We start from the raw sequence: 72,089 nt of genomic DNA, 5'->3' as shown, positions 1-72,089 counted from the left end.
AATTAATAATATCGCAGAACATTGCATAGAATTCTAGTACCATCTGGTGGCCAGTAAAGAACATTACACCTTAATTAATATTATCGCAGAACATTGCATAGAATTCTAGTACCATCTGGTGGCCATTAAAGAACATTACACCTTAATTAATAATATTGCAGAACATTGCATTGAATTCTACTGCCATCTGGTGGCCAGTAAAGAGCATTACACCTTACTTAATAATATAACAGAACATTGCATAGAATTCTAGTGCCATCTGGTGGCCAGTAAAGAACATTACACCTTAATTAATAATATCGCAGAACATTGCATAGAATTTTAGTGCCATCTGGTGGCCAGTAAAGAACATTAAACCTTACTTAATAATATCACAGAACATTGCATAGAATTCTAGTGCCATCTGGTGGCCAGTAAAGAACATTACACCTTAATTAATAATATCACAGAACATTGCATAGAATTCTAGTGCCATCTGGTGGCCAGTAAAGAACATTACACCTTAATTAATAATATCGCAGAACATTGCATAGAATTCTAGTACCATCTGGTGGTCAGTAAAGAACATTACACCTTAATTAATAATATCACAGAACATTGCATAGAATTTTAGTACCATCTGGTGGCCAGTAAATAACATTACACCTTAATTAATAATATCGCAGAACATTGCATAGAATTCTAGTACCATCTGGTGGCCAGTAAAGAACATTACACCTTAATTAATAATATCGCAGAACATTGCATAGAATTCTAGTACCATCTGGTGGCCAGTAAAGAACATTACACCTTAATTAATAATATCGCAGAACATTGCATAGAATTCTAGTACCATCTGGTGGCCAGTAAAGAACATTACACCTTAATTAATAATATCACAGAACATTGCATAGAATTTTAGTACCATCTGGTGGCCAGTAAATAACATTACACCTTAATTAATAATATCGCAGAACATTGCATAGAATTCTAGTACCATCTGGTGGCCAGTAAAGAACATTACACCTTAATTAATAATATCGCAGAACATTGCATAGAATTCTAGTACCATCTGGTTGCCAGTATAGAACATTACACCTTAATTAATAATATCGCAGAACATTGCATAGAATTTAATGCCATCTGGTGGCCAGTAAATAACATTACACCTTAATTAATAATATCACAGAACATTGCATAGAATTCTAGTGCCATCTGGTGGCCAGTAAATAACATTACACCTTAATTAATAATATCGCAGAACATTGCATAGAATTCTAGTACCATCTGGTGGCCAGTAAAGAACATTACACCTTAATTAATAATATCGCAGAACATTGCATAGAATTCTAGTACCATCTGGTGGCCAGTAAAGAACATTACACCTTAATTAATAATATCGCAGAACATTGCATAAAATGCTAGTACCATCTGGTGGCCAGTAAATAACATTACACCTTAATTAATAATATCGCAGAACATTGCATAAATTCTAGTGCCATCTGGTGGCCAGTAAAGAACATTACACCTTAATTAATAATATCGCAGAACATTGCATAGAATTCTAGTACCATCTGGTGGCCAGTAAAGAACATTACACCTTAATTAATAATATCGCAGAACATTGCATAGAATTCTAGTACCATCTGGTGGCCAGTAAATAACATTACACCTTAATTAATAATATCTCAGAACATTGCATAGAATTTTAGTGCCATCTGGTGGCCAGTAAATAACATTACACCTTAATTAATAATATCGCAGAACATTGCATAGAATTCTAGTACCATCTGGTGGCCAGTATAGAACATTACACCTTAATTAATAATATCGCAGAACATTGCATAGAATTCTAGTACCATCTGGTGGCAAGTAAAGAACATTACACCTTAATTAATAATATCGCAGAACATTGCATAGAATTTTAGTGCCATCTGGTGGCCAGTAAAGAACATTACACCTTAATTAATAATATCACAGAACATTGCATAGAATTCTAGTGCCATCTGGTGGCCAGTAAAGAACATTACACCTTAATTAATAATATCGCAGAACATTGCATAGAATTCTAATGCCATCTGGTGGCCAGTAAAGAACATTACACCTTAATTAATAATATCGCAGAACATTGCATAGATTTTTAGTGCCATCTGGTGGCCAGTAAAGAACATTACACCTTAATTAATAATATCGCAGAACATTGCATAGAATTCTAGTACCATCTGGTGGCCAGTAAAGAACATTACACCTTAATTAATAATATCGCAGAACATTGCATAGAATTCTAGTGCCATCTGATGGCCAGTAAAGAACAATACACCTTAATTAATAATATCGCAGAACATTGCATAGAATTCTAGTACCATCTGGTGGCAAGCAAAGAACATTACACCTGAATTAATAATATCGCAGAACATTGCATAGAATTTTAGTGCCATCTGGTGGCCAGTAAGGAACATTACACCTTAATTAATAATATCACAGAACATTGCATAGAATTCTAGTGCCATCTGGTGGCCAGTAAAGAACATTACACCTTAATTAATAATATCGCAGAACATTGCATAGAATTTTAGTGCCATCTGGTGGCCAGTAAAGAACATTACACCTTAATTAATAATATCGCAGAACATTGCATAGAATTTTAGTGCCATCTGGTGGCCAGTAAAGAACATTACACCTTACTTAATAATATCACAGAACATTGCATAGAATTCTAGTGCCATCTGGTGGCCAGTAAAGAACATTACACCTTAATTAATAATATCACAGAACATTGCATAGAATTCTAGTGCCATCTGGTGGCCAGTAAAGAACATTACACCTTAATTAATAATATCGCAGAACATTGCATAGAATTCTAATGCCATCTGGTGGCCAGTAAAGAACATTACACCTTAATTAATAATATCGCAGAACATTGCATAGATTTTTAGTGCCATCTGGTGGCCAGTAAAGAACATTACACCTTAATTAATAATATCGCAGAACATTGCATAGAATTCTAGTACCATCTGGTGGCCAGTAAAGAACATTACACCTTAATTAATAATATCGCAGAACATTGCATAGAATTCTAGTGCCATCTGATGGCCAGTAAAGAACAATACACCTTAATTAATAATATCGCAGAACATTGCATAGAATTCTAGTACCATCTGGTGGCAAGCAAAGAACATTACACCTGAATTAATAATATCGCAGAACATTGCATAGAATTTTAGTGCCATCTGGTGGCCAGTAAGGAACATTACACCTTAATTAATAATATCACAGAACATTGCATAGAATTCTAGTGCCATCTGGTGGCCAGTAAAGAACATTACACCTTAATTAATAATATCGCAGAACATTGCATAGAATTTTAGTGCCATCTGGTGGCCAGTAAAGAACATTACACCTTAATTAATAATATCGCAGAACATTGCATAGAATTTTAGTGCCATCTGGTGGCCAGTAAAGAACATTACACCTTACTTAATAATATCACAGAACATTGCATAGAATTCTAGTGCCATCTGGTGGCCAGTAAAGAACATTACACCTTAATTAATAATATCACAGAACATTGCATACAATTCTAGTGCCATCTGGTGGCCAGTAAAGAACATTACACCTTAATTAATAATATCACAGAACATTGCATAGAATTCTAGTGCCATCTGGTGGCCAGTAAAGAACATTACACCTTAATTAATAATATCACAGAACATTGCATAGAATTCTAGTGCCATCTGGTGGCCAGTAAAGAACATTACACCTTAATTAATAATATCGCAGAACATTGCATAGATTTTTAGTGCCATCTGGTGGCCAGTAAAGAACATTACACCTTAATTAATAATATCGCAGAACATTGCATAGAATTCTAGTACCATCTGGTGGCCTGTAAAGAACATTACACCTTAATTAATAATATCGCAGAACATTGCAAAGAATTCTAGTGCCATCTGGTGGCCAGTAAAGAACATTACACCTTAATTAATAATATCGCATAACATTGCATAGAATTCTAGTACCATCTGGTGGTCAGTAAAGAACATTACACCTTAATTAATAATATCACAGAACATTGCATAGAATTCTAGTACCATCTGGTGGCCAGTAAAGAACATTACACCTTAATTAATAATATCTCAGAACATTGCATAGAATGCTAGTACCATCTGGTGGCCAGTATAGAACATTACACCTTAATTAATAATATCGCAGAACATTGCATAGAATTCTAGTACCATCTGGTGGCAAGTAAAGAACATTACACCTTAATTAATAATATCGCAGAACATTGCATAGAATTTTAGTGCCATCTGGTGGCCAGTAAAGAACATTACACCTTAATTAATAATATCACAGAACATTGCATAGAATTCTAGTGCCATCTGGTGGCCAGTAAAGAACATTACACCTTAATTAATAATATCGCAGAACATTGCATAGAATTCTAGTGCCATCTGGTGGCCAGTAAAGAACATTACACCTTAATTAATAATATCGCGGAACATTGCATAGAATTCTAGTGCCATCTGATGGCCAGTAAAGAACATTACACCTTAATTAATAATATCGCAGAACATTGCATAGAATTCTAGTACCATCTGGTGGCAAGTAAAGAACATTACACCTTAATTAATAATATCGCAGAACATTGCATAGAATTTTAGTGCCATCTGGTGGCCAGTAAAGAACATTACACCTTACTTAATAATATCACAGAACATTGCATAGAATTCTATTGCCATCTGGTGGCCAGTAAAGAACATTACACCTTAATTAATAATATCGCAGAACATTGCATAGAATTCTAGTGCCATCTGGTGGCCAGTAAAGAACATTACACCTTAATTAATAATATCGCAGAACATTGCATAGAATTCTAGTGCCATCTGGTGGCCAGTAAAGAACATTACACCTTAATTAATAATATCGCAGAACATTGCATAGATTTTTAGTGCCATCTGGTGGCCAGTAAAGAACATTACACCTTAATTATTAATATCGCAGAACATTGCATAGAATTCTAGTACCATCTGGTGGCCAGTAAAGAACATTACACCTTAATTAATAATATCGCAGAACATTGCATAGAATTCTAGTGCCATCTGATGGCCAGTAAAGAACATTACACCTTAATTAATAATATCGCAGAACATTGCATAGAATTCTAGTACCATCTGGTGGCAAGTAAAGAACATTACACCTTAATTAATAATATCGCAGAACATTGCATAGAATTATAGTGCCATCTGGTGGCCAGTAAAGAACATTACACCTTACTTAATAATATCACAGAACATTGCATAGAATTCTAGTGCCATCTGGTGGCCAGTAAAGAACATTACACCTTAATTAATAATATCACAGAACATTGCATAGAATTCTAGTGCCATCTGGTGGCCAGTAAAGAACATTACACCTTAATTAATAATATCACAGAACATTGCATAGAATTCTAGTGCCATCTGGTGGCCAGTAAAGAACATTACACCTTAATTAATAATATCGCAGAACATTGCATAGAATTCTAGTGCCATCTGGTGGCCAGTAAAGAACATTACACCTTAATTAATAATATCGCAGAACATTGCATAGATTATTAGTGCCATCTGGTGGCCAGTAAAGAACATTACACCTTAATTAATAATATCGCAGAACATTGCATAGAATTCTAGTACATTCTGGTGGCCAGTAAAGAACATTACACCTTAATTAATAATATCGCAGAACATTGCATAGAATTATAGTGCCATCTGGTGGCCAGTAAAGAACATTACACCTTACTTAATAATATCACAGAACATTGCATAGAATTCTAGTGCCATCTGGTGGCCAGTAAAGAACATTACACCTTAATTAATAATATCACAGAACATTGCATAGAATTCTAGTGCCATCTGGTGGCCAGTAAAGAACATTACACCTTAATTAATAATATCACAGAACATTGCATAGAATTCTAGTGCCATCTGGTGGCCAGTAAAGAACATTACACCTTAATTAATAATATCGCAGAACATTGCATAGAATTCTAGTGCCATCTGGTGGCCAGTAAAGAACATTACACCTTAATTAATAATATCGCAGAACATTGCATAGAATTCTAGTACCCTCTGGTGGCCAGTAAAGAACATTACACCTTAATTAATAATATCGCAGAACATTGCATAGAATGCTAGTACCATCTGGTGGCCAGTAAATAACATTACACCTTAATTAATAATATCGCAGAACATTGCATAGAATTCTAGTGCCATCTGGTGGCCAGTAAAGAACATTACACCTTAATTAATAATATCACAGAACATTGCATAGAATTCTAGTGCCATCTGGTGGCCAGTAAAGAACATTACACCTTAATTAATAATATCGCAGAACATTGCATAGAATTCTAGTACCATCTGGTGGCCAGTATAGAACATTACACCTTAATTAATAATATCGCAGAACATTGCATAGAATTCTAGTACCATCTGGTGGCAAGTAAAGAACATTACACCTTAATTAATAATATCGCAGAACATTGCATAGAATTTTAGTGCCATCTGGTGGCCAGTAAAGAACATTACACCTTAATTAATAATATCACAGAACATTGCATAGAAATCTAGTGCCATCTGGTGGCCAGTAAAGAACATTACACCTTAATTAATAATATCGCAGAACATTGCATAGAATTCTAATGCCATCTGGTGGCCAGTAAAGAACATTACACCTTAATTAATAATATCGCAGAACATTGCATAGATTTTTAGTGCCATCTGGTGGCCAGTAAAGAACATTACACCTTAATTAATAATATCGCAGAACATTGCATAGAATTCTAGTACCATCTGGTGGCCAGTAAAGAACATTACACCTTAATTAATAATATCGCAGAACATTGCATAGAATTCTAGTGCCATCTGATGGCCAGTAAAGAACAATACACCTTAATTAATAATATCGCAGAACATTGCATAGAATTCTAGTACCATCTGGTGGCAAGCAAAGAACATTACACCTGAATTAATAATATCGCAGAACATTGCATAGAATTTTAGTGCCATCTGGTGGCCAGTAAAGAACATTACACCTTACTTAATAATATCACAGAACATTGCATAGAATTCTAGTGCCATCTGGTGGCCAGTAAAGAACATTACACCTTAATTAATAATATCGCAGAACATTGCATAGAATTTTAGTGCCATCTGGTGGCCAGTAAGGAACATTACACCTTAATTAATAATATCACAGAACATTGCATAGAATTCTAGTGCCATCTGGTGGCCAGTAAAGAACATTACACCTTAATTAATAATATCGCAGAACATTGCATAGAATTCTAGTGCCATCTGGTGGCCAGTAAAGAACATTACACCTTAATTAATAATATCGCAGAACATTGCATAGAATTTTAGTGCCATCTGGTGGCCAGTAAAGAACATTACACCTTACTTAATAATATCACAGAACATTGCATAGAATTCTAGTGCCATCTGGTGGCCAGTAAAGAACATTACACCTTAATTAATAATATCACAGAACATTGCATACAATTCTAGTGCCATCTGGTGGCCAGTAAAGAACATTACACCTTAATTAATAATATCACAGAACATTGCATAGAATTCTAGTGCCATCTGGTGGCTAGTAAAGAACATTACACCTTAATTAATAATATCGAAGAACATTGCATAGAATTCTAGTGCCATCTGGTGGCCAGTAAAGAACATTACACCTTAATTAATAATATCGCAGAACATTGCATAGATTTTTAGTGCCATCTGGTGGCCAATAAAGAACATTACACCTTAATTAATAATATCGCAGAACATTGCATAGAATTCTAGTACCATCTGGTGGCCAGTAAAGAACATTACACCTTAATTAATAATATCGCAGAACATTGCAAAGAATTCTAGTGCCATCTGGTGGCCAGTAAAGAACATTACACCTTAATTAATAATATCGCATAACATTGCATAGAATTCTAGTACCATCTGGTGGTCAGTAAAGAACATTACACCTTAATTAATAATATCACAGAACATTGCATAGAATTCTAGTACCATCTGGTGGCCAGTAAAGAACATTACACCTTAATTAATAATATCTCAGAACATTGCATAGAATGCTAGTACCATCTGGTGGCCAGTATAGAACATTACACCTTAAATAATAATATCGCAGAACATTGCATAGAATTCTAGTACCATCTGGTGGCAAGTAAAGAACATTACACCTTAATTAATAATATCGCAGAACATTGCATAGAATTTTAGTGCCATCTGGTGGCCAGTAAAGAACACTACACCTTAATTAATAATATCACAGAACATTGCATAGAATTCTAGTGCCATCTGGTGGCCAGTAAAGAACATTACACCTTAATTAATAATATCGCAGAACATTGCATAGAATTCTAGTGCCATCTGGTGGCCAGTAAAGAACATTACACCTTAATTAATAATATCGCGGAACATTGCATAGAATTCTAGTGCCATCTGATGGCCAGTAAAGAACATTACACCTTAATTAATAATATCGCAGAACATTGCATAGAATTCTAGTACCATCTGGTGGCAAGTAAAGAACATTACACCTTAATTAATAATATCGCAGAACATTGCATAGAATTTTAGTGCCATCTGGTGGCCAGTAAAGAACATTACACCTTACTTAATAATATCACAGAACATTGCATAGAATTCTATTGCCATCTGGTGGCCAGTAAAGAACATTACACCTTAATTAATAATATCGCAGAACATTGCATAGAATTCTAGTGCCATCTGGTGGCCAGTAAAGAACATTACACCTTAATTAATAATATCGCAGAACATTGCATAGATTTTTAGTGCCATCTGGTGGCCAGTAAAGAACATTACACCTTAATTATTAATATCGCAGAACATTGCATAGAATTCTAGTACCATCTGGTGGCCAGTAAAGAACATTACACCTTAATTAATAATATCGCAGAACATTGCATAGAATTCTAGTGCCATCTGATGGCCAGTAAAGAACATTACACCTTAATTAATAATATCGCAGAACATTGCATAGAATTCTAGTACCATCTGGTGGCAAGTAAAGAACATTACACCTTAATTAATAATATCGCAGAACATTGCATAGAATTATAGTGCCATCTGGTGGCCAGTAAAGAACATTACACCTTACTTAATAATATCACAGAACATTGCATAGAATTCTAGTGCCATCTGGTGGCCAGTAAAGAACATTACACCTTAATTAATAATATCACAGAACATTGCATAGAATTCTAGTGCCATCTGGTGGCCAGTAAAGAACATTACACCTTAATTAATAATATCACAGAACATTGCATAGATTTCTAGTGCCATCTGGTGGCCAGTAAAGAACATTACACCTTAATTAATAATATCGCAGAACATTGCATAGAATTCTAGTGCCATCTGGTGGCCAGTAAAGAACATTACACCTTAATTAATAATATCGCAGAACATTGCATAGATTATTAGTGCCATCTGGTGGCCAGTAAAGAACATTACACCTTAATTAATAATATCGCAGAACATTGCATAGAATTCTAGTACATTCTGGTGGCCAGTAAAGAACATCACACCTTAATTAATAATATCGCAGAACATTGCATAGAATTCTAGTGCCATCTGGTGGCCAGTAAAGAACATTACACCTTAATTAATAATATCACAGAACATTGCATAGAATTCTAGTACCCTCTGGTGGCCAGTAAAGAACATTACACCTTAATTAATAATATCGCAGAACATTGCATAGAATGCTAGTACCATCTGGTGGCCAGTAAATAACATTACACCTTAATTAATAATATCGCAGAACATTGCATAGAATTCTAGTGCCATCTGGTGGCCAGTAAAGAACATTACACCTTAATTAATTATATCACAGAACATTGCATAGAATTCTAGTGCCATCTGGTGGCCAGTAAAGAACATTACACCTTAATTAATAATATCACAGAACATTGCATAGAATTCTATTGCCATCTGGTGTCCAGTAAAGAACATTACACCTTAATTAATAATAATATCGCAGAACATTGCATAGAATTCTAGTACCATCTGGTGGCCAGTAAAGAACATTACACCTTAATTAATAATATCGCAGAACATTGCATAGAATTCTAGTACCATCTGGTGGCCAGTAAAGAACATTACACCTTAATTAATAATATCGCAGAACATTGCATAGAATTCTAGTGCCATCTGGTGGCCAGTAAAGAACATTACACCTTAATTAATATTATCGCAGAACATTGCATAGAATTCTAGTACCATCTGGTGGCCAGTAAAGAACATTACACCTTAATTAATAATATCGCAGAACATTGCATTGAATTCTACTGCCATCTGGTGGCCAGAAAAGAACATTACACCTTAATTAATAATATCACAGAACATTGCATAGAATTCTAGTGCCATGTGGTGGCCAGTAAAGAGCATTACACCTTACTTAATAATATAACAGAACATTGCATAGAATTCTAGTGCCATCTGGTGGCCAGTAAAGAACATTACACCTTAAATAATAATATCGCAGAACATTGCATAGAATTTTAGTGCCATCTGGTGGCCAGTAAAGAACATTACACCTTACTTAATAATATCACAGAACATTGCATAGAATTCTAGTGCCATCTGGTGGCCAGTAAAGAACATTACACCTTAATTAATAATATCACAGAACATTGCATAGAATTCTAGTGCCATCTGGTGGCCAGTAAAGAACATTACACCTTAATTAATAATATCGCAGAACATTGCATAGAATTCTAGTACCATCTGGTGGTCAGTAAAGAACATTACACCTTAATTAATAATATCACAGAACATTGCATAGAATTCTAGTACCATCTGGTGGCCAGTAAATAACATTACACCTTAATTAATAATATCGCAGAACATTGCATAGAATTCTAGTACCATCTGGTGGCCAGTAAAGAACATTACACCTTAATTAATAATATCGCAGAACATTGCATAGAATTCTAGTACCATCTGGTGGCCAGTAAAGAACATTACACCTTAATTAATAATATCGCAGAACATTGCATAGAATGCTAGTACCATCTGGTGGCCAGTAAATAACATTACACCTTAATTAATAATATCGCAGAACATTGCATAAATTCTAGTGCCATCTGGTGGCCAGTAAAGAACATTACACCTTAATTAATAATATCGCAGAACATTGCATAGAATTCTAGTACCATCTGGTGGCCAGTAAAGAACATTACACCTTAATTAATAATATCGCAGAACATTGCATAGAATTCTAGTACCATCTGGTGGCCAGTAAATAACATTACACCTTAATTAATAATATCGCAGAACATTGCATAGAATTTTAGTGCCATCTGGTGGCCAGTAAAGAACATTACACCTTAATTAATAATATCGCAGAACATTGCATAGAATTCTAGTACCATCTGGTGGCCAATATAGAACATTACACCTTAATTAATAATATCGCAGAACATTGCATAGAATTCTAGTACCATCTGGTGGCCAGTAAAGAACATTACACCTTAATTAATAATATCGAAGAACATTGCATAGAATTTTAGTGCCATCTGGTGGCCAGTAAAGAACATTACACCTTAATTAATAATATCACAGAACATTGCATAGAATTCTAGTGCCATCTGGAGGCCAGTAAAGAACATTACACCTTAATTAATAATATCGCAGAACATTGCATAGAATTCTAGTGCCATCTGGTGGCCAGTAAAGAATATTACACCTTAATTAATAATATCGCAGAACATTGCATAGAATTTTGCTGCCATCTGGTGGCCAGTAAAGAACATTACACCTTAATTAATAATATCGCAGAACATTGCATAGAATTCTAGTACCATCTGGTGGCCAGTAAAGAACATTACACCTTAATTAATAATATCGCTGAACATTGCATAGAATTCTAGTGCCTTCTGATGGCCAGTAAAGAACATTACACCTTAATTAATAATATCACAGAACATTGCATAGAATTCTAGTGCCATCTGGTGGCAAGTAAAGAACATTACACCTTAATTAATAATATCGCAGAACATTGCATAGAATTCTAGTGCCATCTGGTGGAGAGTAAAGAACATTACACCTTAATTAATAATATCGCAGAACATTGCATAGATTTTTAGTGCCATCTGGTGGCCAGTAAAGAACATTACACCTTAATTAATAATATCGCAGAACATTGCATAGAATTCTAGTACCATCTGGTGGCCAGTAAAGAACATTACACCTTAATTAATAATATCGCAGAACATTGCATAGAATTCTAGTGCCATCTGGTGGCCAGTAAAGAACATTACACCTTAATTAATAATATCGCATAACATTGCATAGAATTCTAGTACCATCTGGTGGTCAGTAAAGAACATTACACCTTAATTAATAATATCACAGAACATTGCATAGAATTCTAGTACCATCTGGTGGCCAGTAAAGAACATTACACCTTAATTAATAATATCGCAGAACATTGCATAGAATGCTAGTACCATCTGGTGGCCAGTAAATAACATTACACCTTAATTAATAATATCGCAGAACATTGCATAGAATTCTAGTGCCATCTGGTGGCCAGTAAAGAACATTACACCTTAATTAATAATATCACAGAACATTGCATAGAATTCTAGTGCCATCTGGTGGCCAGTAAAGAACATTACACCTTAATTAATAATATCGCAGAACATTGCATAGAATGCTAGTACCATCTGGTGGCCAGTAAATAACATTACACCTTAATTAATAATATCGCAGAACATTGCATAGAATTCTAGTGCCATCTGGTGGCCAGTAAAGAACATTACACCTTAATTAATAATATCACAGAACATTGCATAGAATTCTAGTGCCATCTGGTGGCCAGTAAAGAACATTACACCTTAATTAATAATATCACAGGACATTGCATAGAATTCTAGTGCCATCAGGTGGCCAGTAAAGAACATTACACCTTAATTAATAATAATATCGCAGAACATTGTATAGAATTCTAGTACTATCTGGTGGCCAGTAAAGAACAGTACACCTTAATTAATAATATCGCAGAACATTGCATAGAATTCTAGTGCCATCTGGTGGCCAGTAAAGAACATTACACCTTAATTAATAATATCGCAGAAGATTGCATAGATTTTTAGTGTCATCTGGTGGCCAGTAAAGAAGATTACACCTTAATTAATAATATCGCAGAACATTGCATAGAATTCTAGTACCATCTGGTGGCCAGTAAAGAACATTACACCTTAATTAATAATATCGCAGAACATTGCATAGAATTCTAGTACCATCTGGTGGTCAGTAAAGAACATTACACCTTAATTAATAATATCACAGAACATTGCATAGAATTCTAGTGCCATCTGGTGGCCAGTAAAGAACATTACACCTTACTTAATAATATCACAGAACATTCCATAGAATTCTAGTGCCATCTGGTGGCCAGTAAAGAACATTACACCTTAATTAATAATATCACAGAACATTGCATAGAATTGTAGTGCCATCTGGTGGCCAGTAAAGAACATTACACCTTAATTAATAATATCACAGAACATTGCATAGAATTCTAGTGCCATCTGGTGGCCAGTAAAGAACATTACACATTAATTAATAATATCGCAGAACATTGCATAGAATTCTAGTGCCATCTGGTGGCCAGTAAAAAACATTACACCTTAATTAATAATATCGCAGAACATTGCATAGATTTTTAGTGCCATCTGGTGGCCAGTAAAGAACATTACACCTTAATTAATAATATCGCAGAACATTGCATAGAATTCTAGTACCATCTGGTGGCCAGTAAAGAACATTACACCTTAATTAATAATATCGCAGAACATTGCATAGAATTCTAGTACCATCTGGTGGTCAGTAAAGAACATTACACCTTAATTAATAATATCACAGAACATTGCATAGAATTCTAGTACCATCTGGTGGCCAGTAAAGAACATTACACCTTAATTAATAATATCGCAGAACATTGCATAGAATGCTAGTACCATCTGGTGGCCAGTAAATAACATTACACCTTAATTAATAATATCGCAGAACATTGCATAGAATTCTAGTGACATCTGGTGGCCAGTAAAGAACATTACACCTTAATTAATAATATCACAGAACATTGCATAGAATTCTAGTGCCATCTGGTGGCCAGTAAAGAACATTACACCTTAATTAATAATATCACAGGACATTGCATAGAATTCTAGTGCCATCAGGTGGCCAGTAAAGAACATTACACCTTAATTAATAATAATATCGCAGAACATTGTATAGAATTCTAGTACTATCTGGTGGCCAGTAAAGAACAGTACACCTTAATTAATAATATCGCAGAACATTGCATAGAATTCTAGTGCCATCTGGTGGCCAGTAAAGAACATTACACCTTAATTAATAATATCGCAGAAGATTGCATAGATTTTTAGTGTCATCTGGTGGCCAGTAAAGAACATTACACCTAATTAATAATATCGCAGAACATTGCATAGAATTCTAGTACCATCTGGTGGCCAGTAAAGAACATTACACCTTAATTAATAATATCGAAGAACATTGCATAGAATTCTAGTGCCATCTGATGGCCAGTAAAGAACATTACACCTTAATTAATAATATCGCAGAACATTGCATAGAATTCTAGTACCATCTGGTGGCAAGTAAAGAACATTACACCTTAATTAATAATATCGCAGAACATTGCATAGAATTTTAGTGCCATCTGGTGGCCAGTAAAGAACATTACACCTTACTTAATAATATCACAGAACATTCCATAGAATTCTAGTGCCATCTGGTGGCCAGTAAAGAACATTACACCTTAATTAATAATATCACAGAACATTGCATAGAATTGTAGTGCCATCTGGTGGCCAGTAAAGAACATTACACCTTAATTAATAATATCACAGAACATTGCATAGAATTCTAGTGCCATCTGGTGGCCAGTAAAGAACATTACACATTAATTAATAATATCGCAGAACATTGCATAGAATTCTAGTGCCATCTGGTGGCCAGTAAAAAACATTACACCTTAATTAATAATATCGCAGAACATTGCATAGATTTTTAGTGCCATCTGGTGGCCAGTAAAGAACATTACACCTTAATTAATAATATCGCAGAACATTGCATAGAATTCTAGTACCATCTGGTGGCCAGTAAAGAACATTACACCTTAATTAATAATATCGCAGAACATTGCATAGAATTCTAGTGCCATCTGGTGGCCAGTAAAGAACATTACACCTTAATTAATAATATCGCATAACATTGCATAGAATTCTAGTACCATCTGGTGGTCAGTAAAGAACATTACACCTTAATTAATAATATCACAGAACACTGCATAGAATTCTAGTACCATCTGGTGGCCAGTAAAGAACATTACACCTTAATTAATAATATCGCAGAACATTGCATAGAATGCTAGTACCATCTGGTGGCCAGTAAATAACATTACACCTTAATTAATAATATCGCAGAACATTGCATAGAATTCTAGTGCCATCTGGTGGCCAGTACAGAACATTACACCTTAATTAATAATATCACAGAACATTGCATAGAATTCTAGTGCCATCTGGAGGCCAGTAAAGAACATTACACCTTAATTAATAATATCACAGAACATTGCATAGAATTCTAGTGCCATCTAGTGGCCAGTAAAGAACATTACACCTTAATTAATAATAATATCGCAGAACATTGCATAGAATTCTAGTGCCATCTGGTGGCCAGTAAAGAACATTACACCTTAATTAATAATATCGTAGAACATTGTATAGAATTCTAGTACCATCTGGTGGCCAGTAAAGAACAGTACACCTTAATTAATAATATCGCAGAACATTGCATAGAATTCTAGTACCATCTGGTGGCAAGTAAAGAACATTACACCTTAATTAATAATATCGCAGAACATTGCATAGAATTCTAGTGCCATCTGGTGGCCAGTAAAGAACATTACACCTTAATTAATAATATCGCAGAACATTGCATAGAATTCTAGTACCATCTGGTGGCCAGTAAAGAACATTACACCTTAATTAATAATATCGCACAACATTGCATAGAATGCTAGTACCATCTGGTGGCCAGTAAAGAACATTACACCTTAATTAATAATATCGCAGAACATTGCATAGAATTCTAGTACCATCTGGTGGCCAGTAAAGAACATTACACCTTAATTAATAATATCGCAGAACATTGCACAGAATTCTACTGCCATCTGGTGGCCAGTAAAGAACATTACACCTTAATTAATAATATCACAGAACATTGCATAAAATTCTAGTGCCATCTGGAGGCCAGTAAAGAGCATTACACCTTACTTAATAATATCACAGAACATTGCATAGAATTCTAGTGCCATCTGGTGGCCAGTAAAGAACATTACACCTTAATTAATAATATCACAGAACATTGCATAGAATGCTAGTACCATCTGGTGGCAAGTAAAGAACATTACAACTTAATAATAATACCGCAGAACATTGCATAGAATTCTAGTGCCATCTGGTGGCCAGTAAAGAACATTACACCTTAATTAATAATATCGCAGAACATTGCATAGAATTCTAGTACCATCTGGTGGCCAGTAAAGAACATTACACCTTAATTAATAATATCACAGAACATTGCATAGAATGCTAGTACCATCTGGTGGCCAGTAAATAACATTACACCTTAATTAATAATATCGCAGAACATTGCATAGAATTCTAGTGCCATCTGGTGGCCAGTAAAGAACATTACACCTTAATTAATAATATCACAGAACATTGCATAAAATTCTAGTGCCATCTGGAGGCCAGTAAAGAGCATTACACCTTACTTAATAATATCACAGAACATTGCATAGAATTCTAGTGCCATCTGGTGGCCAGTAAAGAACATTACACCTTAATTAATAATATCACAGAACATTGCATAGAATGCTAGTACCATCTGGTGGCAAGTAAAGAACATTACAACTTAATAATAATACCGCAGAACATTGCATAGAATTCTAGTGCCATCTGGTGGCCAGTAAAGAACATTACACCTTAATTAATAATATCGCAGAACATTGCATAGAATTCTAGTACCATCTGGTGGCCAGTAAAGAACATTACACCTTAATTAATAATATCACAGAACATTGCATAGAATGCTAGTACCATCTGGTGGCCAGTAAATAACATTACACCTTAATTAATAATATCGCAGAACATTGCATAGAATTCTAGTGCCATCTGGTGGCCAGTAAAGAACATTACACCTTAATTAATAATATCGCAGAACACTGCATAGAATTCTAGTACCATCTGGTGGCCAGTAAAGAACATTACACATTAATTAATAATATCGCAGAACATTGCATAGAATTCTAGTACCATCTGGTGGCCAGTAAAGAACATTACACCTTAATTAATAATATCGCAGAACATTGCATAGAATTCTAGTACCATCTGGTGGCCAGTAAAGAACATTACACCTTAATTAATAATATCGCAGAACATTGCATAGAATTCTAGTACCATCTGGTGGCCAGTAAATAACATTACACCTTAATTAATAATATCGCAGAACATTGCATAGAATTTTAGTGCCATCTGGTGGCCAGTAAAGAACATTACACCTTAATTAATAATATCGCAGAACATTGCATAGAATTCTAGTACCATCTGGTGGCCAATATAGAACATTACACCTTAATTAATAATATCGCAGAACATTGCATAGAATTCTAGTACCATCTGGTGGCCAGTAAAGAACATTACACCTTAATTAATAATATCGAAGAACATTGCATAGAATTTTAGTGCCATCTGGTGGCCAGTAAAGAACATTACACCTTAATTAATAATATCACAGAACATTGCATAGAATTCTAGTGCCATCTGGAGGCCAGTAAAGAACATTACACCTTAATTAATAATATCGCAGAACATTGCATAGAATTCTAGTGCCATCTGGTGGCCAGTAAAGAACATTACACCTTAATTAATAATATCGCAGAACATTGCATAGAATTTTGCTGCCATCTGGTGGCCAGTAAAGAACATTACACCTTAATTAATAATATCGCAGAACATTGCATAGAATTCTAGTACCATCTGGTGGCCAGTAAAGAACATTACACCTTAATTAATAATATCGCTGAACATTGCATAGAATTCTAGTGCCTTCTGATGGACAGTAAAGAACATTACACCTTAATTAATAATATCACAGAACATTGCATAGAATTCTAGTGCCATCTGGTGGCAAGTAAAGAACATTACACCTTAATTAATAATATCGCAGAACATTGCATAGAATTCTAGTGCCATCTGGTGGAGAGTAAAGAACATTACACCTTAATTAATAATATCGCAGAACATTGCATAGATTTTTAGTGCCATCTGGTGGCCAGTAAAGAACATTACACCTTAATTAATAATATCGCAGAACATTGCATAGAATTCTAGTACCATCTGGTGGCCAGTAAAGAACATTACACCTTAATTAATAATATCGCAGAACATTGCATAGAATTCTAGTGCCATCTGGTGGCCAGTAAAGAACATTACACCTTAATTAATAATATCGCATAACATTGCATAGAATTCTAGTACCATCTGGTGGTCAGTAAAGAACATTACACCTTAATTAATAATATCACAGAACATTGCATAGAATTCTAGTACCATCTGGTGGCCAGTAAAGAACATTACACCTTAATTAATAATATCGCAGAACATTGCATAGAATGCTAGTACCATCTGGTGGCCAGTAAATAACATTACACCTTAATTAATAATATCGCAGAACATTGCATAGAATTCTAGTGCCATCTGGTGGCCAGTAAAGAACATTACACCTTAATTAATAATATCACAGAACATTGCATAGAATTCTAGTGCCATCTGGTGGCCAGTAAAGAACATTACACCTTAATTAATAATATCGCAGAACATTGCATAGAATGCTAGTACCATCTGGTGGCCAGTAAATAACATTACACCTTAATTAATAATATCGCAGAACATTGCATAGAATTCTAGTGCCATCTGGTGGCCAGTAAAGAACATTACACCTTAATTAATAATATCACAGAACATTGCATAGAATTCTAGTGCCATCTGGTGGCCAGTAAAGAACATTACACCTTAATTAATAATATCACAGGACATTGCATAGAATTCTAGTGCCATCAGGTGGCCAGTAAAGAACATTACACCTTAATTAATAATAATATCGCAGAACATTGTATAGAATTCTAGTACTATCTGGTGGCCAGTAAAGAACAGTACACCTTAATTAATAATATCGCAGAACATTGCATAGAATTCTAGTGCCATCTGGTGGCCAGTAAAGAACATTACACCTTAATTAATAATATCGCAGAAGATTGCATAGATTTTTAGTGTCATCTGGTGGCCAGTAAAGAACATTACTCCTTAATTAATAATATCGCAGAACATTGCATAGAATTCTAGTACCATCTGGTGGCCAGTAAAGAACATTACACCTTAATTAATAATATCGCAGAACATTGCATAGAATTCTAGTACCATCTGGTGGTCAGTAAAGAACATTACACCTTAATTAATAATATCACAGAACATTGCATAGAATTCTAGTGCCATCTGGTGGCCAGTAAAGAACATTACACCTTACTTAATAATATCACAGAACATTCCATAGAATTCTAGTGCCATCTGGTGGCCAGTAAAGAACATTACACCTTAATTAATAATATCACAGAACATTGCATAGAATTCTAGTGCCATCTGGTGGCCAGTAAAGAACATTACACATTAATTAATAATATCGCAGAACATTGCATAGAATTCTAGTGCCATCTGGTGGCCAGTAAAAAACATTACACCTTAATTAATAATATCGCAGAACATTGCATAGATTTTTAGTGCCATCTGGTGGCCAGTAAAGAACATTACACCTTAATTAATAATATCGCAGAACATTGCATAGAATTCTAGTACCATCTGGTGGCCAGTAAAGAACATTACACCTTAATTAATAATATCGCAGAACATTGCATAGAATTCTTGTACCATCTGGTGGTCAGTAAAGAACATTACACCTTAATTAATAATATCACAGAACATTGCATAGAATTCTAGTACCATCTGGTGGCCAGTAAAGAACATTACACCTTAATTAATAATATCGCAGAACATTGCATAGAATGCTAGTACCATCTGGTGGCCAGTAAATAACATTACACCTTAATTAATAATATCGCAGAACATTGCATAGAATTCTAGTGACATCTGGTGGCCAGTAAAGAACATTACACCTTAATTAATAATATCACAGAACATTGCATAGAATTCTAGTGCCATCTGGTGGCCAGTAAAGAACATTACACCTTAATTAATAATATCACAGGACATTGCATAGAATTCTAGTGCCATCAGGTGGCCAGTAAAGAACATTACACCTTAATTAATAATAATATCGCAGAACATTGTATAGAATTCTAGTACTATCTGGTGGCCAGTAAAGAACAGTACACCTTAATTAATAATATCGCAGAACATTGCATAGAATTCTAGTGCCATCTGGTGGCCAGTAAAGAACATTACACCTTAATTAATAATATCGCAGAAGATTGCATAGATTTTTAGTGTCATCTGGTGGCCAGTAAAGAACATTACACCTAATTAATAATATCGCAGAACATTGCATAGAATTCTAGTACCATCTGGTGGCCAGTAAAGAACATTACACCTTAATTAATAATATCGAAGAACATTGCATAGAATTCTAGTGCCATCTGATGGCCAGTAAAGAACATTACACCTTAATTAATAATATCGCAGAACATTGCATAGAATTCTAGTACCATCTGGTGGCAAGTAAAGAACATTACACCTTAATTAATAATATCGCAGAACATTGCATAGAATTTTAGTGCCATCTGGTGGCCAGTAAAGAACATTACACCTTACTTAATAATATCACAGAACATTCCATAGAATTCTAGTGCCATCTGGTGGCCAGTAAAGAACATTACACCTTAATTAATAATATCACAGAACATTGCATAGAATTGTAGTGCCATCTGGTGGCCAGTAAAGAACATTACACCTTAATTAATAATATCACAGAACATTGCATAGAATTCTAGTGCCATCTGGTGGCCAGTAAAGAACATTACACATTAATTAATAATATCGCAGAACATTGCATAGAATTCTAGTGCCATCTGGTGGCCAGTAAAAAACATTACACCTTAATTAATAATATCGCAGAACATTGCATAGATTTTTAGTGCCATCTGGTGGCCAGTAAAGAACATTACACCTTAATTAATAATATCGCAGAACATTGCATAGAATTCTAGTACCATCTGGTGGCCAGTAAAGAACATTACACCTTAATTAATAATATCGCAGAACATTGCATAGAATTCTAGTGCCATCTGGTGGCCAGTAAAGAACATTACACCTTAATTAATAATATCGCATAACATTGCATAGAATTCTAGTACCATCTGGTGGTCAGTAAAGAACATTACACCTTAATTAATAATATCACAGAACATTGCATAGAATTCTAGTACCATCTGGTGGCCAGTAAAGAACATTACACCTTAATTAATAATATCGCAGAACATTGCATAGAATGCTAGTACCATCTGGTGGCCAGTAAATAACATTACACCTTAATTAATAATATCGCAGAACATTGCATAGAATTCTAGTGCCATCTGGTGGCCAGTACAGAACATTACACCTTAATTAATAATATCACAGAACATTGCATAGAATTCTAGTGCCATCTGGAGGCCAGTAAAGAACATTACACCTTAATTAATAATATCACAGAACATTGCATAGAATTCTAGTGCCATCTAGTGGCCAGTAAAGAACATTACACCTTAATTAATAATAATATCGCAGAACATTGCATAGAATTCTAGTGCCATCTGGTGGCCAGTAAAGAACATTACACCTTAATTAATAATATCGTAGAACATTGTATAGAATTCTAGTACCATCTGGTGGCCAGTAAAGAACAGTACACCTTAATTAATAATATCGCAGAACATTGCATAGAATTCTAGTACCATCTGGTGGCAAGTAAAGAACATTACACCTTAATTAATAATATCGCAGAACATTGCATAGAATTCTAGTGCCATCTGGTGGCCAGAAAATAACATTACACCTTAATTAATAATATCGCAGAACATTGCATAGAATTCTAGTACCATCTGGTGGCCAGTAAAGAACATTACACCTTAATTAATAATATCGCAGAGCATTGCATAGAATTCTAGTACCATCTGGTGGCCAGTAAATAACATTACACCTTAATTAATAATATCGCAGAACATTGCATAGAATTTTAGTGCCATCTGGTGGCCAGTAAAGAACATTACACCTTAATTAATAATATCGCAGAACATTGCATAGAATTCTAGTACCATCTGGTGGCCAGTAAAGAACATTACACCTTAATTAATAATATCGCACAACATTGCATAGAATGCTAGTACCATCTGGTGGCCAGTAAAGAACATTACACCTTAATTAATAATATCGCAGAACATTGCATAGAATTCTAGTACCATCTGGTGGCCAGTAAAGAACATTACACCTTAATTAATAATATCGCAGAACATTGCACAGAATTCTACTGCCATCTGGTGGCCAGTAAAGAACATTACACCTTAATTAATAATATCACAGAACATTGCATAAAATTCTAGTGCCATCTGGAGGCCAGTAAAGAGCATTACACCTTACTTAATAATATCACAGAACATTGCATAGAATTCTAGTGCCATCTGGTGGCCAGTAAAGAACATTACACCTTAATTAATAATATCACAGAACATTGCATAGAATGCTAGTACCATCTGGTGGCAAGTAAAGAACATTACAACTTAATAATAATACCGCAGAACATTGCATAGAATTCTAGTGCCATCTGGTGGCCAGTAAAGAACATTACACCTTAATTAATAATATCGCAGAACATTGCATAGAATTCTAGTACCATCTGGTGGCCAGTAAAGAACATTACACCTTAATTAATAATATCACAGAACATTGCATAGAATGCTAGTACCATCTGGTGGCCAGTAAATAACATTACACCTTAATTAATAATATCGCAGAACATTGCATAGAATTCTAGTGCCATCTGGTGGCCAGTAAAGAACATTACACCTTAATTAATAATATCACAGAACATTGCATAAAATTCTAGTGCCATCTGGAGGCCAGTAAAGAGCATTACACCTTACTTAATAATATCACAGAACATTGCATAGAATTCTAGTGCCATCTGGTGGCCAGTAAAGAACATTACACCTTAATTAATAATATCACAGAACATTGCATAGAATGCTAGTACCATCTGGTGGCAAGTAAAGAACATTACAACTTAATAATAATACCGCAGAACATTGCATAGAATTCTAGTGCCATCTGGTGGCCAGTAAAGAACATTACACCTTAATTAATAATATCGCAGAACATTGCATAGAATTCTAGTACCATCTGGTGGCCAGTAAAGAACATTACACCTTAATTAATAATATCACAGAACATTGCATAGAATGCTAGTACCATCTGGTGGCCAGTAAATAACATTACACCTTAATTAATAATATCGCAGAACATTGCATAGAATTCTAGTGCCATCTGGTGGCCAGTAAAGAACATTACACCTTAATTAATAATATCGCAGAACACTGCATAGAATTCTAGTACCATCTGGTGGCCAGTAAAGAACATTACACATTAATTAATAATATCGCAGAACATTGCATAGACTTCTAGTGCCATCTGGTGGCCAGTAAAGAACATTACACCTTAATTAATAATATCACAGAACATTGCATAGAATTCTAGTACCATCTGGTTGCCAGTAAATAACATTACACCTTAATTAATAATATCACAGAACATTGCATAGAATTCTAGTGCCATCTGTTGGCCAGTAAAGAACATTACACCTTAATTAATAATATCGCAGAACATTGCATAGAATGGCCAGTAAATAACATTACACCTTAATTAATAATATCACAGAACATTGCATAGAATTCTAGTGCCATCTGGTGGCCAGTAAATAACATTACACCTTAATTAATAATATCGCAGAACATTGCATAGAATTCTAGTACCATCTGGTGGCCAGGAAATAACATTACACCTTAATTAAAAATATCGCAGAACATTGCATAGAATTCTAATGCCATCTGGTGGCCAGTAAATAACATTACACCTTAATTAATAATATCGCAGAACATTGCATAGAATTCTAGTACCATCTGGTGGCCAGTAAAGAACATTACACCTTAATTAATAATATCGCAGAACATTGCATAGAATGCTAGTACCATCTGGAGGCCAGTAAATAACATTACACCTTAATTAATAATATCGCAGAACATTGCATAAATTCTAGTGCCATCTGGTGGCCAGTAAAGAACATTACACCTTAATTAATAATATCGCAGAACACTGCATAGAATTCTAGTACCACCTGGTGGCCAGTAAAGAACATTACACCTTAATTAATAATATCACAGAACATTGCATAAAATTCTAGTGCCATCTGGTGGCCAGTAAAGAGCATTACACCTTACTTAATAATATCACAGAACATTGCATAGAATTCTAGTGCCATCTGGTGGCCAGTAAAGAACATTACACCTTAATTAATAATATCACAGAACATTGCATAGAATGCTAGTACCATCTGGTGGCAAGTAAAGAACATTACACCTTAATTAATAATACCGCAGAACATTGCATAGAATTCTAGTGCCATCTGGTGGCCAGTAAATAACATTACACCTTAATTAATAATATCGCAGAACATTGCATAGAATTCTAGTACCATCTGGTGGCCAGGAAATAACATTACACCTTAATTAAAAATATCGCAGAACATTGCATAGAATTCTACTGCCATCTGGTGGCCAGTAAATAACATTACACCTTAATTAATAATATCGCAGAACATTGCATAGAATTCTAGTACCATCTGGTGGCCAGTAAAGAACATTACACCTTAATTAATAATATCGCAGAACATTGCATAGAATGCTAGTACCATCTGGAGGCCAGTAAATAACATTACACCTTAATTAATAATATCGCAGAACATTGCATAAATTCTAGTGCCATCTAGTGGCCAGTAAAGAACATTACACCTTAATTAATAATATCGCAGAACACTGCATAGAATTCTAGTACCATCTGGTGGCCAGTAAAGAACATTACACCTTAATTAATAATATCACAGAACATTGCATAAAATTCTAGTGCCATCTGGTGGCCAGTAAAGAGCATTACACCTTACTTAATAATATCACAGAACATTGCATAGAATTCTAGTGCCATCTGGTGGCCAGTAAAGAACATTAAACCTTAATTAATAATATCACAGAACATTGCATAGAATGCTAGTACCATCTGGTGGCAAGTAAAGAACATTACACCTTAATTAATAATACCGCAGAACATTGCATAGAATTCTAGTGCCATCTGGTGGCCAGTAAAGAACATTACACCTTAATTAATAAAATCGCAGAACATTGCATAGAATTCTAGTACCATCTGGTGGCCAGTAAAGAACATTACACCTTAATTAATAATATCACAGAACATTGCATAGAATGCTAGTACCATCTGGTGGCCAGTAAATAACATTACACCTTAATTAATAATATCGCAGAACATTGCATAGAATTCTAGTACCATCTGGTGGCCAGTAAAGAACATTACACCTTAATTAATAATATCGCAGAACATTGCATAGAATGCTAGTACCATCTGGAGGCCAGTAAATAACATTACACCTTAATTAATAATATCGCAGAACATTGCATAAATTCTAGTGCCATCTGGTGGCCAGTAAAGAACATTACACCTTAATTAATAATATCACAGAACATTGCATAAAATTCTAGTGCCATCTGGTGGCCAGTAAAGAGCATTACACCTTACTTAATAATATCACAGAACATTGCATAGAATTCTAGTGCCATCTGGTGGCCAGTAAAGAACATTACACCTTAATTAATAATATCACAGAACATTGCATAGAATGCTAGTACCATCTGGTGGCAAGTAAAGAACATTACACCTTAATTAATAATACCGCAGAACATTGCATAGAATTCTAGTGCCATCTGGTGGCCAGTAAAGAACATTACACCTTAATTAATAATATCGCAGAACATTGCATAGAATTCTAGTACCATCTGGTGGCCAGTAAAGAACATTACACCTTAATTAATAATATCACAGAACATTGCATAGAATGCTAGTACCATCTGGTGGCCAGTAAATAACATTACACCTTAATTAATAATATCGCAGAACATTGCATAGAATTCTAGTGCCATCTGGTGGCCAGTAAAGAACATTACACCTTAATTAATAATATCGCAGAACATTGCATAGAATTCTAGCACCATCTGGTGGCCAGTAAAGAACATTACACCTTAATTAATAATATCGCAGAACATTGCATAGAATTCTAGTGCCATCTGGTGGCCAGTAAAGAACATTACACCTTAATTAATAATATCACAGAACATTGCATAGAATTCTAGTACCATCTGGTTGCCAGTAAATAACATTACACCTTAATTAATAATATCACAGAACATTGCATAGAATTCTAGTGCCATCTGTTGGCCAGTAAAGAACATTACACCTTAATTAATAACGCAGAACATTGCATAGAATTCTACTGCCATCTGGTGGCCAGTAAATAACATTACACCTTAATTAATAATATCACAGAACATTGCATAGAATTCTAGTGCCATCTGGTGGCCAGTAAATAACATTACACCTTAATTAATAATATCACAGAACATTGCATAGAATTCTAGTGCCATCTGGTGGCCAGGAAATAACATTACACCTTAATTAAAAATATCGCAGAACATTGCATAGAATTCTACTGCCATCTGGTGGCCAGTAAATAACATTACACCTTAATTAATAATATTGCAGAACATTGCATAGAAATCTAGTACCATCTGGTGGCCAGTAAAGAACATTACACCTTAATTAATAATATCGCAGAACACTGCATAGAATGCTAGTACCATCTGGTGGCCAGAAAATAACATTACACCTTAATTAATAATATCGCAGAACATTGCATAGAATTTTAGTGCCATCTGGTGGCCAGTAAAGAACATTACACCTTAATTAATAATATCGCAGAACATTGCATAGAATTCTAGTACCATCTGGTGGCCAGTATAGAACATTACACCTTAATTAATAATATCGCAGAACATTGCATAGAATTCTAGTACCATCTGGTGGCAAGTAAAGAACATTACACCTTAATTAATAATATCGCAGAACATTGCATAGAATTTTAGTGCCATCTGGTGGCCAGTAAAGAACATTACACCTTACTTAATAATATCACAGAACATTGCATAGAATTCTAGTGCCATCTGGTGGCCAGTAAAGAACATTACACCTTAATTAATAATATCACAGAACATTGCATAGAATTCTAGTGCCATCTGGTGGCCAGTAAAGAACATTACACCTTAATTAATAATAATATCGCAGAACATTGCATAGAATTCTAGTGCCATCTGGTGGCCAGTAAAGAACATTACACCTTAATTAATAATATTGCAGAACATTGTATAGAATTCTAGTACCATCTGGTGGCCAGTAAAGAACAGTACACCTTAATTAATAATATCGCAGAACATTGCATAGAATTCTAGTGCCATCTGGTGGCCAGTAAAGAACATTACACCTTAATTAATAATATCGCAGAACATTGCATAGAATTCTAGTACCATCTGGTGGCCAGTAAAGAACATTACACCTTAATTAATATCGCAGAACATTGCATAGAATTCTAGTACCATCTGGTGGCCAGTAAATAACATTACACCTTAATTAATAATATCGCAGAACATTGCATAGAATTCTAGTACCATCTGGTGGCCAGTAAATAACATAACACCTTAATTAATAATATCGAAGAACATTGCATAGAATGCTAGTACCATCTGGTGGCCAGTAAATAACTTTACACCTTAATTAATAATATCGCAGAACATTGCATAGATTTCTAGTGCCATCTGGTGGCCAGTAAAGAACATTACACCTTAATTAATAATATCACAGAACATTGCATAGAATTCTAGTGCCATCTGGTGGCCAGTAAAGAACATTACACCTTAATTAATAATATCGCAGAACATTGCATAGAATTCTAGTGCCATCTGGTGGCCAGTAAAGAACATTACACCTTAATTAATAATATCGCAGAACATTGTATAGAATTCTAGTACCATCTGGTGGCCAGTAAAGAACAGTACACCTTAATTGATAATATCGCAGAACATTGCATAGAATTCTAGTACCATCTGGTGGCAAGTAAAGAACATTACACCTTAATTAATAATATCGCAGAACATTGCATAGAATTCTAGTGCCATTTGGTGGCCAGTAAATAACATTACACCTTAATTAATAATATCGCAGAACATTGCATGGAATTCTAGTACCATCTGGTGGCCAGTAAAGAACATTACACCTTAATTAATAATATCGCAGAATATTGCATAGAATTTTAGTGCCATCTGGTGGTCAGTAAAGAACATTACACCTTAATTAAAAATATCGCAGAATATTGCATAGAATTCTAGTACCATCTGGTGGCCAGTAAAGAACATTACACCTTAATTAATAATATCGCAGAACATTGCATAGCATGCTAGTACCATCTGGTGGCCAGTAAAGAACATTACACCTTAATTAATAATATCGCAGAACATTGCATAGAATTCTAGTACCATCTGGTGGCCAGTAAAGAACATTACACCTTAATTAATAATATCGCAGAACATTGCATAGAATTCTAGTGCCATCTGGTGGCCAGTAAAGAACATTACACCTTAATTAATAATATCACAGAACATTGCATAAAATTCTAGTGCCATCTGGTGGCCAGTAAAGAGCATTTTACCTTAATTAATAATATCGCAGAACATTGCATAGAATTCTAGTACCATCTGGTGGCCAGTAAAGAACATTACACCTTAATTAATATTATCGCAGAACATTGCATAGAACTCTAGTACCATCTGGTGGCCAGTAAAGAACATTACACCTTAATTAATTATATCGCAGAACATTGCATAGAATTCTAGTACCATCTGGTGGCCAGTAAATAACATTACACCTTAAATAATAATATCGCAGAACATTGCATAGAATTCTAGTGCCATCTGGTGGCCAGTAAAGAACATTACACCTTAATTAATAATATCACAGAACATTGCATAGAATTCTAGTACCATCTGGTGGCCAGTAAAGAACATTACACCTTAATTAATAATATCGCAGAACATTGCATAGAATTCTAGTACCATCTGGTGGTCAGTAAAGAACATTACACCTTAATTAATAAAAATCTCAGAACATTGCATAGAATTCTAGTGCCATCTGGTGGCAAGTAAAGAACATTACTCCTTAATTAATAATATCGCAGAACATTGCATAGAATTCTAGTGCCATCTGGTGGCCAGTAAAGAACATTACACCTTAATTAATAATATCACAGAACATTGCATAAAATTCTAGTGCCATCTGGTGGCCAGTAAATAACATTACACCTTAATTAATATCGCAGAACATTGCATAGAATTCTAGTACCATCTGGTTGCCAGTAAATAACATTACACCTTAATTAATAATATCGCAGAACATTGCATAGACTTCTAGTGCCATCTGGTGGCCAGTAAAGAACATTACACCTTAATTAATAAAATCGCAGAACATTGCATAGAATTCTAGTACCATCTGGTGGCCAGTAAAGAACATTACACCTTAATTAATAATATCGCAGAACATTGCATAGAATTCTAGTACCATCTGGTGGCCAGTATAGAACATTACACCTTAATTAATAATATCGCAGAACATTGCATAGAATTCTAGTACCATCTGGTGGCAAGTAAAGAACATTACACCTTAATTAATAATATCGCAGAACATTGCATAGAATTTTAGTGCCATCTGGTGGCCAGTAAAGAACATTACACCTTACTTAATAATATCACAGAACATTGCATAGAATTCTAGTGCCATCTGGTGGCCAGTAAAGAACATTACACCTTAATTAATAATATCACAGAACATTGCATAGAATTCTAGTGCCATCTGGTGGCCAGTAAAGAACATTACACCTTAATTAATAATAATATCGCAGAACATTGCATAGAATTCTAGTGCCATCTGGTGGCCAGTAAAGAACATTACACCTTAATTAATAATATTGCAGAACATTGTATAGAATTCTAGTACCATCTGGTGGCCAGTAAAGAACAGTACACCTTAATTAATAATATCGCAGAACATTGCATAGAATTCTAGTGCCATCTGGTGGCCAGTAAAGAACATTACACCTTAATTAATAATATCGCAGAACATTGCATAGAATTCTAGTACCATCTGGTGGCCAGTAAAGAACATTACACCTTAATTAATATCGCAGAACATTGCATAGAATTCTAGTACCATCTGGTGGCCAGTAAATAACATTACACCTTAATTAATAATATCGCAGAACATTGCATAGAATTCTAGTACCATCTGGTGGCCAGTAAATAACATAACACCTTAATTAATAATATCGAAGAACATTGCATAGAATGCTAGTACCATCTGGTGGCCAGTAAATAACTTTACACCTTAATTAATAATATCGCAGAACATTGCATAGATTTCTAGTGCCATCTGGTGGCCAGTAAAGAACATTACACCTTAATTAATAATATCACAGAACATTGCATAGAATTCTAGTGCCATCTGGTGGCCAGTAAAGAACATTACACCTTAATTAATAATATCGCAGAACATTGCATAGAATTCTAGTGCCATCTGGTGGCCAGTAAAGAACATTACACCTTAATTAATAATATCGCAGAACATTGTATAGAATTCTAGTACCATCTGGTGGCCAGTAAAGAACAGTACACCTTAATTGATAATATCGCAGAACATTGCATAGAATTCTAGTACCATCTGGTGGCAAGTAAAGAACATTACACCTTAATTAATAATATCGCAGAACATTGCATAGAATTCTAGTGCCATTTGGTGGCCAGTAAATAACATTACACCTTAATTAATAATATCGCAGAACATTGCATGGAATTCTAGTACCATCTGGTGGCCAGTAAAGAACATTACACCTTAATTAATAATATCGCAGAATATTGCATAGAATTTTAGTGCCATCTGGTGGTCAGTAAAGAACATTACACCTTAATTAAAAATATCGCAGAATATTGCATAGAATTCTAGTACCATCTGGTGGCCAGTAAAGAACATTACACCTTAATTAATAATATCGCAGAACATTGCATAGCATGCTAGTACCATCTGGTGGCCAGTAAAGAACATTACACCTTAATTAATAATATCGCAGAACATTGCATAGAATTCTAGTACCATCTGGTGGCCAGTAAAGAACATTACACCTTAATTAATAATATCGCAGAACATTGCATAGAATTCTAGTGCCATCTGGTGGCCAGTAAAGAACATTACACCTTAATTAATAATATCACAGAACATTGCATAAAATTCTAGTGCCATCTGGTGGCCAGTAAAGAGCATTTTACCTTAATTAATAATATCGCAGAACATTGCATAGAATTCTAGTACCATCTGGTGGCCAGTAAAGAACATTACACCTTAATTAATATTATCGCAGAACATTGCATAGAACTCTAGTACCATCTGGTGGCCAGTAAAGAACATTACACCTTAATTAATTATATCGCAGAACATTGCATAGAATTCTAGTACCATCTGGTGGCCAGTAAATAACATTACACCTTAAATAATAATATCGCAGAACATTGCATAGAATTCTAGTGCCATCTGGTGGCCAGTAAAGAACATTACACCTTAATTAATAATATCACAGAACATTGCATAGAATTCTAGTACCATCTGGTGGCCAGTAAAGAACATTACACCTTAATTAATAATATCGCAGAACATTGCATAGAATTCTAGTACCATCTGGTGGTCAGTAAAGAACATTACACCTTAATTAATAAAAATCTCAGAACATTGCATAGAATTCTAGTGCCATCTGGTGGCAAGTAAAGAACATTACTCCTTAATTAATAATATCGCAGAACATTGCATAGAATTCTAGTGCCATCTGGTGGCCAGTAAAGAACATTACACCTTAATTAATAATATCACAGAACATTGCATAAAATTCTAGTGCCATCTGGTGGCCAGTAAATAACATTACACCTTAATTAATATCGCAGAACATTGCATAGAATTCTAGTACCATCTGGTTGCCAGTAAATAACATTACACCTTAATTAATAATATCGCAGAACATTGCATAGACTTCTAGTGCCATCTGGTGGCCAGTAAAGAACATTACACCTTAATTAATAAAATCGCAGAACATTGCATAGAATTCTAGTACCATCTGGTGGCCAGTAAAGAATATTACACCTTAATTAATAATATCGCATAACATTGCATAGAATTCTAGTACCATCTGGTGGCCAGTAAAGAACATTACACCTTAATTAATAATATCGCAGAACATTGCATAAAATTTTAGTGCCATCTGGTGGCCAGTAAAGAACATTACACCTTAATTAATAATATCGCAGATCATTGCATAGAATTCTACTGCCATCTGGTGGCCAGAAAAGAACATTACACCTTAATTAATAATATCACAGAACATTGCATAGAATTCTAGTGCCATCTGGTGGCCAGTAAAGAGCATTACACCTTACTTAATAATATCACAGAACATTGCATAGAATTCTAGTGCCATCTGGTGGCCAGTAAAGAACATTACACCTTAATTAATAATATCGCAGAACAATGCATAGAATTTTAGTGCCATCTGTTGGCCAGTAAAGAACATTACACCTTACTTAATAATATCAAAGAACATTGCATAGAATGCTAGTGCCATCTGGTGGCCAGTAAAGAACATTACACCTTAATTAATATTATCACAGAACATTGCATAGAATTCTAGTGCCATCTGGTGGCCAGTAAAGAACATTACACCTTAATTAATAATATCCCAGAACATTGCATAGAATTCTAGTGCCATCTGGTGGTCAGTAAAGAACATTACACCTTAATTAATAATATCACAGAACATTGCATAGAATTCTAGTACCATCTGGTGGCCAGTAAATAACATTACACCTTAATTAATAATATCGCAGAACATTGCATAGAATTCTAGTACCATCTGGTGGCCAGTAAAGAACATTACACCTTAGTTAATAATATCGCAGAACATTGCATAGAATTCTAGTACCATCTGGTGGCCAGTAAAGAACATTACACCTTAATTAATAATATCGCAGAACATTGCATAGAATTCTAGTGCCATCTGGTGGCCAGTAAAGAACATTACACCTTAATTAATAATATCGCAGAACATTGCATAGAATTCTAGTACCATCTGGTGGCCAGTAAAGAACATTACACCTTAATTAATAATATCGCAGAACATTGCATAGAATTCAAGTACCATCTGGTGGCCAGTAAAGAACATTACACCTTAATTAATAATATCGCAGAACATTGCATAGAATTCTAGTACCATCTGGTGGCCAGTAAAGAACATTACACCTTAATTAATAATATCGCATAACATTGCATAGAATTCTAGTACCATCTGGTGGCCAGTAAAGAACATTACACCTTAATTAATAATATCGCAGAACATTGCATAGAATTCTAGTACCATCTGGTGGCCAGTAAATAACATTACACCTTAATTAATAATATCGCAGAACATTGCATGGAATTTTAGTGCCATCTGGTAGCCAGTAAAGAACATTACACCTTAATTAATATTATCGCAGAACATTGCATAGAATTCTAGTACCATCTGGTGGCCAGTAAAGAACATTACACCTTAATTAGTAATATCGCAGAACATTGCATAGAATGCTAGTACCATCTGGTGGCCAGTAAAGAACATTACACCTTAATTAATAATATCGCAGAACATTGCATAGAATTCTAGTACCATCTGGTGGCCAGTAAAGAACATTACACCTTAATTAATAATATCGCAGAACATTGCATAGAATTCTAGTGCCATCTGGTGGCCAGTAAAGAACATTACACCTTAATTAATAATATCGCATAACATTGCATAGAATTCTAGTACCATCTGGTGGCCAGTAAAGAACATTACACCTTAATTAATAATATCGCATAACATTGCATAGAATTCTAGTACCATCTGGTGGTCAGTAAAGAACATTACACCTTAATTAATAATATCGCAGAACATTGCATAGAATGCTAGTACCATCTGGTGGCAAGTAAAGAACATTACACCTTAATTAATAATACCGCAGAACATTGCATAGAATTCTAGCACCATCTGGTGGCCAGTAAAGAACATTACACCTTAATTAATAATATCGCAGAACATTGCATAGAATTCTAGTACCATCTGGTGGCAAGTAAAGAGCATTACACCTTAATTAATAATATCGCAGAACATTGCATAGAATTCTAGTACCATCTGGTGGCCAGTAAAGAACATTACACCTTAATTAATAATATCACAGAACATTGCATAGAATGCTAGTACCATCTGGTGGCCAGTAAATAACATTACACCTTAATTAATAATATCATACAACATTGCATCGAATTCTAGTACCATCTGGTGGCCAGTAAAGAACATTACACCTTAATTAATAATATCGCAGAACATTGCATAGAATCCTAGTACCATCTGGTGGCCAGTAAAGAACATTACACCTTAATTAATAATATCGCAGAACATTGCATAGAATTCTAGTACCATCTGGTGGCCAGTAAAGATTATTACACCTTAATTAATGATATCTCAGAACATTGCATAGAATGCTAGTACCATCTGGTGGCCAGTAAATAACATTACACCTTAATTAATAATACCGCAGAACATTGCATAGAATTCTAGCACCATCTGGTGGCCAGTAAAGAACATTACACCTTAATTAATAATATCGCAGAACATTGCATAGAATTCTAGTACCATCTGGTGAAAGTAAAGAACATTACACCTTAATTAATAATATCGCAGAACATTGCATAGAATCCTAGTACCATCTGGTGGCCAGTAAAGAACATTACACCTTAATTAATAATACCGCAGAACATTGCAAAGAATTCTAGCACCATCTGGTGGCCAGTAAAGAACATAACACCTTAATTAATAATATCGCAGAACATTGCATAGAATTCTAGTGCCATCTGGTGGCCAGTAAAGAACATTACACCTTAATTAATAATATCGCAGAACATTGCATAGAATTCTAGTACCATCTGGTGGCCAGTAAAGAACATTACACCTTAATTAATAATATCGCAGAACATTGCATAGAATTCAAGTACCATCTGGTGGCCAGTAAAGAACATTACACCTTAATTAATAATATCGCAGAACATTGCATAGAATTCTAGTACCATCTGGTGGCCAGTAAAGAACATTACACCTTAATTAATAATATCGCAGAACATTGCATAGAATTCTAGTACCATCTGGTGGCCAGTAAAGAACATTACACCTTAATTAATAATATCGCAGAACATTGCATAGAATTCTAGTACCATCTGGTGGCCAGTAAATAACATTACACCTTAATTAATAATATCGCAGAACATTGCATGGAATTTTAGTGCCATCTGGTGGCCAGTAAAGAACATTACACCTTAATTAATATTATCGCAGAACATTGCATAGAATTCTAGTACCATCTGGTGGCCAGAAAAGAACATTACACCTTAATTAGTAATATCGCAGAACATTGCATAGAATGCTAGTACCATCTGGTGGCCAGTAAAGAACATTACACCTTAATTAATAATATCGCAGAACATTGCATAGAATTCTAGTACCATCTGGTGGCCAGTAAAGAACATTACACCTTAATTAATAATATCGCAGAACATTGCGTAGAATTCTAGTGCCATCTGGTGGCCAGTAAAGAACATTACACCTTAATTAATAATATCGCATAACATTGCATAGAATTCTAGTACCATCTGGTGGCCAGTAAAGAACATTACACCTTAATTAATAATATCGCATAACATTGCATAGAATTCTAGTACCATCTGGTGGTCAGTAAAGAACATTACACCTTAATTAATAATATCACAGAACATTGCATAGAATTCTAGTACCATCTGGTGGCAAGTAAAGAACATTACACCTTAATTAATAATATCGCAGAACATTGCATAGAATGCTAGTACCATCTGGTGGCAAGTAAAGAACATTACACCTTAATTAATAATACCGCAGAACATTGCATAGAATTCTAGCACCATCTGGTGGCCAGTAAAGAACATTACACCTTAATTAATAATATCGCAGAACATTGCATAGAATTCTAGTACCATCTGGTGGCAAGTAAAGAACATTACACCTTAATTAATAATATCGCAGAACATTGCATAGAATTCTAGTACCATCTGGTGGCCAGTAAAGAACATTACACCTTAATTAATAATATCACAGAACATTGCATAGAATGCTAGTACCATCTGGTGGCCAGTAAATAACATTACACCTTAATTAATAATATCGTACAACATTGCATAGAATTCTAGTACCATCTGGTGGCCAGTAAAGAACATTACACCTTAATTAATAATATCGCAGAACATTGCATAGAATCCTAGTACCATCTGGTGGCCAGTAAAGAACATTACACCTTAATTAATAATATCGCAGAACATTGCATAGAATTCTAGTACCATCTGGTGGCCAGTAAAGATTATTACACCTTAATTAATGATATCTCAGAACATTGCATAGAATGCTAGTACCATCTGGTGGCCAGTAAATAACATTACACCTTAATTAATAATACCGCAGAACATTGCATAGAATTCTAGCACCATCTGGTGGCCAGTAAAGAACATTACACCTTAATTAATAATATCGCAGAACATTGCATAGAATCCTAGTACCATCTGGTGGCCAGTAAAGAACATTACACCTTAATTAATAATATCGCAGAACATTGCATAGAATTCTAGTACCATCTGGTGGCAAGTAAAGAACATTACACCTTAATTAATAGAATCGCAGAACATTGCATAGAATTCTAGTACCATCTGGTGGCCAGTAAAGAACATTACACCTTAATTAATAATATCACAGAACATTGCATAGAATGCTAGTACCATCTGGTGGCCAGTAAAGAACATTACACCTTAATTAATAATATCGCAGAACATTGCATAGAATCCTAGTACCATCTGGTGGCCAGTACAGAACATTACACCTTAATTAATAATACCGCAGAACATTGCATAGAATTCTAGCACCATCTGGTGGCCAGTAAAGAACATTACACCTTAATTAATAATATCGCAGAACATTGCATAGAATTCTAGTACCATCTGGTGGCAAGTAAAGAACATTACACCTTAATTAATAATATCGCAGAACATTGCATAGATTTCTAGTACCATCTGGTGGCCAGTAAAGAACATTACACCTTAATTAATAATATCACAGAACATTGCATAGAATGCTAGTACCATCTGGTGGCCAGTAAATAACATTACACCTTAATTAATAATATCGTACAACATTGCATAGAATTCTAGTACCATCTGGTGGCCAGTAAAGAACATTACACCATAATTAGTAATATCGCAGAACATTGCATAGAATCCTAGTACCATCTGGTGGCCAGTAAAGAACATTACACCTTAATTAATAATATCGCAGAACATTGCATAGAATTCTAGTGCCATCTGGTGGCCAGTAAAGAACATTACACCTTAATTAATAATATCACAGAACATGGCATAGAATTCTACTGCCATCTGGTGGCCAGAAAATAACATTACACCTTAATTAATAATATCGCAGAACATTGCATAAAATTCTAGTACCATCTGGTGGCCAGTAAAGAACATTACACCTTAATTAATAATATCGCAGAACATTGCATAGAATTCTAGTACCATCTGGTGGCCAGTAAAGATTATTACACCTTAATTAATGATATCTCAGAACATTGCATAGAATTCTAGTACCATCTGGTGGCAAGTAAAGAACATTACAGCTTAATTAATAATATCGCAGAACATTGCATAGATATTTAGTGCCATCTGGTGGCCAGTAAAGAACATTACACCTTAATTAATAATATCGCATAACATTGCATAGAATTCTAGTACCATCTGGTGGCCAGTAAAGAACATTACACCTTAATTAATAATATCACAGAACATTGCATAGAATTCAAGTACCATCTGGTGGCCAGTAAGTAACATTACACCTTACTTAATAATATCACAGAACATTGCATAGAATTCTAGTGCCATCTGGTGGCCAGTAAAGAACATTACATCTTAATTAATAATATCACAGAACATTGCATAGAATTCTAGTGCCATCTGGTGGCCAGTAAAGAACATTACACCTTAATTAATAATATCGCAGAACATTGCATAGAATTCTAGTACCATCTGGTGGCCAGTAAAGAACATTACACCTTAATTAATAATATTGCAGAACATTGCATAGAATTCTAGTGCCATCTGGTGGCCAGTAAAGACCATTACACCTTAATTAATAATATCGCATAACATTGCATAGAATTCTAGTGCCATCTAGTGGCCAGTAAATAACATTACACCTTACTTAATAATATCAAAGAACATTGCATAGAATTCTAGTGCCATCTGGTGGCCAGTAAAGAACATTACATCTTAATTAATAATATCACAGAACATTGCATAGAATTCTAGTGCCATCTGGTGGCCAGTAAAGAACATTACACCTTAATTAATAATATCGCAAAACATTGCATAGAATTCTAGTACCATCTGGTGGCCAGTAAAGAACAATACACCTTAATTAATAATATCTCAGAACATTGCATAGAATGCTAGTACCATCTGGTGGCCAGTAAATAACATTACACCTTAATTAATAATATCGTACAACATTGCATAGAATTCTAGTACCATCTGGTGGCCAGTAAAGAACATTACACCTTAATTAATAATATCGCAGAACATTGCATAGAATCCTAGTACCATCTGGTGGCCAGTAAAGAACATTACACCTTAATTAATAATATCGCAGAACATTGCATAGAATTCTAGTACCATCTGGTGGCCAGTAAAGAACATTACACCTTAATTAATATTATCGCAGAACATTGCATAGAATTCTAGTACCATCTGGTGGCCAGTAAAGAACATTACACCTTAATTAGTAATATCGCAGAACATTGCATAGAATGCTAGTACCATCTGGTGGCCAGTAAAGAACATTACACCTTAATTAATAATATCGCAGAACATTGCATAGAATTCTAGTACCATCTGGTGGCCAGTAAAGAACATTACACCTTAATTAATAATATCGCAGAACATTGCATAGAATTCTAGTGCCATCTGGTGGCCAGTAAAGAACATTACACCTTAATTAATAATATCGCATAACATTGCATAGAATTCTAGTACCATCTGGTGGCCAGTAAAGAACATTACACCTTAATTAATAATATCGCATAACATTGCATAGAATTCTAGTACCATCTGGTGGTCAGTAAAGAACATTACACCTTAATTAATAATATCACAGAACATTGCATAGAATTCTAGTACCATCTGGTGGCAAGTAAAGAACATTACACCTTAATTAATAATATCGCAGAACATTGCATAGAATGCTAGTACCATCTGGTGGCAAGTAAAGAACATTACACCTTAATTAATAATACCGCAGAACATTGCATAGAATTCTAGCACCATCTGGTGGCCAGTAAAGAACATTACACCTTAATTAATAATATCGCAGAACATTGCATAGAATTCTAGTACCATCTGGTGGCAAGTAAAGAACATTACACCTTAATTAATAATATCGCAGAACATTGCATAGAATTCTAGTACCATCTGGTGGCCAGTAAAGAACATTACACCTTAATTAATAATATCACAGAACATTGCATAGAATGCTAGTACCATCTGGTGGCCAGTAAATAACATTACACCTTAATTAATAATATCGTACAACATTGCATCGAATTCTAGTACCATCTGGTGGCCAGTAAAGAACATTACACCTTAATTAATAATATCGCAGAACATTGCATAGAATCCTAGTACCATCTGGTGGCCAGTAAAGAACATTACACCTTAATTAATAATATCGCAGAACATTGCATAGAATTCTAGTACCATCTGGTGGCCAGTAAAGATTATTACACCTTAATTAATGATATCTCAGAACATTGCATAGAATGCTAGTACCATCTGGTGGCCAGTAAATAACATTACACCTTAATTAATAATACCGCAGAACATTGCATAGAATTCTAGCACCATCTGGTGGCCAGTAAAGAACATTACACCTTAATTAATAATATCGCAGAACATTGCATAGAATTCTAGTACCATCTGGTGGCAAGTAAAGAACATTACACCTTAATTAATAATATCGCAGAACATTGCATAGAATCCTAGTACCATCTGGTGGCCAGTAAAGAACATTACACCTTAATTAATAATATCGCAGAACATTGCATAGAATTCTAGTACCATCTGGTGGCCAGTAAAGAACATTACACCTTAATTAATAATATCGCAGAACATTGCATAGAATTCTAGTACCATCTGGTGGCCAGTAAAGAACATTACACCTTAATTAATAATATCGCAGAACATTGCATAGAATTCTAGTACCATCTGGTGGCCAGTAAATAACATTACACCTTAATTAATAATATCGCAGAACATTGCATGGAATTTTAGTGCCATCTGGTGGCCAGTAAAGAACATTACACCTTAATTAATATTATCGCAGAACATTGCATAGAATTCTAGTACCATCTGGTGGCCAGAAAAGAACATTACACCTTAATTAGTAATATCGCAGAACATTGCATAGAATGCTAGTACCATCTGGTGGCCAGTAAATAACATTACACCTTAATTAATAATATCGCAGAACATTGCATAGAATTCTAGTACCATCTGGTGGCCAGAAAAGAACATTACACCTTAATTAATAATATCGCAGAACATTGCATAGAATGCTAGTACCATCTGGTGGCCAGTAAAGAACATTACACCTTAATTAATAATATCGCAGAACATTGCATAGAATTCTAGTACCATCTGGTGGCCAGTAAAGAACATTACACCTTAATTAATAATATCGCAGAACATTGCGTAGAATTCTAGTGCCATCTGGTGGCCAGTAAAGAACATTACACCTTAATTAATAATATCGCATAACATTGCATAGAATTCTAGTACCATCTGGTGGCCAGTAAAGAACATTACACCTTAATTAATAATATCGCATAACATTGCATAGAATTCTAGTACCATCTGGTGGTCAGTAAAGAACATTACACCTTAATTAATAATATCACAGAACATTGCATAGAATTCTAGTACCATCTGGTGGCAAGTAAAGAACATTACACCTTAATTAATAATATCGCAGAACATTGCATAGAATGCTAGTACCATCTGGTGGCAAGTAAAGAACATTACACCTTAATTAATAATACCGCAGAACATTGCATAGAATTCTAGCACCATCTGGTGGCCAGTAAAGAACATTACACCTTAATTAATAATATCGCAGAACATTGCATAGAATTCTAGTACCATCTGGTGGCAAGTAAAGAACATTACACCTTAATTAATAATATCGCAGAACATTGCATAGAATTCTAGTACCATCTGGTGGCCAGTAAAGAACATTACACCTTAATTAATAATATCACAGAACATTGCATAGAATGCTAGTACCATCTGGTGGCCAGTTAATAACATTACACCTTAATTAATAATATCGTACAACATTGCATAGAATTCTAGTACCATCTGGTGGCCAGTAAAGAACATTACACCTTAATTAATAATATCGCAGAACATTGCATAGAATCCTAGTACCATCTGGTGGCCAGTAAAGAACATTACACCTTAATTAATAATATCGCAGAACATTGCATAGAATTCTAGTACCATCTGGTGGCCAGTAAAGATTATTACACCTTAATTAATGATATCTCAGAACATTGCATAGAATGCTAGTACCATCTGGTGGCCAGTAAATAACATTACACCTTAATTAATAATACCGCAGAACATTGCATAGAATTCTAGCACCATCTGGTGGCCAGTAAAGAACATTACACCTTAATTAATAATATCGCAGAACATTGCATAGAATCCTAGTACCATCTGGTGGCCAGTAAAGAACTTTACACCTTAATTAATAATACCGCAGAACATTGCATAGAATTCTAGCACCATCTGGTGGCCAGTAAAGAACATTACACCTTAATTAATAATATCGCAGAACATTGCATAGAATTCTAGTACCATCTGGTGGCAAGTAAAGAACATTACACCTTAATTAATAATATCGCAGAACATTGCATAGAATTCTAGTACCATCTGGTGGCCAGTAAAGAACATTACACCTTAATTAATAATATCACAGAACATTGCATAGAATGCTAGTACCATCTGGTGGCCAGTAAAGAACATTACACCTTAATTAATAATATCGCAGAACATTGCATAGAATCCTAGTACCATCTGGTGGCCAGTACAGAACATTACACCTTAATTAATAATACCGCAGAACATTGCATAGAATTCTAGCACCATCTGGAGGCCAGTAAAGAACATTACACCTTAATTAATAATATCGCAGAACATTGCATAGAATTCTAGTACCATCTGGTGGCAAGTAAAGAACATTACACCTTAATTAATAATATCGCAGAACATTGCATAGATTTCTAGTACCATCTGGTGGCCAGTAAAGAACATTACACCTTAATTAATAATATCACAGAACATTGCATAGAATGCTAGTACCATCTGGTGGCCAGTAAATAACATTACACCTTAATTAATAATATCGTACAACATTGCATAGAATTCTAGTACCATCTGGTGGCCAGTAAAGAACATTACACCTTAATTAATAATATCGCAGAACATTGCATAGAATCCTAGTACCATCTGGTGGCCAGTAAAGAACATTACACCTTAATTAATAATATCGCAGAACATTGCATAGAATTCTAGTGCCATCTGGTGGCCAGTAAAGAACATTACACCTTAATTAATAATATCACAGAACATGGCATAGAATTCTACTGCCATCTGGTGGCCAGAAAATAACATTACACCTTAATTAATAATATCGCAGAACATTGCATAAAATTCTAGTATTATCTGGTGGCCAGTAAAGAACATTACACCTTAATTAATAATATCGCAGAACATTGCATAGAATTCTAGTACCATCTGGTGGCCAGTAAAGAACATTACACCTTAATTAATGATATCTCAGAACATTGCATAGAATTCTAGTACCATCTGGTGGCAAGTAACGAACATTACAGCTTAATTAATAATATCGCAGAACATTGCATAGATATTTAGTGCCATCTGGTGGCCAGTAAAGAACATTACACCTTAATTAATAATATCGCATAACATTGCATAGAATTCTAGTACCATCTGGTGGCCAGTAAAGAACATTACACCTTAATTAATAATATCACAGAACATTGCATAGAATTCAAGTACCATCTGGTGGCCAGTAAGTAACATTACACCTTACTTAATAATATCACAGAACATTGCATAGAATTCTAGTGCCATCTGGTGGCCAGTAAAGAACATTACATCTTAATTAATAATATCACAGAACATTGCATAGAATTCTAGTGCCATCTGGTGGCCAGTAAAGAACATTACACCTTAATTAATAATATCGCAGAACATTGCATAGAATTCTAGTACCATCTGGTGGCCAGTAAAGAACATTACACCTTAATTAATAATATTGCAGAACATTGCATGGAATTCTAGTGCCATCTGGTGGCCAGTAAAGACCATTACACCTTAATTAATAATATCGCATAACATTGCATAGAATTCTAGTGCCATCTGGTGGCCAGTAAATAACATTACACCTTACTTAATAATATCAAAGAACATTGCATAGAATTCTAGTGCCATCTGGTGGCCAGTAAAGAACATTACATCTTAATTAATAATATCACAGAACATTGCATAGAATTCTGGTGCCATCTGGTGGCCAGTAAAGAACATTACACCTTAATTAATAATATCGCAAAACATTGCATAGAATTCTAGTACCATCTGGTGGCCAGTAAAGAACAATACACCTTAATTAATAATATCACAGAACATTGCATAGAATGCTAGTACCATCTGGTGGCCAGTAAATAACATTACACCTTAATTAATAATATCGTACAACATTGCATAGAATTCTAGTACCATCTGGTGGCCAGTAAAGAACATTACACCTTAATTAATAATATCGCAGAACATTGCATAGAATCCTAGTACCATCTGGTGGCCAGTAAAGAACATTACACCTTAATTAATAATATCGCAGAACATTGCATAGAATTCTAGTACCATCTGGTGGCCAGTAAAGAACATTACACCTTAATTAATAATATCGCAGAACATTGCATAGAATTCTAGTACCATCTGGTGGCCAGTAAAGAACATTACACCTTAATTAATAATATCGCAGAACATTGCATAGAATTCTACTGCCATCTGGTGGCCAGTAAAGAACATTACACCTTAATTAATAATATCACAGAACATTGCATAAAATTCTAGTGCCATCTGGTGGCCAGTAAAGAGCATTACACCTTACTTAATAATATCACAGAACATTGCATAGAATTCTAGTGCCATCTGGTGGCCAGTAAAGAACATTACACCTTAATTAATAATATCGCAGAACATTGCATAGAATGCTAGTACCATCTGGTGGCAAGTAAAGAACATTACACCTTAATTAATAATACCGCAGAACATTGCATAGAATTCTAGTACCATCTGGTGGCCAGTAAAGAACATTACACCTTAATTAATAATATCGCAGAACATTGCATAGAATTCTAGTACCATCTGGTGGCCAGTAAAGAACATTACACCTTAATTAATAATATCGCAGAACATTGCATAGAACTCTAGTACCATCTGGTGGCCAGTAAAGAACATTACACCTTAATTAATTATATCGCAGAACAATGCATAGAATTCTAGTACCATCTGGTGGCCAGTAAATAACATTACACCTTAATTAATAATATCGCAGAACATTGCACAGAATTCTACTGCCATTTGGTGGCCAGTAAAGAACATTACACCTTAATTAATAATATCACAGAACATTGCATAAAATTCTAGTGCCATCTGGTGGCCAGTAAAGAGCATTACACCTTACTTAATAATATCACAGAACATTGCATAGAATTCTAGTGCCATCTGGTGGCCAGTAAAGAACATTACACCTTAATTAATAATATCACAGAACATTGCATAGAATGCTAGTGCCATCTGGTGGCCAGTAAAGAACATTACACCTTAATTAATAATATCGCAGAACATTGCATAGAATTCTAGCACCATCTGGTGGCCAGTAAAGAACATTACACCTTAATTAATTATATCGCAGAACATTGCATAAAATTCTAGTACCATCTGGTGGCCAGTAAAGAACATTACACCTTAATTAATAATATCTCAGAACATTGCATAGAATTCTACTGCCATCTGGTGGCAAGTAAAGAACATTACACCTTAATTAATAATATCGCAGAACATTGCATAGAATTTTAGTGCCATCTGGTGGCCAGTAAAGAACATTACACCTTAATTAATAATATCACAGAACATTGCATAGAATTCTAGTACCATCTGGTGGCCAGTAAATAACATTACACCTTACTTAATAATATCACAGAACATTGCATAGAATTCTAGTACCATCTGGTGGCCAGTAAAGAACATTACACCTTAATTAATAATATCGCAGAACATTGCATAGAATTCTAGTACCATCTGGTGGTCAGTAAAGAACATTACACCTTAATTAATAATATCTCAGAACATTGCATAGAATTCTAGTGCCATCTGGTGGCAAGTAAAGAACATTACACCTTAATTAATAATATCGCAGAACATTGCATAGAATTCTTCTGCCATCTGGTGGCCAGTAAAGAATATTACACCTTAATTAATAATATCACAGAACATTGCATAAAATTCTAGTGCCATCTGGTGGCCAGTAAATAACATTACACCTTAATTAATAACGCAGAACATTGCATAGAATTCTAGTACCATCTGGTGGCCAGTAAATAACATTACACCTTAATTAATAATATCGCAGAACATTGCATAGACTTCTAGTGCCATCTGGTGGCCAGTAAAGAACATTACACCTTATTTAATAAAATCGCAGAACATTGCATAGAATTCTAGTACCATCTGGTGGCCAGTAAAGAACATTACACCTTAATAAATAATATCGCAGAACATTGCATAGAATTCTAGTGCCATCTGGTGGCCAGTAAAGAATATTACACCTTAATTAATAATATCGCATAACATTGCATAGAATTCTAGTACCATCTAGTGGCCAGTAAAGAACATTACACCTTAATTAATAATATCGCAGAACATTGCAAATAATTCTAGTACCATCTGGTGGCCAGTAAAGAACATTACACCCTAATTAATAATATCGCAGAACATTGCATAAAATTTTAGTGCCATCTGGTGGCCAGTAAAGAACATTACACCTTAATTAATAATATCGCAGATCATTGCATAGAATTCTACTGCCATCTGGTGGCCAGAAAAGAACATTACACCTTAATTAATAATATCACAGAACATTGCATAGAATTCTAGTGCCATCTGGTGGCCAGTAAAGAGCATTACACCTTACTTAATAATATCACAGAACATTGCATAGAATTCTAGTGCCATCTGGTGGCCAGTAAAGAACATTACACCTTAATTAATAATATCGCAGAACATTGCATAGAATTCTAGTGCCATCTGGTGGCCAGTAAAGAGCATTACACCTTACTTAATAATATCACAGAACATTGCATAGAATTCTAGTGCCATCTGGTGGCCAGTAAAGAACATTACACCTTAATTAATAATATCGCAGAACAATGCATAGAATGCTAGTACCATCTGGTGGCCAGTAAAGAACATTACACCTTAATTAATAATATCGCAGAACATTGCATAGAATTCTAGTACCATCTGGTGGCCAGTAAAGAACATTACACCTTAATTAATAATATCGCAGAACATTGCGTAGAATTCTAGTGCCATCTGGTGGCCAGTAAAGAACATTACACCTTAATTAATAATATCGCATAACATTGCATAGAATTCTAGTACCATCTGGTGGCCAGTAAAGAACATTACACCTTATTTAATAATATCGCATAACATTGCATAGAATTCTAGTACCATCTGGTGGTCAGTAAAGAACATTACACCTTAATTAATAATATCACAGAACATTGCATAGAATTCTAGTACCATCTGGTGGCAAGTAAAGAACATTACACCTTAATTAATAATATCGCAGAACATTGCATAGAATGCTAGTACCATCTGGTGGCAAGTAAAGAACATTACACCTTAATTAATAATACCGCAGAACATTGCATAGAATTCTAGCACCATCTGGTGGCCAGTAAAGAACATTACACCTTAATTAATAATATCGCAGAACATTGCATAGAATTCTAGTACCATCTGGTGGCAAGTAAAGAACATTACACCTTAATTAATAATATCGCAGAACATTGCATAGAATTCTAGTACCATCTGGTGGCCAGTAAAGAACATTACACCTTAATTAATAATATCACAGAACATTGCATAGAATGCTAGTACCATCTGGTGGCCAGTAAATAACATTACACCTTAATTAATAATATCGTACAACATTGCATAGAATTCTAGTACCATCTGGTGGCCAGTAAAGAACATTACACCTTAATTAATAATATCGCAGAACATTGCATAGAATCCTAGTACCATCTGGTGGCCAGTAAAGAACATTACACCTTAATTAATAATATCGCAGAACATTGCATAGAATTCTAGTACCATCTGGTGGCCAGTAAAGATTATTACACCTTAATTAATGATATCTCAGAACATTGCATAGAATGCTAGTACCATCTGGTGGCCAGTAAATAACATTACACCTTAATTAATAATACCGCAGAACATTGCATAGAATTCTAGCACCATCTGGTGGCCAGTAAAGAACATTACACCTTAATTAATAATATCGCAGAACATTGCATAGAATCCTAGTACCATCTGGTGGCCAGTAAAGAACATTACACCTTAATTAATAATACCGCAGAACATTGCATAGAATTCTAGCACCATCTGGTGGCCAGTAAAGAACATTACACCTTAATTAATAATATCGCAGAACATTGCATAGAATTCTAGTACCATCTGGTGGCAAGTAAAGAACATTACACCTTAATTAATAATATCGCAGAACATTGCATAGAATTCTAGTACCATCTGGTGGCCAGTAAAGAACATTACACCTTAATTAATAATATCACAGAACATTGCATAGAATGCTAGTACCATCTGGTGGCCAGTAAAGAACATTACACCTTAATTAATAATATCGCAGAACATTGCATAGAATCCTAGTACCATCTGGTGGCCAGTAAAGAACATTACACCTTAATTAATAATACCGCAGAACATTGCATAGAATTCTAGCACCATCTGGTGGCCAGTAAAGAACATTACACCTTAATTAATAATATCGCAGAACATTGCATAGAATTCTAGTACCATCTGGTGGCAAGTAAAGAACATTACACCTTAATTAATAATATCGCAGAACATTGCATAGAATTCTAGTACCATCTGGTGGCCAGTAAAGAACATTACACCTTAATTAATAATATCACAGAACATTGCATAGAATGCTAGTACCATCTGGTGGCCAGTAAATAACATTACACCTTAATTAATAATATCGTACAACATTGCATAGAATTCTAGTACCATCTGGTGGCCAGTAAAGAACATTACACCTTAATTAATAATATCGCAGAACATTGCATAGAATCCTAGTACCATCTGGTGGCCAGTAAAGAACATTACACCTTAATTAATAATATCGCAGAACATTGCATAGAATTCTAGTGCCATCTGGTGGCCAGTAAAGAACATTACACCTTAATTAATAATATCACAGAACATGGCATAGAATTCTACTGCCATCTGGTGGCCAGAAAATAACATTACACCTTAATTAATAATATCGCAGAACATTGCATAAAATTCTAGTACCATCTGGTGGCCAGTAAAGAACATTACACCTTAATTAATAATATCGCAGAACATTGCATAGAATTCTAGTACCATCTGGTGGCCAGTAAAGATTATTACACCTTAATTAATGATATCTCAGAACATTGCATAGAATTCTAGTACCATCTGGTGGCAAGTAAAGAACATTACAGCTTAATTAATAATATCGCAGAACATTGCATAGATATTTAGTGCCATCTGGTGGCCAGTAAAGAACATTACACCTTAATTAATAATATCGCATAACATTGCATAGAATTCTAGTACCATCTGGTGGCCAGTAAAGAACATTACACCTTAATTAATAATATCACAGAACATTGCATAGAATTCAAGTACCATCTGGTGGCCAGTAAGTAACATTACACCTTACTTAATAATATCACAGAACATTGCATAGAATTCTAGTGCCATCTGGTGGCCAGTAAAGAACATTACATCTTAATTAATAATATCACAGAACATTGCATAGAATTCTAGTGCCATCTGGTGGCCAGTAAAGAACATTACACCTTAATTAATAATATCGCAAAACATTGCATAGAATTCTAGTACCATCTGGTGGCCAGTAAAGAACATTACACCTTAATTAATAATATTGCAGAACATTGCATAGAATTCTAGTGCCATCTGGTGGCCAGTAAAGACCATTACACCTTATGTAATAATATCGCATAACATTGCATAGAATTCTAGTGCCATCTGCTGGCCAGTAAATAACATTACACCTTACTTAATAATATCAAAGAACATTGCATAGAATTCTAGTGCCATCTGGTGGCCAGTAAAGAACATTACACCTTAATTAATAATATCGCAAAACATTGCATAGAATTCTAGTACCATCTGGTGGCCAGTAAAGAACATTACACCTTAATTAATAATATCACAGAACATTGCATAGAATGCTAGTACCATCTGGTGGCCAGTAAATAACATTACACCTTAATTAATAATATCGTACAACATTGCATAGAATTCTAGTACCATCTGGTGGCCAGTAAAGAACATTACACCTTAATTAATAATATCGCAGAACATTTCATAGAATCCTAGTACCATCTGGTGGCCAGTAAAGAACATTACACCTTAATTAATAATATCGCAGAACATTGCATAGAATTCTAGTACCATCTGGTGGCCAGTAAAGAACATTACACCTTAATTAATAATATCGCAGAACATTGCATAGAACTCTAGTACCATCTGGTGGCCAGTAAAGAACATTACACCTTAATTAATTATATCGCAGAACATTGCATAGAATTCTAGTACCATCTGGTGGCCAGTAAATAACATTACACCTTAATTAATAATATCGCAGAACATTGCACAGAATTCTACTGCCATTTGGTGGCCAGTAAAGAACATTACACCTTAATTAATAATATCACAGAACATTGCATAAAATTCTAGTGCCATCTGGTGGCCAGTAAAGAGCATTACAACTTACTTAATAATATCACAGAACATTGCATAGAATTCTAGTGCCATCTGGTGGCCAGTAAAGAACATTACACCTTAATTAATAATATCACAGAACATTGCATAGAATGCTAGTGCCATCTGGTGGCCAGTAAAGAACATTACACCTTAATTAATAATATCGCAGAACATTGCATAGAATTCTAGCACCATCTGGTGGCCAGTAAAGAACATTACACCTTAATTAATTATATCGCAGAACATTGCATAAAATTCTAGTACCATCTGGTGGCCAGTAAATAACATTACACCTTAATTAATAATATCGCAGAACATTGCATAGACTTTTAGTGCCATCTGGTGGCCAGTAAAGAACATTACACCTTAATTAATAATATCGCAGAACATTGCATAGAATTCTAGTACCATCTGGTGGCCAGTAAAGAACATTACACCTTAATTAATAATATCGCAGAACATTGCATAGAATTCTAGTACCATCTGGTGGTCAGTAAAGAACATTACACCTTAATTAATAATATCTCAGAACATTGCATAGAATTCTAGTGCCATCTGGTGGCAAGTAAAGAACATTACACCTTAATTAATAATATCGCAGAACATTGCATAGAATTTTAGTGCCATCTGGTGGCCAGTAAAGAACATTACACCTTAATTAATAATATCACAGAACATTGCATAGAATTCTAGTACCATCTGGTGGCCAGTAAATAACATTACACCTTACTTAATAATATCACAGAACATTGCATAGAATTCTAGTACCATCTGGTGGCCAGTAAAGAACATTACACCTTAATTAATAATATCGCAGAACATTGCATAGAATTCTAGTACCATCTGGTGGTCAGTAAAGAACATTACACCTTAATTAATAATATCTCAGAACATTGCATAGAATTCTAGTGCCATCTGGTGGCAAGTAAAGAACATTACACCTTAATTAATAATATCGCAGAACATTGCATAGAATTCTACTGCCATCTGGTGGCCAGTAAAGAACATTACACCTTAATTAATAATATCACAGAACATTGCATAAAATTCTAGTGCCATCTGGTGGCCAGTAAATAACATTACACCTTAATTAATAACGCAGAACATTGCATAGAATTCTAGTACCATCTGGTGGCCAGTAAATAACATTACACCTTAATTAATAATATCGCAGAACATTGCATAGACTTCTAGTGCCATCTGGTGGCCAGTAAAGAACATTACACCTTATTTAATAAAATCGCAGAACATTGCATAGAATTCTAGTACCATCTGGTGGCCAGTAAAGAACATTACACCTTAATAAATAATATCGCAGAACATTGCATAGAATTCTAGTGCCATCTGGTGGCCAGTAAAGAATATTACACCTTAATTAATAATATCGCATAACATTGCATAGAATTCTAGTACCATCTGGTGGCCAGTAAAGAACATTACACCTTAATTAATAATATCGCAGAACATTGCAAATAATTCTAGTACCATCTGGTGGCCAGTAAAGAACATTACACCCTAATTAATAATATCGCAGAACATTGCATAAAATTTTAGTGCCATCTGGTGGCCAGTAAAGAACATTACACCTTAATTAATAATATCGCAGATCATTGCATAGAATTCTACTGCCATCTGGTGGCCAGAAAAGAACATTACACCTTAATTAATAATATCACAGAACATTGCATAGAATTCTAGTGCCATCTGGTGGCCAGTAAAGAGCATTACACCTTACTTAATAATATCACAGAACATTGCATAGAATTCTAGTGCCATCTGGTGGCCAGTAAAGAACATTACACCTTAATTAATAATATCGCAGAACAATGCTTAGAATTTTAGTGCCATCTGTTGGCCAGTAAAGAACATTACACCTTACTTAATAATATCAAAGAACATTGCATAGAATTCTAGTACCATCTGGTGGCCAGTAAAGAACATTACACCTTAATTAATAATATCGCAGAACATTGCATAGAATTCTAGTACCATCTGGTGGCCAGTAAAGAACATTACACCTTAATTAATAATATCGCAGAACATTGCATAGAATTCTAGTACCATCTGGTGGCCAGTAAAGAACATTACACCTTAATTAATAATATCGCAGAACATTGCATGGAATTCTAGTGCCATCTGGTGGCCAGTAAAGAACATTACACCTTAATTAATAATATCGCAGAACATTGCATAGAATTCTAGTACCATCTGGTGGCCAGTAAAGAACATTACACCTTAATTAATAATATCGCAGAACATTGCATCGAATTCAAGTACCATCTGGTGGCCAGTAAAGAACATTACACCTTAATTAATAATATCGCAGAACATTGCATAGAATTCTAGTACCATCTGGTGGCCAGTAAAGAACATTACACCCTAATTAATAATATCGCAGAACATTGCATAGAATTCTAGTACCATCTGGTGGCCAGTAAAGAACATTACACCTTAATTAATAATATCGCAGAACATTGCATAGAATTCTAGTACCATCTGGTGGCCAGTAAAGAACAATACACCTTAACTAATAATATTGCAGAACATTGCATAGAATTCTAGTGCCATCTGGTGGCCAGTAAAGAACATTACACCTTAATTAATAATATCGCATAACATTGCATAGAATTCTAGTGCCATCTGGTGGCCAGTAAATAACATTACACCTTACTTAATAATATCAAAGAACATTGCATAGAATTCTAGTGCCATCTGGTGGCCAGTAAAGAACATTACATCTTAATTAATAATATCACAGAACATTGCATAGAATTCTAGTGCCATCTGGTGGCCAGTAAAGAACATTACACCTTAATTAATAATATCGCAGAACATTGCATAGAATTCTAGTACCATCTGGTGGCCAGTAAAGAACATTACACCTTAATTAATAATATTGCAGAACATTGCATAGAATTCTAGTGCCATCTGGTGGCCAGTAAAGAACATTACACCTTAATTAATAATATCGCATAACATTGCATAGAATTCTAGTGCCATCTGGTGGCCAGTAAAGAACATTACACCTTAATTAATAATATCACAGAACATTGCATAGAATTCTAGTGCCATCTGTTGGCCAGTAAAGAACATTACACCTTAATTAATAATATCGCAGAACATTGCATAGAATGCTAGTACCATCTGGTGGCCAGTAAATAACATTACACCTTAATTCATAATATCGCAGAACATTGCATAGAATTCTAGTACCATCTGGTGGCCAGTAAATAACATTACACCTTAATTAATAATATCGCAGAACATTGCATAGAATTCTAGTACCATCTGGTGGATAGTAAAGAACATTACACCTTAATTAATAATATCACAGAACATGGCATAGAATTCTACTGCCATCTGGTGGCCAGTAAATAACATTACACCTTAATTAATAATATCGCAGAACATTGCATAGAATTCTAGTACCATCTGGTGGCCAGTAAAGAACATTACACCTTAATTAATAATATCGCAGAACATTGCATAGAATTCTAGTACCATCTGGTGGCCAGTAAAGATTATTACACCTTAATTAATGATATCTCAGAACATTGCATAGAATTCTAGTACCATCTGGTGGCAAGTAAAGAACATTACAGCTTAATTAATAATATCGCAGAACATTGCATAGATATTTAGTGCCATCTGGTGGCCAGTAAAGAACAGTACACCTTAATTAATAATATCGCATAACATTGCATAGAATTCTAGTACCATCTGGTGGCCAGTAAAGAACATTACACCTTAATTAATAATATCACAGAACATTGCATAGAATTCCAGTGCCATTTGTTGCCCAGTAAAGAACATTACACCTTAATTAATAATATCGCAGAACATTGCATAGAATGCTAGTACCATCTGGTGGCCAGTAAATAACATTACACCTTAATTAATAATATCGCAGAACATTGCATAGAATTCTAGTACCATCTGGTGGCCAGTAAATAACATTACACCTTAATTAATAATATCGCAGAACATTGCATAGAATTCTAGTACCATCTGGTGGCCAGTAAAGAACATTACACCTTAATTAATAATATCGCAGAACATAGCATAGAATTCTAGTACCATCTGGTTGCCAGTAAAGAACATTACACCTTAATTAATAATATTCCAGAACATTGCATAGAATTCTACTGCCATCTGGTGGCCAGTAAATAACATTACACCTTAATTAATAATATCACAGAACATTGCTTAGAATTCTAGTGCCATCTGGTGGCCAGTAAATAACATTACACCTTAATTAATAATATCGCAGAACATTGCATAGAATTCTAGTACCATCTGGTGGCCAGTAAAGAACATTACACCTTAATTAATAATATCGCAGAACATAGCATAGAATTCTAGTACCATCTGGTGGCCAGTAAAGAACATTACACCTTAATTAATAATATCGCAGAACATTGCATAGAATTCTACTGCCATCTGGTGGCCAGTAAATAACATTACACCTTAATTAATAATATCACAGAACATTGCTTAGAATTCTAGTGCCATCTGGTGGCCAGTAAATAACATTACACCTTAATTAATATCGCAGAACATTGCATATAATTCTAGTACCATCTGGTGGCCAGTAAAGAACATTACACCTTAATTAATAATATCGCAGAACATTGCATAGAATGCTAGTACCATCTGGTGGCCAGTAAATAACATTACACCTTAATTAATAATATCGCAGAACATTGCATAGAATTCTAGTACCATCTGGTGGCCAGTAAATAACATTACACCTTAATTAATAATATCGCAGAACATTGCATAGAATTCTAGTACCATCTGGTGGCCAGAAAAGAACATTACACCTTAATTAATAATATCGCAGAACATTGCATAGAATTCTACTGCCATCTGGTGGCCAGTAAATAACATTACACCTTAATTAATAATATCACAGAACATTGCTTAGAATTCTAGTGCCATCTGGTGGCCAGTAAATAACATTACACCTTAATTAATATCGCAGAACATTGCATATAATTCTAGTACCATCTGGTGGCCAGTAAATAACATTACACCTTAATTAATAATATCGCAGAACATTGCATAGAATTCTAGTGCCATCTGGTGGCCAGTAAATAACATTACACCTTAATTAATAATATCGCAAAACATTGCATAGAATTCTAGTACCATCTGGTGGCCAGTAAAGAACATTACACCTTAATTAATAATATCGCAGAACATTGCATAGAATTCTAGTACCATCTGGTGGCCAGTAAAGAACATTACACCTTAATTAATAATATCGCAGAACATTGCATAGAATTCTAGTACCATGTGGTGGCCAGTAAATAACATTACACCTTAATTAATAATATCGCAGAACATTGCATAGAATTTTAGTGCCATCTGATGGCCAGTAAAGAACATTACACTTAATTAATAATATCGCAGAACATTGCATAGAATTCTAGGACCATCTGGTGGCCAGTAAAGAACATTACACCTTAATTAATAAAATCGCAGAACATTGCATAGAATTCTAGTACCATCTGGTGGCAAGTAAAGAACATTACACCTTAATTAATAATATCGCAGAACATTGCATAGCATTTTAGTGCCATCTGGTGGCCAGGAAAGAACATTACACCTTACTTAATAATATCACAGAACATTGCATAGAATTCTAGTGCCATCTGGTGGCCAGTAAAGAACATTACACCTTAATTAATAATATCACAGAACATTGTATAGAATGCTAGTGCCATTTGGTTGCCAGTAAAGAACATTACACCTTAATTATTAAAATCGCAGAACATTGCATAGAATTCTAGTGCCATCTGGTGGCCAGTAAAGAACATTACACCTTAATTAATAATATCGCAGAACATTGCATAGATTTTTAGTGCCATCTGGTGGCCAGTAAAGAACATTACACCTTAATTAATAATATCGCAGAACATTGCATAGAATTCTAGAACCATCTGGTGGCCAGTAAAGAACATTACACCTTAATTAATAATATCGCAGAACATTGCATAGAATTCTAGTGCCATCTGGTGGCCAGTAAAGAACATTACACCTTAATTAATAATATCGCATAACATTGCATAGAATTCTAGTACCATCTCGTGGTCAGTAAAGAACATTACACCTTAATTAATAATATCACAGAACATTGCATAGAATTCTAGTACCATCTGGTGGCCAGTAAAGAACATTACACCTTAATTAATAATATCGCAGAACATTGCATAGAATGCTAGTACCATCTGGTGGCCAGTAAATAACATTACACCTTAATTAATAATATCGCAGAACATTGCATAGAATTCTAGTGCCATCTGGTGGCCAGTAAAGAACATTACACTTTAATTAATAATTTCACAGAACATTGCATAGATTTCTAGTGCCATCTGGTGGCCAGTAAAGAACATTACACCTTAATTAATAATATCGCAGAACATTGCATAGAATTCTAGTGCCATCTGGTGGCCAGTAAAGAACATTACACCTTAATTAATAATATCGCAGAACAGTGCATAGAATTCTAGTACCATCTGGTGGCCAGTAAAGAACATTACACCTTAATTAATAATATCGCAGAACATTGCATAGAATTCTAGTGCCATCTGGTGGCTAGTAAATAATATTACACCTTAATTAATAATATCGCAGAACATTGCATAGAATTCTAGTACCATCTGGTGGCCAGTAAAGAACATTACACCTTAATTAATAATATCGCAGAACATTGCATAGAATTCTAGTACCATCTGGTGGCCAGTAAATAACATTACACCTTAATTAATAATATCGCAGAACATTGCATAGAATTTTAGTGCCATCTAGTGGCCAGTAAAGAACATTACACATTAATTAATAATATCGCAGAACATTGCATAGAATTCTACTGCCATCTGGTGGCCAGTAAATAACATTACACCTTAATTAATAATATCGCAGAACATTGCATAGAATTCTAGTACCATCTGGTGGCCAGTAAAGAACATTACACCTTAATTAATAATATCGCAGAACATTGCATAGAATTCTAGTACCATCTGGTGGCCAGTAAAGATTATTACACCTTAATTAATGATATCTCAGAACATTGCATAGAATTCTAGTACCATCTGGTGGCAAGTAAAGAACATTACAGCTTAATTAATAATATCGCAGAACATTGCATAGAATGCTAGTACCATCTGGTGGCCAGTAAATAACATTACACCTTAATTAATAATATCGCAGAACATTGCATAAATTCTAGTGCCATCTGGTGGCCAGTAAAGAACATTACACCTTAATTAATAATATCGCAGAACATTGCATAGAATTCTAGTACCATCTGGTGGCCAGTAAAGAACATTACACCTTAATTAATAATATCTCAGAACATTGCATAGAATTTTAGTGCCATCTGGTGGCTAGTAAATAACATTACATCTTAATTAATAATATCGCAGAACATTGCATAGAATTCTAGTACCATCTGGTGGCCAGTATAGAACATTACACCTTAATTAATAATATCGCAGAACATTGCATAGAATTCTAGTACCATCTGGTGGCAAGTAAAGAACATTACACCTTAATTAATAATATCGCAGAACATTGCATAGAATTCTAGTGCCATCTGGTGGCCAGTAAAGAACATTACACCTTAATTAATATTATCACAGAACATTGCATAGAATTCTAGTGCCATCTGGTGGCCAGTAAAGAACATTACACCTTAATTAATAATATCGCAGAACATTGCATAGAATTCTAATGCCATCTGGTGGCCAGTAAAGAACATTACACCTTAATTAATAATATCGCAGAACATTGCATAGATTTTTAGTGCCATCTGGTGGCCAGTAAAGAACATTACACATTAATTAATAATATCGCAGAACATTGCATAGTATTCTAGTGCCATCTGGTGGCCAGTAAAGAACATTACACCTTAATTAATAATATCGCAGAACATTGCATAGAATTCTAGTGCCATCTGGTGGCCAGTAAAGAACATTACACCTTAATTATTAATATCGCAGAACATTGCATAGAATTCTAGTACCATCTGGTGGCCAGTAAAGAACATTACACCTTAATTAATAATATCGCAGAACATTGCATAGATTTCTAGTGCCATCTGATGGCCAGTAAAGAACATTACACCTTAATTAATAATATCGCAGAACATTGCATAGAATTCTAGTACCATCTGGTGGCCAGTAAAGAACATTACACCTTAATTAATAATATCGCAGAACATTGCATAGAATTCTAGTGCCATCTGATGGCCAGTAAAGAACATTACACCTTAATTAATAATATCGCAGAACATTGCATAGAATTTTAGTGCCATCTGGTGGCCAGTAAAGAACATTACACCTTACTTAATAATATCACAGAACATTGCATAGAATTCTAGTGCCATCTGGTGGCCAGTAAAGAACATTACACCTTAATTAATAATATCACAGAATATTGCATAGAATTCTAGTGCCTTCTGGTGGCCAGTAAAGAACATTACACCTTAATTAATAATATCACAGAACATTGCATAGAATTCTAGTGCCATCTGGTGGCAAGTAAAGAACATTACACCTTAATTAATAATATCGCAGAACATTGCATAGAATTTTAGTGCCATCTGGTGGCCAGTAAAGAACATTACACCTTAATTAATAATATCACAGAACATTGCATAGAATTCTATTGCCATCTGGTGGCCAGTAAAGAACATTACACCTTAATTAATAATATCGCAGAACATTGCATAGAATTCTAGTGCCATCTGGTGGCCAGTAAAGAACATTACACCTTAATTATTAATATCGCAGAACATTGCATAGATTTTTAGTGCCATCTGGTGGCCAGTAAAGAACATTACACCTTAATTAATAATATCGCAGAACATTGCATAGATTTCTAGTGCCATCTGATGGCCAGTAAAGAACATTACACCTTAATTTATAATATCGCAGAACATTGCATAGAATTCTAGTACCATCTGGTGGCAAGTAAAGAACATTACACCTTAATTAATAATATCGCAGAACATTGCATAGAATTCTAGTGCCATCTGGTGGCCAGTAAAGAACATTACACCTTAATTATTAATATCGCAGAACATTGCATAGAATTCTAGTACCATCTGGTGGCCAGTAAAGAACATTACACCTTAATTAATAATATCGCAGAACATTGCATAGATTTCTAGTGCCATCTGATGGCCAGTAAAGAACATTACACCTTAATTAATAATATCGCAGAACATTGCATAGAATTCTAGTACCATCTGGTGGCAAGTAAAGAACATTACACCTTAATTAATAATATCGCAGAACATTGCATAGAATTTTAGTGCCATCTGGTGGCCAGTAAAGAACATTACACCTTACTTAATAATATCACAGAACATTGCATAGAATTCTAGTGTCATCTGGTGGCCAGTAAAGAACATTACACCTTAATTAATAATATCACAGAACATTGCATAGAATTCTAGTGCCATCTGGTGGCCAGTAAAGAACATTACACCTTAATTAATAATATCACAGAACATTGCATAGAATTCTAGTGCCATCTGGTGGCCAGTAAAGAACATTACACCTTAATTAATAATATCGCAGAACATTGCATAGAATTCTAATGCCATCTGGTGGCCAGTAAAGAACATTACACCTTAATTAATAATATCGCAGAACATTGCATAGATTTTTAGTGCCATCTGGTGGCCAGTAAAGAACATTACACATTAATTAATAATATCGCAGAACATTGCATAGTATTCTAGTGCCATCTGGTGGCCAGTAAAGAACATTACACCTTAAAAAATAATATCGCAGAACATTGCATAGATTTTTAGTGCCATCTGGTGGCCAGTAAAGAACATTACACCTTGATTAATAATATCGCAGAACATTGCATAGAATTCTAGTACCATCTGGTGGCCAGTAAAGAACATTACACCTTAATTAATAATATCGCAGAACATTGCATAGAATTCTAGTGCCATCTGATGGCCAGTAAAGAACATTACACCTTAATTAATAATATCGCAGAACATTGCATAGAATTTTAGTGCCATCTGGTGGCCAGTAAAGAACATTACACCTTACTTAATAATATCACAGAACATTGCATAGAATTCTAGTGCCATCTGGTGGCCAGTAAAGAACATTACACCTTAATTAATAATATCACAGAATATTGCATAGAATTCTAGTGCCTTCTGGTGGCCAGTAAAGAACATTACACCTTAATTAATAATATCACAGAACATTGCATAGAATTCTAGTGCCATCTGGTGGCAAGTAAAGAACATTACACCTTAATTAATAATATCGCAGAACATTGCATAGAATTTTAGTGCCATCTGGTGGCCAGTAAAGAACATTACACCTTAATTAATAATATCACAGAACATTGCATAGAATTCTATTGCCATCTGGTGGCCAGTAAAGAACATTACACCTTAATTAATAATATCGCAGAACATTGCATAGAATTCTAGTGCCATCTGGTGGCCAGTAAAGAACATTACACCTTAATTATTAATATCGCAGAACATTGCATAGATTTTTAGTGCCATCTGGTGGCCAGTAAAGAACATTACACCTTAATTAATAATATCGCAGAACATTGCATAGATTTCTAGTGCCATCTGATGGCCAGTAAAGAACATTACACCTTAATTTATAATATCGCAGAACATTGCATAGAATTCTAGTACCATCTGGTGGCAAGTAAAGAACATTACACCTTAATTAATAATATCGCAGAACATTGCATAGAATTCTAGTGCCATCTGGTGGCCAGTAAAGAACATTACACCTTAATTATTAATATCGCAGAACATTGCATAGAATTCTAGTACCATCTGGTGGCCAGTAAAGAACATTACACCTTAATTAATAATATCGCAGAACATTGCATAGATTTCTAGTGCCATCTGATGGCCAGTAAAGAACATTACACCTTAATTAATAATATCGCAGAACATTGCATAGAATTCTAGTACCATCTGGTGGCAAGTAAAGAACATTACACCTTAATTAATAATATCGCAGAACATTGCATAGAATTTTAGTGCCATCTGGTGGCCAGTAAAGAACATTACACCTTACTTAATAATATCACAGAACATTGCATAGAATTCTAGTGTCATCTGGTGGCCAGTAAAGAACATTACACCTTAATTAATAATATCACAGAACATTGCATAGAATTCTAGTGCCATCTGGTGGCCAGTAAAGAACATTACACCTTAATTAATAATATCACAGAACATTGCATAGAATTCTAGTGCCATCTGGTGGCCAGTAAAGAACATTACACCTTAATTAATAATATCGCAGAACATTGCATAGAATTCTAGTGCCATCTGGTGGCCAGTAAAGAACATTACACCTTAATTAATAAATTCGCAGAACATTGCATAGATTTTTAGTGCCATCTGGTGGCCAGTAAAGAACATTACACCTTAATTAATAATATCGCAGAACATTGCATAGAATTCTAGTACCATCTGGTGGCCAGTAAAGAACATTACACCTTAATTAATAATATCGCAGAACATTGCATAGAATTCTAGTGCCATCTGGTGGCCAGTAAAGAACATTACACCTTAATTAATAATATCGCATAACATTGCATAGAATTCTAGTACCATCTGGTGGTCAGTAAAGAACATTACACCTTAATTAATAATATCACATAACATTGCATAGAATTCTAGTACCATCTGGTGGCCAGTAAAGAACATTACACCTTAATTAATAATATCGCAGAACATTGCATAGAATGCTAGTACCATCTGGTGGCTAGTAAATAACATTACACCTTAATTAATAATATCGCAGAACATTGCATAGAATTCTAGTGCCATCTGGTGGCCAGTAAAGAACATTACACCTTAATTAATAATATCACAGAACATTGCATAGAATTCTAGTGCCATCTGGTGGCCAGTAAAGAACATTACACCTTAATTAATAATATCACAGAACATTGCATAGAATTCTAGTGCTATCTGGTGGCCAGTAAAGAACATTACACCTTAATTATTAATAATATCGCAGAACATTGCATAGAATTCTAGTACCATCTGGTGGCCAGTAAAGAACATTACACCTTAATTAATAATATCGCAGAACATTGCATAGAATTCTAGTACCATCTGGTGGCCAGTAAAGAACATTACACCTTAATTAATATTATCGCAGAACATTGCATAGAATTCTAGTACCATCTGGTGGCCAGTAAAGAACATTACACCTTAATTAATAATATCGCAGAACATTGCATTGAATTCTACTGCCATCTGGTGGCCAGAAAAGAACATTACACCTTAATTAATATTATCACAGAACATTGCATAGAATTCTAGTGCCATCTGGTGGCCAGTAAAGAGCATTACACCTTACTTAATAATATAACAGAACATTGCATAGAATTCTAGTACCATCTGGTGGCCAGTAAATAACATTACACCTCAATTAATAATATCGCAGAACATTGCATAGAATTCTAGTACCATCTGGTGGCCAGTAAAGAACATTACACCTTAATTAATAATATCGCAGAACATTGCATAGAATTCTAGTACCATCTGGTGGCCAGTAAAGAACATTACACCTTAATTAATAATATCGCAGAACATTGCATAGAATGCTAGTACCATCTGGTGGCCAGTAAAGAACATTACACCTTAATTAATAATATCGCAGAACATTGCATAAATTCTAGTGCCATCTGGTGGCCAGTAAAGAACATTACACCTTAATTAATAATATCGCAGAACATTGCATAGAATTCTAGTACCATCTGGTGGCCAGTAAAGAACATTACACCTTAATTAATAATATCTCAGAACATTGCATAGAATTTTAGTGCCATCTGGTGGCTAGTAAATAACATTACATCTTAATTAATAATATCGCAGAACATTGCATAGAATTCTAGTACCATCTGGTGGCCAGTATAGAACATTACACCTTAATTAATAATATCGCAGAACATTGCATAGAATTCTAGTACCATCTGGTGGCAAGTAAAGAACATTACACCTTAATTAATAATATCGCAGAACATTGCATAGAATTCTAGTGCCATCTGGTGGCCAGTAAAGAACATTACACCTTAATTAATAATATCACAGAACATTGCATAGAATTCTAGTGCCATCTGGTGGCCAGTAAAGAACATTACACCTTAATTAATAATATCGCAGAACATTGCATAGAATTCTAATGCCATCTGGTGGCCAGTAAAGAACATTACACCTTAATTAATAATATCGCAGAACATTGCATAGATTTTTAGTGCCATCTGGTGGCCAGTAAAGAACATTACACCTTAATTAATAATATCGCAGAACATTGCATAGAATTCTAGTACCATCTGGTGGCCAGTAAAGAACATTACACCTTAATTAATAATATTGCAGAACATTGCATAGAATTCTAGTGCCATCTTATGGCCAGTAAAGAACATTACACCTTAATTAATAATATCGCAGAACATTGCATAGAATTCTAGTACCATCTGGTGGCAAGTAAAGAACATTACATCTTAATTATTAATATCGCAGAACATTGCATAGAATTTTAGTGCCATCTGGTGGCCAGTAAAGAACATTACACCTTAGTTAATAATATCACAGAACATTGCATAGAATTCTAGTGCCATCTGGTGGCCAGTAAAGAACATTACACCTTAATTAATAATATCACAGAACATTGCATAGAATTCTAGTGCCTTCTGGTGGCCATTAAAGAACATTACACCTTAATTAATAATATCACAGACCATTGCATAGAATTCTAGTGCCATCTGGTGGCAAGTAAAGAACATTACACCTTAATTAATAATATCGCAGAACATTGCATAGAATTTTAGTGCCATCTGGTGGCCAGTAAGGAACATTACACCTTAATTAATAATATCACAGAACATTGCATAGAATTCTAGTGCCATCTGGTGGCCAGTAAAGAACATTACACCCTTATTAATAATATCGCAGAACATTGCATAGAATTCTAGTGCCATCTGGTGGCCAGTAAAGAACATTACACCTTAATTAATAATATCGCAGAACATTGCATAGAATTTTAGTGCCATCTGGTGGATAGTAAAGAACATTACATCTTAATTAATAATATCGCAGAACATTGCATAGAATTCTAGTGCTATCTGGTGGCCAGTAAAGAACATTACACCTTAATTATTAATAATATCGCAGAACATTGCATAGAATTCTAGTACTATCTGGTGGCCAGTAAAGAACATTACACCTTAACTAATAATATCGCAGAACATTGCATAGAATTCTAGTACCATCTGGTGGCCAGTAAAGAACATTACACCTTAATTAATATTATCGCAGAACATTGCATAGAATTCTAGTACCATCTGGTGGCCAGTAAAGAACATTACACCTTAATTAATAATATCGCAGAACATTGCATTGAATTCTACTGCCATCTGGTGGCCAGAAAAGAACATTACACCTTAATTAATATTATCACAGAACATTGCATAAATTCTAGTGCCATCTGGTGGCCAGTAAAGAGCATTACACCTTACTTAATAATATAACAGAACATTGCATAGAATTCTAGTACCATCTGGTGGCCAGTAAATAACATTACACCTTGATTAATAATATCGCAGAACATTGCATAGAATTCTAGTACCATCTGGTGGCCAGTAAAGAACATTACACCTTAATTAATAATATCGCAGAACATTGCATAGAATTCTAGTACCATCTGGTGGCAAGTAAAGAACATTACACCTTAATTAATAATATCGCAGAACATTGCATAGAATTTTAGTGCCATCTGGTGGCCAGTAAAGAACATTACACCTTACTTAATAATATCACAGAACATTGCATAGAATTCTAGTGCCATCTGGTGGCCAGTAAAGAACATTACACCTTAATTAATAATATCACAGAATATTGCATAGAATTCTAGTGCTTTCTTGTGGCCAGTAAAGAACATTACACCTTAATTAATAATATCACAGAACATTGCATAGAATTCTAGTGCCATCTGGTGGCAAGTAAAGAACATTACACCTTAATTAATAATATCGCAGAACATTGCATAGAATTTTAGTGCCATCTGGTGGCCAGTAAAGAACATTACACCTTAATTAATAATATCACAGAACATTGCATAGAATTCTATTGCCATCTGGTGGCCAGTAAAGAACATTACAACTTAATTAATAATATCGCAGAACATTGCATAGAATTCTAGTGCCATCTGGTGGCCAGTAAAGAACATTACACCTTAATTATTAATATCGCAGAACATTGCATAGATTTTTAGTGCCATCTGGTGGCCAGTAAAGAACATTACACCTTAATTATTAATATCGCAGAACATTGCATAGAATTCTAGTACCATCTGGTGGCCAGTAAAGAACATTACACCTTAATTAATAATATCGCAGAACATTGCATAGATTTCTAGTGCCATCTGATGGCCAGTAAAGAACATTACACCTTAATTAATACTATCGCAGAACATTGCATAGAATTCTAGTACCATCTGGTGGCAAGTAAAGAACATTACACCTTAATTAATAATATCGCAGAACATTGCATAGAATTTTAGTGCCATCTGGTGGCCAGTAAAGAACATTACACCTTACTTAATAATATCACAGAACATTGCATAGAATTCTAGTGTCATCTGGTGGCCAGTAAAGAACATTACACCTTAATTAATAATATCACAGAACATTGCATAGAATTCTAGTGCCATCTGGTGGCCAGTAAAGAACATTACACCTTAATTAATAATATCACAGAACATTGCATAGAATTCTAGTGCCATCTGGTGGCCAGTAAAGAACATTACACCTTAATTAATAATATCGCAGAACATTGCATAGAATTCTAGTGCCATCTGGTGGCCAGTAAAGAACATTACACCTAATTAATAAATTCGCAGAACATTGCATAGATTTTTAGTGCCATCTGGTGGCCAGTAAAGAACATTACACCTTAATTAATAATATCACAGAACATTGCATAGAATTCTAGTACCATCTGGTGGCCAGTAAAGAACATTACACCTTAATTAATAATATCGCAGAACATTGCATAGAATTCTAGTGCCATCTGGTGGCCAGTAAAGAACATTACACCTTAATTAATAATATCGCATAACATTGCATAGAATTCTAGTACCATCTGGTGGTCAGTAAAGAACATTACACCTTAATTAATAATATCACAGAACATTGCATAGAATTCTAGTACCATCTGGTGGCCAGTAAAGAACATTACACCTTAATTAATAATATCGCAGAACATTGCATAGAATGCTAGTACCATCTGGTGGCTAGTAAATAACATTACACCTTAATTAATAATATCGCAGAACATTGCATAGAATTCTAGTGCCATCTGGTGGCCAGTAAAGAACATTACACCTTAATTAATAATATCACAGAACATTGCATAGAATTCTAGTGCCATCTGGTGGCCAGTAAAGAACATTACACCTTAATTAATAATATCACAGAACATTGCATAGAATTCTAGTGCCATCTGGTGGCCAGTAAAGAGCATTACACCTTACTTAATAATATAACAGAACATTGCATAGAATTCTAGTACCATCTGGTGGCCAGTAAATAACATTACACCTCAATTAATAATATCGCAGAACATTGCATAGAATTCTAGTACCATCTGGTGGCCAGTAAAGAACATTACACCTTAATTAATAATATCGCAGAACATTGCATAGAATTCTAGTTTCATCTGGTGGCCAGTAAAGAACATTACACCTTAATTAATAATATCGCAGAACATTGCATAGAATGCTAGTACCATCTGGTGGCCAGTAAATAACATTACACCTTAATTAATATCGCAGAACATTGCATAAATTCTAGTGCCATCTGGTGGCCAGTAAAGAACATTACACCTTAATTAATAATATCGCAGAACATTACATAGAATTCTAGTACCATCTTGTGGCCAGTAAAGAACATTACACCTTAATTAATAATATCTCAGAACATTGCATAGAATTTTAGTGCCATCTGGTGGCTAGTAAATAACATTACATCTTAATTAATAATATCGCAGAACATTGCATAGAATTCTAGTACCATCTGGTGGCCAGTATAGAACATTACACCTTAATTAATAATATCGCAGAACATTGCATAGAATTCTAGTACCATCTGGTGGCAAGTAAAGAACATTACACCTTAATTAATAATATCGCAGAACATTGCATAGAATTCTAGTGCCATCTGGTGGCCAGTAAAGAACATTACACCTTAATTAATAATATCACAGAACATTGCATAGAATTCTAGTGCCATCTGGTGGCCAGTAAAGAACATTACACCTTAATTAATAATATCGCAGAACATTGCATAGAATTCTAATGCCATCTGGTGGCCAGTAAAGAACATTACACCTTAATTAATAATATCGCAGAACATTGCATAGATTTTTAGTGCCATCTGGTGGCCAGTAAAGAACATTACACCTTAATTAATAATATCGCAGAACATTGCATAGAATTCTAGTACCATCTGGTGGCCAGTAAAGAACATTACACCTTAATTAATAATATCGCAGAACATTGCATAGAATTCTAGTGCCATCTTATGGCCAGTAAAGAACATTACACCTTAATTAATAATATCGCAGAACATTGCATAGAATTCTAGTACCATCTGGTGACAAGTAAAGAACATTACATCTTAATTAATAATATCGCAGAACATTGCATAGAATTTTAGTGCCATCTGGTGGCCAGTAAAGAACATTACACCTTACTTAATAATATCACAGAACATTGCATAGAATTCTAGTGCCATCTGGTGGCCAGTAAAGAATATTACACCTTAATTAATAATATCACAGAACATTGCATAGAATTCTAGTGCCTTCTGGTGGCCATTAAAGAACATTACACCTTAATTAATAATATCACAGAACATTGCATAGAATTCTAGTGCCATCTGGTGGCAAGTAAAGAACATTACACCTTAATTAATAATATCGCAGAACATTGCATAGAATTTTAATGCCATCTGGTGGCCAGTAAGGAACATTACACCTTAATTAATAATATCACAGAACATTGCATAGAATTCTAGTGCCATCTGGTGGCCAGTAAAGAACATTACACCCTTATTAATAATATCGCAGAACATTGCATAGAATTCTAGTGCCATCTGGTGGCCAGTAAAGAACATTACACCTTAATTAATAATATCGCAGAACATTGCATAGAATTTTAGTGCCATCTGGTGGATAGTAAAGAACATTACACCTTACTTAATAATATCACAGAACATTGCATAGAATTCTAGTGCCATCTGGTGGCCCGTAAAGAACATTACACCTTAATTAATAATATCACAGAACATTGCATAGAATTCTAGTGCCATCTGGTGGCCAGTAAAGAACATTACACCTTAATTAATAATATCACAGAACATTGCATTGAATTCTAGTGCCATCTGGTGGCTAGTAAAGAACATTACACCTTAATTAATAATATCGAAGAACATTGCATAGAATTCTAGTGCCATCTGGTGGCCAGTAAAGAACATTACACCTTAATTAATAATATCGCAGAACATTGCATAGATTTTTAGTGCCATCTGGTGGCCAGTAAAGAACATTACACCTTAATTAATAATATCGCAGAACATTGCATAGAATTCTAGTACCATCTGGTGGCCAGTAAAGAACATTACACCTTAATTAATAATATCGCAGAACATTGCATAGAATTCTAGTGCCATCTGGTGGCCAGTAAAGAACATTACACCTTAATTAATAATATCGCATAACATTGCATAGAATTCTAGTACCATCTGGTGGTCAGTAAAGAACATTACACCTTAATTAATAATATCTCAGAACATTGCAAAGAATTTTAGTGCCATCTGGTGGCTAGTAAATAACATTACATCTTAATTAATAATATCGCAGAACATTGCATAGAATTCTAGTACCATCTGGTGGCCAGTATAGAACATTACACCTTAATTAATAATATCGCAGAACATTGCATAGAATTCTAGTACCATCTGGTGGCAAGTAAAGAACATTACACCTTAATTAATAATATCGCAGAACATTGCATGGAATTCTAGTGCCATCTGGTGGCCAGTAAAGAACATTACACCTTAATTAATAATATCACAGAACATTGCATAGAATTCTAGTGCCATCTGGTGGCCAGTAAAGAACATTACACCTTAATTAATTATATCGCAGAACATTGCATAGAATTCTAATGCCATCTGGTGGCCAGTAAAGAACATTACACCTTAATTAATAATATCGCAGAACATTGCATAGATTTTTAGTGCCATCTGGTGGCCAGTAAAGAACATTACACCTTAATTAATAATATCGCATAACATTGCATAGAATTCTAGTACCATCTGGTGGTCAGTAAAGAACATTACACCTTAATTAATAATATCACAGAACATTGCATAGAATTCTAGTACCATCTGGTGGCCAGTAAAGAACATTACACCTTAATTAATAATATCGCAGAACATTGCATAGAATGCTAGTACCATCTGGTGGCTAGTAAATAACATTACACCTTAATTAATAATATCGCAGAACATTGCATAGAATTCTAGTGCCATCTGGTGGCCAGTAAAGAACATTACACCTTAATTAATAATATCACAGAACATTGCATAGAATTCTAGTGCCATCTGGTGGCCAGTAAAGAACATTACACCTTAATTAATAATATCACAGAACATTGCATAGAATTCTAGTGCCATCTGGTGGCCAGTAAAGAGCATTACACCTTACTTAATAATATAACAGAACATTGCATAGAATTCTAGTACCATCTGGTGGCCAGTAAATAACATTACACCTCAATTAATAATATCGCAGAACATTGCATAGAATTCTAGTACCATCTGGTGGCCAGTAAAGAACATTACACCTTAATTAATAATATCGCAGAACATTGCATAGTATTCTAGTACCATCTGGTGGCCAGTAAAGAACATTACACCTTAATTAATAATATCGCAGAACATTGCATAGAATGCTAGTACCATCTGGTGGCCAGTAAATAACATTACACCTTAATTAATATCGCAGAACATTGCATAAATTCTAGTGCCATCTGGTGGCCAGTAAAGAACATTACACCTTAATTAATAATATCGCAGAACATTGCATAGAATTCTAGTACCATCTTGTGGCCAGTAAAGAACATTACACCTTAATTAATAATATCTCAGAACATTGCATAGAATTTTAGTGCCATCTGGTGGCTAGTAAATAACATTACATCTTAATTAATAATATCGCAGAACATTGCATAGAATTCTAGTACCATCTGGTGGCCAGTATAGAACATTACACCTTAATTAATAATATCGCAGAACATTGCATAGAATTCTAGTACCATCTGGTGGCAAGTAAAGAACATTACACCTTAATTAATAATATCGCAGAACATTGCATAGAATTCTAGTGCCATCTGGTGGCCAGTAAAGAACATTACACCTTAATTAATAATATCACAGAACATTGCATAGAATTCTAGTGCCATCTGGTGGCCAGTAAAGAACATTACACCTTAATTAATAATATCGCAGAACATTGCATAGAATTCTAATGCCATCTGGTGGCCAGTAAAGAACATTACACCTTAATTAATAATATCGCAGAACATTGCATAGATTTTTAGTGCCATCTGGTGGCCAGTAAAGAACATTACACCTTAATTAATAATATCGCAGAACATTGCATAGAATTCTAGTACCATCTGGTGGCAAGTAAAGAACATTACATCTTAATTAATAATATCGCAGAACATTGCATAGAATTTTAGTGCCATCTGGTGGCCAGTAAAGAACATTACACCTTACTTAATAATATCACAGAACATTGCATAGAATTCTAGTGCCATCTGGTGGCCAGTAAAGAACATTACACCTTAATTAATAATATCACAGAACATTGCATAGAATTCTAGTGCCTTCTGGTGGCCATTAAAGAACATTACACCTTAATTAATAATATCACAGAACATTGCATAGAATTCTAGTGCCATCTGGTGGCAAGTAAAGAACATTACACCTTAATTAATAATATCGCAGAACATTGCATAGAATTTTAATGCCATCTGGTGGCCAGTAAGGAACATTACACCTTAATTAATAATATCACAGAACATTGCATAGAATTCTAGTGCCATCTGGTGGCCAGTAAAGAACATTACACCCTTATTAATAATATCGCAGAACATTGCATAGAATTCTAGTGCCATCTGGTGGCCAGTAAAGAACATTACACCTTAATTAATAATATCGCAGAACATTGCATAGAATTTTAGTGCCATCTGGTGGA

This window comes from Anomaloglossus baeobatrachus, chromosome 3 (genome assembly GCF_048569485.1).
Source record: "Anomaloglossus baeobatrachus isolate aAnoBae1 chromosome 3, aAnoBae1.hap1, whole genome shotgun sequence".
In the NCBI taxonomy this organism is placed as follows: Eukaryota; Metazoa; Chordata; class Amphibia; order Anura; family Aromobatidae; genus Anomaloglossus; species Anomaloglossus baeobatrachus.
Note: the sequence above shows the minus strand (reverse complement) of the source record.